At 38.8% G+C, this 72,089-nt stretch overlaps 3 protein-coding genes across 3 annotated transcripts; 2 read left to right on the top strand and 1 right to left on the bottom strand.

The window, feature by feature from the left end:
- Positions 1 to 17,502: 17,502 nt before the first annotated feature.
- Positions 17,503 to 30,546, bottom strand: slco4a1 (solute carrier organic anion transporter family, member 4A1). Its single transcript, XM_062427681.1, has 11 exons — positions 29,700 to 30,546; positions 27,730 to 27,820; positions 27,298 to 27,419; positions 26,331 to 26,442; positions 25,580 to 25,734; positions 23,719 to 23,983; positions 21,246 to 21,408; positions 19,734 to 19,909; positions 18,970 to 19,034; positions 18,682 to 18,830; positions 17,503 to 17,673 (listed from the first exon to the last, which is right to left on the bottom strand). The coding sequence occupies exons 1-11, from the start codon at positions 30,544 to 30,546 to the stop codon at positions 17,503 to 17,505; spliced, it is 2,316 nt and encodes a 771-aa protein (XP_062283665.1).
- Positions 30,547 to 52,865: 22,319 nt separating this feature from the next.
- On the top strand, positions 52,866 to 54,615 carry LOC133987273 (nuclear factor 7, brain-like). Its single transcript, XM_062426580.1, has 3 exons — positions 52,866 to 53,129; positions 53,367 to 54,049; positions 54,236 to 54,615. The coding sequence occupies exons 1-3, from the start codon at positions 52,866 to 52,868 to the stop codon at positions 54,552 to 54,554; spliced, it is 1,266 nt and encodes a 421-aa protein (XP_062282564.1). The 3' UTR covers positions 54,555 to 54,615.
- Positions 54,616 to 56,271: 1,656 nt separating this feature from the next.
- LOC133987796 (zinc-binding protein A33-like) lies at positions 56,272 to 60,880 on the top strand. Its single transcript, XM_062427239.1, has 2 exons — positions 56,272 to 56,540; positions 58,291 to 60,880. Exons 1-2 carry the CDS (start codon positions 56,280 to 56,282, stop codon positions 59,395 to 59,397), a joined length of 1,368 nt encoding a protein of 455 aa, XP_062283223.1. The 5' UTR covers positions 56,272 to 56,279; the 3' UTR covers positions 59,398 to 60,880.
- Positions 60,881 to 72,089: the final 11,209 nt, after the last annotated feature.

The raw sequence follows: 72,089 nt of genomic DNA, 5'->3' as shown, positions 1-72,089 counted from the left end.
ATTTGCAGCCCAAATTTAACCTCTATGGGGCCCACATGGACATGCTGGCTGGGATTCCACAGAAAATTGTGTTAACCACCCTGTCAAATTTGAATTATTAAAAAAAAAAATCAAGTATATGAAATTAGGCTTCATAATTGTGGAAAAACAAGCTGTTTTCTCTGCTCTCAAACATTGGGGGCGTGTCCGACGAATGTGCAAAAACCACACCCATTTAAAATGTCAACTGTGGATGCTACGTGTTACAGCTTTCTTCTGCCAACTGTGTTTAGAAACAAATCAGTTCATTCACTTTACACTTTTCACTTTCATTCATATTGGATTATTGGTTTTGGATGAGAAATTCTGGCATCAGATATGTTGGGTTTTTCCAAAAGCATGTCGACCATCCTACAAACAATTCTGATAGAGAATACTGGCACCTTTTTATCACACAGTCCACTTGTAGTTGTACGGTGGTGTTACAGAAAGTACCTGCCCTCACAAATGCTCTTTGACCAAGCACAGACACCACAGCTACCAGAGAGCACATAAACACAACTACTGACGAACGCCCCCCCATGTGCCCCGGTGATAACAACTGCTCTGAAAAAATGTTTTCAAATTAAAACAGCACATCACATCACGGTGTAGTGTAGTGTAGGGAGAATGATTCTGGAAGTTTAGTGGCTAATCAGTGATGCATGGGTAAAGACGAGGTTAATGAGACTGAATGGGACGCACAACGATTAATCACACTGATGATGCATCATGTCTCAACAGCAGTGCACAATACATTAACAAGCCCGCTGGATCTTGGCGTTAGAGGATTTTACAGAATCAAGAGTGAGTCTGATTTAGGAAATTGTACCATTTTACATTTCTGGTCACATTCCTTGCCCTCTGGTATCTCTCAATTATATGGGAACTGCACATGAATACTCTGTGATTTCTGTTATGAGCTTTTCCTTAATTAAACTTTTTTCCCCCCTCTTCTTCTGCCCAGCAAGTGTTACTGGTTAACTGGATTTTGATGATCATATTCAAACATCTGGACAGACAGACATCCACATACATATCTATGAAATATCTTCTTTCTCATCTGAGTGTATGATAGTCAAGAATTACATTATATTCATTTTGTCAACTGATACAATTTTATATGTTGTGTGTGAATGCCAATAAACATGTCAATTGACACAGCTCTAAAAAAAACAAACATCAGAGGATCAGAGGAACATAGTGCCTGACTGAGCAAACATTTGATCAGAGCAGAGCTCAATGCTCTGATTATTTCCCCCCTCTCTCTGTGTGTGTGTGTGTGTGTGGCTAGAGCAGTTATAGGATATAATGAAAGAACGACTGGGAAAGATTGAGATAGATAGACATGTTGAAGCTTTAACTGGTTATATTTGGGATTTAACACGCATTCCTTTCCACTAGGGGATTTGACTGTGTTTGTGGCAGTGACTGAAGCTCGGTCAAAGGCAGAAATCCACATGCTTAAGTCTGATAGTCAGAGCAAATGGTCCAAAGAGAGGTAAGAAAAGGCAGGGAAAGTAAAGGATGCTTTTGCGGGATTTACTTCAATAACATGTGGGAGGTGATGAGCAAGAAAACAGTATAGAAGTAATAACAGTGGCTGTCAGTGTGCTATGTCTTTATAGTTGTAGTTCCAGTTAATTAGGAAAACAAAGCTATACACTACATGTTGTTTGAGAGTTTAAATAAAATAAAATAATGAATATAAAGTAGGTGACAGAGAGCTTTCTTCAAGAAAAGGAACATGAGGTAATAGATCTGTTTTCCTCACATCCAGTTTCAACGGAATCTGAGAGCACTTTCCTAAACATTTAGGAATATAAACCATTTTTCTATATTTTGGGTGAAGACCAAGACACTTGAGGATCAACTTCAGTTAAGTGTGTGTGGTTTGAATGCAGTCAAAACACTCCATACCACTATTAATTTCCCCAACAAAGATTTACCAAAGCATCATTACCAAACATCATCTGCATTGCATACATTGTATGTGCCACAGCCCAAAAAAAATGTCTTTATTGTGAAGTGTTTACAGCACACAGTCATGTCATGGGAGACCTCTTGCAGTGTGGGGACATAAAAACAAACCTTTTTTAATGAATGGAGGAGCTGTTCTGTGGTTTTTAGCTTTGGCCCATAACACACGTTTACCAGCCAGTGTGTGTGTGGCATGCTCACTTGCGCCCCCCCCTATAGTTTCTGGCCTTATTTAAACGTTAGTTAATAACTTGACGTTGATGGATGACAAAGGCGGAACCAAATAGTGCATCAGCTGCATTGAAACAATGTTGATTTTCCACCTGAATCATCAGAATGGTTGAAATTGAAATCTCAATGCTAAATCAATGTTGAATCACTGTTACAATAGCGATGAAACCCAATGTTGATAACATGGATTCCTGGTTGACAGGGTGATGATACTGATGTTGAAAAGTCATTGATTTAGAGTTGACTGGGAATTCATACTGCTGACTTATTTCCTCACAACAGATAAGTCCTGTGATTTTCAGGCTGATATCAATAAATTTGACCATTTAAAACAGGGGGAACGCATCCTGACAGCTTGGAATATTACTATCAGATACTGTTCCCCCTCTGTTCCATAGGAAAGGAGGCTCACACATCTTTCAAATTCATACTGCTGACTTCTTTCCCCACAATACATAAGTCCTGTGATTTTCAGGCTGATATCAATAAATTTGACCATTTAAAACAGGGGGAACGCATCCTGACAGCTTGGAATATTACTATCAGATACTGTTCCCCCTCTGTTCCATATTACAGGAGGCTCAGACAAGCATTAAAGACTTTAATAACATTAAACAAAAAATAAATAGTGTATACTAACTTTTTAGAACAAAAAATTATTATTCAAATGCAATAAACACAAAATTAAATGGCAACATTTGCAATATTACTGTCAGATACTGTTTAAATCATTTTAAATGATGAAAATGTTTAATGCTACTGTAATATTAATACTTACTACTACTTAAAATAATCAAATAGAGAGACAATATTCACTGTTCACTTCACAGAGCATATTTATTGGAATTAGCTGTAAACCAAACAGAATTGCATCCATCAACAACTTACTGCTTCAGAAAACTGGCACTTCAAACTCAAAAATTAAATGACAGTGCATTAAATTAACCCTCACATACGGTTCATATTCTGACTCAGAATTAGTCTCTACACAAATTCACATTCATACATTCCCGATCAGTTATTAATAAATGTTTAATTAATCTTGCAGGGATTAATCACAAAGTTCTGTAGCCCAGGGGCCTCCATTGATGTTAATGCGCCCCTGAACATAGTGATTCATAAAATTTAACCATAAATTAAACTTTTAAATTTGCAATTTTTCTTATCTTTTTTATCTTAAATCTGTGGATACTGAAAATATGAAAATAGCATTTCATGATAGCATTTCTTTTTTACGACTGAATACAAATTCAGTATAGTCAAACGCAAGGTAGGCAGTGAGGCTGCGCAGGTGGTAGCGCGAAGCATTGCAGGACAGGTCTAGGTTGTCTTAATTTACCTCCATGTGGTCAGCAGACACTGGAACAGTTATTGTTCTTCTCCCCATTCCAGCCAGGAGAAGAGTCAAGTCTTGACTGGATGTGGGAGTCCTGTCTGTATTTTAATTTATAAGGTAAAACTGCAGGGTTACAGTCCTCCCACTAGTGGCCACCACCCTACATGGAGAACGAAATCTCTTTCTCCCTCTTGCAGGGGCTTTAGAAAAAAAAGCCAGGGAATGACCTGTGGATTCACATAAAGCCATATTAATTGAGACAAAACCTATTGCTAACATAACTTATTCTATGAGTCTTCATTTTACACTGGTTCTCTTAACTTTATAATGTGCGGAGATGGGTAAACAAGAAACGATGAAATTATTAACACAATTTTTTAACCTGGTCATTTCCTGCTGAATTCTTGCTGCTTGTGGTTGAGTCTGTTGTTGTTGTTGTCGTGAAGAGTTGGGTTGTGAATCCTGAAGGTGGCTGCCCAGCAAAGACATTAAATGCCTTGCGGCCTCTTGGAAGGACTCTCTCTGTAGATGGAAGATGTGAGCTTTATATGAAACCACAATAATAACACTTACAAGCGATATGTCCATGATAATAATTTTGAATGCTATATCGGTAATAAATGGATCTTGGTGTGAATGTCCAGCTGTGGCCCTCTCCAGATGGTAACCTCCTGAACTATTCAGTCCAGATATAATTACTGGAAATGCTGTGAAGCATAAGCTTATATTCATGTGTATCTCAATCTCCATTAATCATGCCGTAGACCGGAAACATTTATTTTACAAGGTTTATTAGTTTGTCAGTAATGGCTTGGCTGCAGGAAAAGGTGTCCGATTATCAGTAATTAATATCTAGTGATTTCTGATATTCGATACCTTGAAGGGCATTAGCCAACGCATTAAGTAAGTTAGGGTAAAGGTTAATCAAGCTAAATTAGCTAATTTACTGTCATACAAGTATAGTACTGCTACATAAATACATTTTTGTATGGATTTCGTGAGTTTTACGTATGTATAACACCAGGTATAATATCAAATATTGAATAGCCTTAATATATTGTTAATTAAAATGAATTTAAAAACAACTTGCCTGATTTTCTTGGCGTTGCTGCCGGTCCATATTCGCCACTCGGTGGAGGTTGCTAGAGATGGCCAGAAAGCTAGCTAGCTCAAGGGTGACATCGGTTTCTGCACCAGCACACCGACAAAGAGCACTGTGCCATGCGGCTATTATAATACAATATAGCTATTTTAATGAAAATCACGGAAGCTTGTGTATTTATTAAATGATATTTTATTCCAACAGTGGTCAAAAAAATTAAAGGGAACCACATTTATTACAGCAACGGAGGTCAGGAGTGGATAAACCCGGTTGAAAGAGTGCCCGCCCGTATTCGACGCTCCTCGAAGAGCAGCGAACGCACCCGTAAACAAACATGGAAAGTCTGATTGGTCAATACTAGCCGGCCTTCTATTGGTTTACAGCTTTGATCCACAAAAAATCCGAGATCAGAGCAGAGATCCACGAACAGAAGTTCCCTGAGCGTGAGAGGAAGAACTTGAGTTTGAACGCAGGAAATCTGCGCGAGCAGCGTTGTAACCGAGTGCGAGGACACAATGCGAGAATGCGCAGAGCAAATTTGAGCGCGAGAGCAGAGTTTTGAGAGAAAATATCACAAAATCTGAGCATGAAATCAATAAATACTGCTCTCAAATCCATTTAATATGCTCTTGAATTAAGATAGGGAATAAACTCCATAGAATAACTAAATAATTACCTTTCTGAGATGATTATGACGTTTACTGTGAACTTTCAACTCTGTCACTCAGCTAACGCTAACATTAGCGGAGCGGCGCACCTAACGTGAGCAGCTGACCAACACACAGTGCAGCATGAAATGACGTAAACTCAGAGGTGAAGAAAATAACTCGGTGTTCAGTCTGTCTCACCTCAATTACATGTTTTGCAGTGTTAACAGCATTCACTCTTCCAATTCTCTCTCTTCCAACTCTTCAAATTTGTTTCTCTGACTACTTCGAGGTAAAGCTACCCAGAAGAAACAAACCCCCTGGTAGCAGACAGAGGTGCAGGTTGGTGGAGAGGCACCTAAATATATTCATCACATGTATTGTACCTGCAAAGAGTGAATGTGAGAAGTGTTTAAGGGCTGAACCAGAAGCTCTTAAGAAGTAGATCTGGCAGAACCTGACAATCTATGCTATATAACTGTATTATGGACTAAAAATGGAAATTGCAACGGAAATAATGTGAAGATTACCAACTCTCTGGTATGGCAGTTTTTATTTAACATGTTGAACTTATTTCCTACCTTTAAAAAATCATATGAACATTTTGCATTACACTGTTTGGCTCTGAAGTGCCAATAATTAAATGGCCACAAATGGTAAGTTACTCATTAAAACTTGGATTCTGCAATATGAGTTGAATGTCTTGAAGTTCAATTAGTTGTAGCTGTATTAAAGTGGTACTAAGGCTCACTTAATTGAGTAGCAGTTACCTGATTGCCTATAAGTTAAAGTAGTTTAAAGGTTTGATTGTGGGTATGATACGGGTCGGCAAATATCCAGCCAAAAAAGTTCACGACTCTTTCAATCCTTTGTACGTGAATAGAGATATCTTTTCCCTGTTTCATCTATTAATAGTGACTTCAATCACACCAATATTCCTATCAAACATCAAATTCTGCTATGTTTTATTAAGACTAATTACTTGCATAACACTTACTATAATATTAGAATTGAACTATTTCTATAAAGCCATCTGATCTCAAACATTTGAGGGTGCACGACACCCCTGCTACTCACCACCTGACCTCATCACCTGCCTGCCTGCCCAGCTGCTTCACATTAGTAATTAGCCCCAGCATAATATACAAGACTCTTCATACTCTGCCAGCTATGAGTGTTGCCTCAGGTTTTAAGTCCCTGTGATCTGTTGAACCACAGTCCTTTTGACATCTGCTTGCTTTAGCCCAATGTGGGTTTTTTTGTCATGTTTTTGGTTGATCTGACTTCCATTCATGTTGATTCTAAACCTGCCTTTTGACCAAGTAAAAACTGCTTTTATCTTACATCTGTCTTGACTTTGCATTTAAGCCCTTCTTCTGGAGTCCAGTTTTCCTAATTTTTACGTGGTGAATTCATGACAACCTGTCGCTCTTGGCTTCTTCACAACTTTTTCTCCACTCCTCTGCCAAAATGAAAATCTCCAGGGTCCCGACACACCAAACTGACAGTTGGCTGTTTGGTGCCGTTGGGCCATTGTAAGTGTCTGTGGATAACCATTGCCTATAGCTTTATGGGTTAAGTCCAGTAGCGTTGGCAGTAAGGATCAGTGGACATTTGACTGGTGGAGTGGTGAAAGCAGTCAGCTGGCCTTCTGGTCAAGTAAAAATCTGTTGGCAGTCATTGCAGGGTGTTCAAGTGAAACTTTAACAGAAGACACTTACTGTGTCTTGAATAAACTTGTCATTTGTCCACAGCATAAGCACTACTTTATGTTGACAACCCCACAATGCAATGTTCCACACTTTATCAATGAAAAATTACTGTTGTGCAACTCTACAGCTGTCAAGCACGACATAAAATAATTAAGATTAATGCCTGAAGTCTTACCTCTCACTATTGAGTTAAGAGCCTGTCCTCCCAAATGAAAAACGACCTAATAGATCATGAGGTCATTCGCCAAAAATGAGGTATAGATGTTTGAGTGATGGACACCATCTATCAGCCTTAATAATTATGACCTAGAGACATGGCACAGTTTAGATGACGTCTGTATAACATTAATCCTACTGACTGGGGTACCCGCAGACCCCAGAGGTTTACTTTGTCATATGTCACTCATTCATGATTTTCTCAATTTATTCCTAATGACCAGGGGTGTAGTGGGCGGGGGGCACGGGGAGACGCCATCCGCCCACTTCTTTCAGTATGATTAAAAAATAATCATAAATAAGCCAAATTAACCCACTTCAGATTTAACATTGTGCATAGGCTATACAATGCGTGTGTGTGAATCTAGGCCTACGATTTGTGGTTATGAGAAAGAGTCAACGCAGCAATACACTGGTGTTTTATTTATGGCAATGCCGTCTGCTGTGATTATTTTGGATTTGTCCCACAAACTTAAATTAAAATGTAGCATTGTGTAATCGAAATGAACTAATATGTTGTAAGTGATTTTAATTAAATGATATATGACGTTCAATTAACTTTGTTTATGTAGACTGCGTTTGGTGTGACGTGTGTGTCGTGTGTGAGTCTAGGCCTGTATTATTGTAAATTGGTATGATGTGTGTGTGTGTGTGGTTATGAGAAAGAAGCAATACAGCACACATTATAACTGTTGTTGGTGATATTGATTTTTGTAACTGATTATCTATAGTTTCCGTATATCTGTCAAACTAATCTAAGTGTGTGTGTGTGTTAGATGAAGCATCTCCAAGCTTCTAGAACCACAGTAATTGCATGCTGATTAATTTCAGTGTGCCGCTTTAAAAAATATGTAACTGTGACTTTATTTAAGTCTGCCTAATTATACTAATGAAGCAAAAGACTGGAGGCTGTTCTAGGCTTCAATTGGACTGCTTTTTGACATCCCATCTGGCAACGTCGTTTCTAGTGTGATCAGGGCTTTCGATTTAATTTAACTGACCCCCCTCTAAGAGAGGGTCTGCCCATTGTGGTTTTAAATGGGCCAGAACCATCACTTCTTCAAACATTATCTCATCCTAATGCAGCAAATATAAGTCAACAGACCAGATCATTTTTGTGCCATGGCTCAGAGCTTCATGATTTGCGTCTTTCAATCGGTTCCATGTCCTTGTGATTTGGCCTTGGGATGGTAGTGCAGCAATGAATAACAAAAATTGCTTTAATTCATCTCTCAGAGCTGACAAACATATTTGAGTCAACTGCGTAGATGTGAATTGTTTCAATTCAGTACATGCATACATTCACACCGTTATTTGCAATGTATAGGAAAGGGTATAAAAATATTTACCGGTATATTTTATGATACGGAACATTTTAGAAAAGAAAGTAGAGCTGATGATATAAAATATAAAACCATCATGATATATTTATCCTGTAACCTGTAAGGCTTTAATAATTATGCAGCCGGTGAATAATTAACAAACGTAAGGCTTCAGTCTCTCGCCCCCTCGCTCTTTTTGTCCCAGTCTCCCCTTCAACAACGCAATTGGATTTCCACATGAATGGAGAGCAGCTGATTAACATTTCCTATGCCATGAGATACTGACACACACACACACACACAAACACACATGCACACACGATCTGCTGTCTAAACCTGCACGATTGTCTCTGATTTACATTGACCCCCCACCTTAACCTACACTGGTAAGGAAACCAATGACAATATCTATCTTCATTACAGTATAGATTAATAGTCATGTTGCATTCTATTGTTGTGACCGTGTGTGGTGGTCGGGGCGCCAGACTACCCTGTCATGTTGATCAGAATGTAAACAACTTAATGTTGAGTTCAAAGTGTCTCATGAAAGGTCAAACACTATATGCTAGAGGGATGATGGAGTACACTGTGCTGAGAGAGAGAGACAAATAAGGGGGGAAGGGGGGGGAGTATATACACTCATAGACCTTTTGAGTGGACATGACACTTATCGTGGTTACTCAACTGTAGTTTAGTGTAATTTCCAGCAGTGGTGTGTGACAGAGGGAGCGATGAGGTCTTTTCGCATAGCAGTCTAAAACCCAAAGATGCTCAATTTACAATGATAGAAAACAGTGGGTGGCAAAAATAATACATTTTAGAGGCTGGAACCAGTTGTCTGGCATGCCTGCTTGTCTTAAAATCGGTAAATGATTATCAAAATTGGTGTTGATTAGTTTAGTTTTGATCATCTGGTCATTTAAGTGTGCCTGCAGCACATTCGGCTAACATGACCCGTCTCTTCTTCATGTCCTAGCTCATACCAGAAAAGAGAGATTGCGACGAAGAGACACAAGGACATCCTCACTCTGCATCCAGACTGTCTCACCTGTCAAGTGTGTAAAAAGAATTTAGTAAAAAAACGGCAAAGGACAGTTTTTTAACAATTCTCAAAGACGCTTTACAGAAGCGGGGTCAATTAAAAACAATAAAACCATACAGAATGAGTAAAAACACAAATCAATAAATCAATCAAAGCGATCGAGCATTAAGGTGGGTCTTGAGTAGTGATTTAAATTTGATGAGGTCAGCGTAGTCACGGAGGAGTTAAGGGAGTGAGTTCAAAGGGTGGGGGAAGCAACATAGAAGGCTCTGTCCCACTAGGTGCAGCGCTTGGTCCTGAAAAAGGTAGAGAGGATCTACTTGATTTGACATAATAAATAATTAATTGCTACATATATTTTTGTTAGCACTGTGTTTGCTGTATTGATGATGTAGACTAAATCAGCGGTGTGAATACAAATTATTGTGTAATGGCACTGTCAACAATGACCACATATTTATTATTGGTCTATAATCACAGTCATTACAAGCACATTAACTTTAACAAGTTTATTCAAAGCAGTGATTGCAATGAACTAGTTGCCTCTTGCAGACACAGCGATGCTACACTTTGTAGATGCTTTAGTCTTCTGCAAGCAGATATCCTTGCCTGAAAGGTGAAATAGCATAATGCCATAGTGACGGCAACTTCCTTACATCTGGTAGAGAAGGAAGGATGTCCCATTAATTTGGCTATCCATTTATACCCTTCCCCTTGATTAGAAGTGCCCTCCACAGCTGTGAGTGTAACTTGATTTGGAGTGACACTTGGTAGTGAGGTGGTAGTGGGTACGGAGTGGTTTGGGATTTGGCTGTGGTTTCACTGCCTGATCTTCTTCCATCTGTTGTAAAAGAGGTTTGGGTGAAGAATAAAAGAGCTGATTCATCTCTGACTGATTTGTGGGATGAAGCTTTGTCGGTAGGAATAATAAGAGGATGTGGCACATAGATACTCTGTCCAGGTGAGTTTTCAGGTTGCTGTTTGACCATTAAAATGAGCACTGCCGGTTTAGCCCTGTTGATGAAGGTTCTAGCTGTAACCTCTAATGCTGTAAACCCCCTCGGGAACATCTGGCACTGGTGTTCCCAGATGATAAAGCCTGGTCGCAGTTAGCTGCTGCCCTCTGGCACTCGGATGTGGATCCAGCTCTCCCCTCTTCCCCACAGGCAACTTTTTGATTTGATTATGTTCATTTCATTCTTTGTTTTTGCACCACATAACACCCCCACACACACATTTTCCACTGATGCACATTATACTGGTGATTATACTGACACAAAAAAGGATTTATGGATTACATTTTCTGAATAAAATCTATAGACTCCTTAAGTCAAGGTAGAATTTATCGTCATTCTAGAACTAATAATCAACATTTGACTGTTTTCTATCAATTGGACTAAAATAAGAACAGAGGCAGAAGAAGAATAGAAACACAGAAACATGAAGGAAAAGCTGGAAAAGTTGTGAGAGTATTTATTTTTATGAATAACTATAGCAGCTGTTGGTGCTACTTCGGATCCACAGGTACTTTGACCAACCTTGTGCTATCATGTTACTACAGTAATGCTTTTACTGTCCCTGCAGATCAGCTGATCAATCACATATTATATTCAAAAGTGTTGCAGCCCAATAAAAACCCTCCACATACTATCTCACATATCTGTGGTTCCTCCGTCCAAGCTCCTCATCACCTCAGATACAACTCAATGTCAATTTAAAATACTTAATTTATCCCTCAAGGACCAGTGTGACGCAAGCAAGTTTGCAAACAGAAGTACACAGACAATTTACACATATAAAAACAATCTAAAAACACTATAAAGGCACATGTTAAGTCACAAATGTCCAAAGTGCAAGTTCATTTATCAGTGTAGCACAAGGAGAACTGATCATTTCTTCTCATGTTGGCTTTTCACAAGTCTTGTGGCTTCTCCTGAAACCATAAGACACATTTAAGGGATTGGAACATCCTTGATGATGAAAGACCTCGATCCATTTCTAGGTCACGGGCTAGAGGACGGGAGAAAGCATCATTAGCAGAAGGGAAAGCAACTATAGAACAGCTAAATGTGTGTTGGTGTTTGCTTGCACAATAAATAATAGAGAGAGAAAGCGAGAGCGGCAATCAAATCTACCAATTTTCCAGAGAAAAGGTCAATGTCTTAATTTAAAGGACAGGTCGCGTGTAGCCCCTTCAATGTTCTAGATGTTCACATGCTGTTTTAAGTCTTCATATTCACTCAACATTATCCTTGTCCGTATAGTGGAAGTAAAGAGGATATTCAGATTATTACCATGGTAACCGGGTCTGTTCCAGCCATACGCATCGCTGTTCTTCCAGGTTTCTGATGATGTATACTTTCTATGTATCTGTTTCATCTTTTTGTTAATCAAGATTAGAGGTTGCATGGGTTGCTGTAATTGCTGCCACGCTCGTTTGAAGTTTGCATGCATGAGTACCCTTTGTGACAACTCAATTATAATGCTATAGTGCATGTCAGACGATTTGATGTCACAGTCCATTTGAAAAAGCCATTGTCCTGCTGTAGAAAGTCTTCCATGTTTTTATTTAATACTGGGGGGAAAACAGTTCTATTAACACAAATGTGTTCTATTTGCCCATATATAAAGTACACTGTTGCACACTGACTGCTGAAACACTAGGACTTGGCACCACCTAGTGGTTAGGACTGGGAAATGAAGGCAACTTTTTTTTAATGTACAGTATGAGGGAAATAATTTTTATAAAAGAAAACCCTCAAAACATTAATTATTCTCTTTAAATTAACACACCTTAAATTCATATTAAAACATTTGAGAATCCAAGAATTTAACATTTTCAGTGGAGTATTCACATCAGTAAATGTAATAATACTGCAATATAAAATACTCGTTGCAAGTAAAAGTATTCTGTTAAAATGTTACAAAATAATTGAAGTATCAAAAGTACTAATAAAAAAGGCCTATACCTTTATACTGGGCTATTTTTTTTTTTTTTTTTTACTGATGTATGTAATGTGAGTACTTTAGCATTTTACTGTTAGATGGTTGAGGCTGTGTTAATTTGGACTATATCATTCACTGCTGGGTAGTTAAATTAGTCACATTTTATAAGCTCATCATAGGTTGTGAGTGTGAAATCTTAACACTATAAAGTAACTACTAACTGCAGCTGCTAAATGAATGGAGTGTAGATATAAAGTATGATATTGACTTAAATGTAGTGGATTAGAAGTATAAAGTGGCATAAAATTGAAATACTGAAGTGCTTCAAATTTGTACTTTTGTAGAGCAGTGATGGAATATAACTAAGTACATTTATTTCAGTATTGTACTTAACTTGATTATTTGCATTTGATCCCAATTTTTATTTCTACTACTGTACTATTACATTCATAGTTTGACCTTGTTTGCAATGCCCGCCACTACATGGACTCTTGTTTATTACATTTTTGAATAATTATACTTATGTTGAATTGCATGCTTTAGCAAAGCTGTTCATCACTGGCTAATTAAAGCACATTTGAATTGAAAGATTTGAGAGATTCTTCTTCTGTCGTGTAGAAGAAGAATCTCATCTGTTTGCACTGTGTTCAAGCCAAATATTTACTTTGTGCATTTGATTTTCGGATGAGCTGTATGTGTATGTGTGTGTGTGTGTGTGTGTGTTTGAGAGAGAGAGAGAGACAGTGTGTGTGCATGTGTCAATGATGCCTGTGTGTTTGTGGTGATCACTGTTCTGTGTGTGTGTGTGTGTGAGTCGAAGACAGGCTTCATAAAACATGTCAGCCCGAGACTCAAGGAGAGACGGTGGAACTTAACAAGTCTTGATCCGACGGTAGTCATGGAAACGCATCCTCTGCATCCAGTCTTCCCTCGTCTCTGAGTATTATTAGGCTGCTGGTAGACGAGGCAATATTGTGGGCAATTTAGATGGGCAATGATCCAGGCTACAGGGCAGGGAGTGAGATTACTATTGACCATTAAAGTATAGAACATGTCATCCAGTTTAAATAGACTTTTTAGCAAATGTAACATTTTTTTAAACCCTGATTTCTCCTTTACATAACACTTTAATATCAGTAATACAAACTATTTTTCCATTGTATGATTACAATGTTCTTTATCTATTCTGTATCAACTTGACCCAACATTTGATTGAAGCTATGACATGTTCTATTTACACTTATGCTATCATGTTAATAATTGGAACAAAGGAAGGAAAGAATTTTTATGGGCTTGAACCCATTGAACCCATCATTTTTGTTCTCAAGATCACACAGACACACAGCACGATAAAAAGAGACACACAAGAAATGATCCGCTGTTCAAGCTTCTGTAATTAGAAAACACTTGACATCTTTAAATCATCCCATACAAAGATAATTAATTTCAGGTCCACTGCTTCTTCTTTTTCTTTTTTTTTCTTTTTTTTTTTTAAACATACAGTACCAAAAACAAAATTAAAAAAAGAATAAAAATCAATTTACAGAGTGGTTCATCAAAGCTCGGGAGGATGGGGATTGACTTGAAAGCACTCCTCAGAGGACTGCATTCACACATTCACATGGAGATCAAACCCCTCAGCATTAGCTGGAGCATGTCAAGGTCAATTCTTACATGAGCAAAGTACATGACAACAACACAGGCAACAGAAAGTAGGTTGTCAACTTGTGTTTCCACATAAAAAGTACAAGACAAGGAGTTTTTTTATGGACAAAGGATGGCAGGAGGAGAGCCGGGGCAGCATTCCTTTTTTTTATCATCAACGCACACTGAATACAAAAAAAACAAATATAAGTGCTGGAATACTATAAATAAATAATTTGCATAAATAAAGTAAGTGATTAAAAAAAAAATCAAATACAAGAGTTGTTAGGCAAAGCTGCTTTGGCACATCTGTGGACTCACAGAACTATGATAATTAGGTCCAAGTAACAGTGCTGATTTGTTGTACTGCATGTCAGGCCAAATGTGCGTCATCCTTCAACCCAGTAATCATTATCTTCATGCAAACCATGTGTAGCAGCCAATAACCTAATAATGGCTGATAACTTGATCGTTTTTTAAAATGTAATAAAGCCAATAACTTAATAACTTGCCAATAATGTATAAATAAAATTTTTGAACCAATAACGTAATAACTTTTGCCGACAATGTAATAAGCTATTTGTATGTTTTGTATGTGTGTGGTCAGGTTTTTTTTAAAGCACATATTAGAAAGAAACAATAGTAAGACTAAATGCCATGGAAGGTTTCTTGTTTTTTTGAGTTATTACGTTATTGGTTCAAAAATGTTTATTACGTTAATGGCAAAGTTATTACTTGATCTGCTCTATTAATTTAAAACGAGCAAAATGATCATGTTATCTGCCGATATTACGTTATCGGTTGTTATTACGTTATTGGCTGTAACACCATAGATATATTGAATCTCTGCATTTCAATCCTGATCACATTTTAAGTTTTTCGTTCTGATTTAACTGCTTTTAATGGTCGTTTTCACTTGAATAATTACGTTTTATGGTGAGAATATGCTGGGGTTAAAGTCTGGTCAGGTTTAAGCACAAACACCACTTGGTTAGGGTTAGGTAAAGATAATAGTTTGGGTTAAAATACTTGGTTTTCTTGCCAGAAAAAACGGCTGCAAATGTTCTGACGTCTTGCTAAAAATACCTGGTTTTGTCGGTTGAAACAGGAACTGAGCAGTGGTCTTAAACAGCTACTTTGACGCTTTTGTAAATTTCTAGCTAACCACCCAACCAGCTTCCTGCTAACATGGAAGTGAGCTTGTATAGATGTCATTTGAACTATAACACCACACGTTTGATACACAATATAGACATCTTTATGTGATATGTATTAAACATATTGAAACTCAGAGATTCAACGTATCCGTGGTTTGCAAAAAAGGTACAGTGCCAACATTTTATTCAGTTCAAATTTACAAGCTAGGCCTGCTTCCTCAAATAACCCGTTTGAAGGCTTGGTCACGCCAGAATACACTACGGTGAAGCTTCATTCTTATGTACTCTCTAATCAAATAAGCGCAAATGTCAACCTTGTGAACTTTGACACACGAATGTGCGTCGCTAATAGCAAGTTGTCTTCACAGTGCTGATCTTTGATGGAGCAGAGAGTCCAACAAGAGGAAGAAACCATAGCTTATTGGCTGTGTTGCAACATCCAATTTTTATTTAACACCATGTTGTTGAAGTATGGTTCACAGACAGTTATGAGACAGAAATTGGTGACTAGTCTTGATTGCCAAATAACAGCAAGCTGTCACCTAGGAGAGTTATTTCTTCCCTCTTCAATAACTTTACTGAATTAAATGATGTACAATCCTGAGAACAGAACACCAGGAGTAAACAGCTAGCTATTGTGACTGGCTAGCGTTAGCGTGTTTCTGGTTAGCTAGCGTGTTCGCGGTTTATTGTCAATTATAACTTTAGCTGGCTAGCTGCACTTGGTTACTTAGCCTCGGGAGTAGTCACTACATCACTGTGCCTGATTTGTGGAGAAGTTTATACTCCAACAAAGGAGGATTAAATAAAAGTGGATGGTGCAACACAAGCTACAATATAGATTCCTCTATTTTGGACTCTCCGGTTCCTGTTCCCTCCAACGTATTCCCAATTTTAAGCGTGAAACTGAATGTGAGGCAACAATTTCGCATGTTTACTTCACCCCCTGTGAGCGAATGCACTGTTATAGGAATGCAATTATTTCTCTGCAAAAATGCGCCTTGTTAAAAAAAATGCTGATCATTTTGTCAACACATACTTCCCAAGCTTTTCAGTGCTTTTCTTTTTAAAGTGCAGCTATGCGATTTCTATGGAGAAGAAGCTACAAAGCTCTTAATACTAAACTCTCAATCCAAACAATGTTTGTGTGTTTATATAAATCTGTTTCATATAGATATATCACACAAAATCATTGTGGTTTTCTTCCTTCTTCCTCTGTATTACTACCTTTAGATACAAGCCAATGACTGCTGATACATGTGTTCCAGTAGCTATGAAAAATGCAAGTGCTTTAATTAATTCAAATCTAATCAAACATATTTGTGCTGCTTTACTGTGAGCAATAACGTGCACATTATATTAATATAAGTGCCTTAAGATACTCTGCTTAAAATATGACATACGATATGAAAATGATTTGGCTTTGTTATTACTGGCCTGGAGATCTTGTACAGTATATAAGATCATGGCTTTATCTGTGGGTAGAAAATAAAACTATCTCCTAGTGATGGGAAAAGAAGACTGTAAATGTCGTTTTCCCACATGGTAAATGCTTCATTCACATGGTATATAATATACACCATATAAGTCACAGCTGTTTTGTTGTCTGTCAAAGGAAAATGGCATAAAACATGAAACAAAAATGTCATCAGGCATACATTCTAAAAAGTCAATTGAACTTATCTGACATTTGACAATATTTGTAGAAATGTTGCACCGTCCTGTGAATCATACACTCAGATGCAAACACATGCACACACATGCGGTCACGGCAGGATTTTTTTTTTCCAGAGAGCAGCATGTTAAAAATTGAAAGTTTGTGTGTGTGACTGTGTTTGTGTGTGTGTGTGTGTGTGTGTGTGTGTGTGTGTGTGTGTGTGTGTAAATGTGCATGAAGGCATCCCGGGTCTTTTTTGAGTTTGTAATTTGTGTGTCTGGATTTACTTTGTCCATCATTGTGATTGCATGTGTTTGCACGCACGCATGTATATGTTGGAGGGGGAGGGAGGTGGCATTATGGCTGAGGAAAGGCTGTTGGCATAAAGGAAGCACCCATTCCATCACCACCAACACACACATTCACACATTCTGCATTAAGCAGCGCTTACACACACGCGCTCAGAGACTCAGCAGCCGAGGATCTCCGACGTCATAACCTAGCGTGTGGGTTGACGATGACACCGTCTTCCGGCAGGTCTTTCACAGGTAGGTCGCTCATGTCTCCTACTCCGTGGTCTGTGCTTTCACAGCTGCTTTGAGGCGATTCTGGGGGCGGCTGGTACAGGATGCTGGCTAACAGGAAAAAGAATGTCCCCAAAACCTGGAGAGGAAGAGGACAGATTAAAATGTATCGTCTAATGTATAACGTAATTATTAACATCATCATGTCTATATATGGACTTATCGTATGATACATGGACATGACCGTGATCATTTCTTGACCTCAATATTGCCACACTTCATATTATTTCTGAGACAATATATCCTCCAACAAAAGTAGTTAATGTGACAGACCTTCGGTACAGGTATAGTTTAATTATTCATCTTAAAAGGACAACTTTTATAATTTTAGAAATACACCTATTTGCTTTCTTACAAAGAGTAAGATGAATAGACTGATACCACTACGCACACACATGTAGCTAGCATTAAGACTGGAAACACAAAAATAGCTTGTCATGCTATTGCATAGCTTCTCATTTTTATGTTTCTGTTTGTGTTTTCAGCCTAAGAAACAAAATACAGCAAATTATTTTTGATATATTTGCCGGTATATGTTTTATAGAGAACCAGGCTAGTAATTTCCCCCTTGCTTCCAGTCTTTATGCTAAGCTAAGCTAATCATCTCCTGTCTCAAGCTTACTATATGATGGACAAACATGAGACTGGTATCATTTTCTTTTCTGCAGCTTGTCAACACAGGCCCTGTTTCAGGTTAATTTGTCCATTTCACATATGCCTGATGGATCAGATATACTTCTATTTTAATCAGTACAGCTGTTCATGTGGTCGTTTACATTTGAAACCTGTATGATTGTATGTTGAGTCCTGAGTGCTGCCAAAACATGGGTCAACTACACTCACTATGGTAAAAAATTAAAGTTAAAAATCAAAACTATTTTTAGCATCCATAAATTGTCACTTAATCTAGTGTTTAGTCTTAAAAATCTTACAGTTGCATTTACATCACAAAGTTTCATTCACCAACTCTTCCATGAATAAATGTATATGTTGAGCATACAGTGACTTCTGTAACCCACCAGCATCATTTTACATGACAAACTAGGCTCTGGAGTCTGAATGTGAGACTATAGTGTATTACTATTACCTTATATATGATGCCAGCTACTAGTGTGTACTGGCTCATGGCTGAATTCTGATAGAGGTAGCAGGAGCCCTGCTCACCACACTGATCCTGCCACAGTAAGCAGGAAATGTCAATCACAGAGCCAAAAGCTATAGGTCCTGGAATACCACCTGTGAGGAAGCAATTACACACATATTAGATCATGGCATCTGTGTTGGAAAGAATTATGTTTAAATGAGAGAATTAACATTGGGTGATTGAGATGTTAAAAGTGAACTTTGTGGAAGAAAAAAAATCCTTTTTGCCTACCAAGTGTGCGCACCACAATCCACTGAATGCCAAGTCCAAAGGATCTCTGGCTGTCTGGCACACACCTACACAAACACAGCACAGACAGCAGTGGTCAGATATGAAGGCATACTGATATCTCAGACTTCTCATTACATAACTGTTTGACACTTTCCTGAGCTGCATTTACTGCATTGTTTTTGCTGTCACAAACCATCCACTGGGATCATTCCTGAGCTGTTGTTACCAGACAACATGAGTGGTGATGATCCCACAGGACTCTTTCCTTCTACAGCAAAGAGAGTGACTGATGTGTAGCCCTTTCACAGCATGCTATAAATGGTTTCATACACCTACAGCTACAGTGGAAGGATCCCATATTCTAGTTTTCGGAATTTCTTCTTCATAGATAAAAGGATAGTAGACAGTGTAGATAACATTACAGATAACATTCATGAGTGCTGAGATTTGACATAAAATAGACAGCAACGAATCATTATTCACAGGGTGAAATTGCAAATATTTGATCATTGTAAATTCCCACTCAAAACGTGTCTGTTCACAATGGGCTGATTGCTCTCTTTCTCTCTTTTTAGCTGACACAGCGTTCACACATGACCCCTTATGTGTGGTGAAAAACAACTAAAAACAACCAAAAAGCAACACAATTAATGTAATATTAGCTCTATTAAATGGTAACGATAGTGAGTGAGTAGTATTTTTACTGTTTGGTCAACGACAATCTATAGTGCAGGAATTTTTTCGATTTTACTCTGGCCACTCACCTGAGAGTGGCAGTGAGCGCTGGGATGCTACAGAGGAAGGTGAAGGAGATGATGATGAAAAGGAACGAGAGGAAGGCTGGCATGTGGTGGCAGGTGCTGCCGCACTTCCCTGTCAGAGCGAAGCCCTCCTCGCCCCAGGACACATTACCCACCACACAACTACATCCAGAGTACACCTACAGTAAAAAACAAAAACACAGGAAAGAAAGTAGGTTTGAGAAAATATTCTTCATCATTAATTTGCATATTTACTGTATGCAGGTTCAGGTTCATTAACTTGCAAACCTTGCAAACCTTTGATTTTTTGGGCGAAGAAAAAGGTATTTTAAAATATGGAATTTGGACAGACCCAACAACACAGAGTTTGGGTGTAATATTTATAAGTATGTTTTAAATAGTTTATAATTACCTGAAAATAAGAATAGTTGTATTTTCTGTTAGCTTATAATGAACCTGTTATATCTATAGATGAAGAGCCTGATATCTTGCTATAGCCCAGAACAGATAACTCAAACACTGGTTCTAAAGAGTTCCTTCTGCAATCACCACAGGTTCACCTACATGTTTGAGATGTATTCAGTTGTTTGCAATCTGCAACGTCACCACTAGATGCCACTAAATCTTACACACTAGTCCTTTAAATCCAGTGGGGTCATTAAGGAAGATACTATTTTGAGTGGAGCAGTTGGCCCTGCCGACTCGTGTTGCAGGCAATTATCAACACACACATATATTGATTGTTTGTGTAATTTGCATTGCAATTAAACTATTCTGATATGAGCTCCCTCACATGGTCAGATCACGAAATTATTTCCACACATACATTTGACATTTGAATCATAATCTGGTTTGTTAAATGATACAAGGGAAGTTTTGACAAATGCAAAAGTAAATAATCATGACCATAAAGTGTCTGTGCAGAGATGGAAGCTTACGAACTGAGCTTTGATTGATGTGAATGCTGGTTTGTTGTGCATCTGTGGTGGTCAGACTGTTCACTTTAAGGGAAATAATGCAGAAACAACCGCATTTAAGATTAGCCATGTGGGAGTACAGACTAATATTATTATGAAAAACTGATATGCCTCAAGTACATTTGATTTTGCACTTAAAAGCATCTGCATATCAGTGCCTCTGCTGCAGTATTTAGCATTTTCAGTTTTTATTAACACTGTAGATGGCCATAACTGGATATGAGTTCATTTTAAATGCACTGCTTTGTCTGATGCTTGGCATGTCTTGCAACATCCGCTCATCCTACAGCCTACACACTGTAGAAAAGTGTACGTTTTCAGCTACTGAGCTTGAAATACGGGTTGAGGAAACCAGTAATCAGGAATGCTACAGCATATGGTACCATATCTAACATAATGCTGTCAGCCGTGTTAACAGGCTTTGACTTTTACTTAGAATTACTCTTCAGCACCTTGAAACACTTCCCCCGACCCTTAAATCAAATCTAAATTTGCCTCGAGTCAGAGTACAATGACAGGAACAGTGGGTGTACTGTACCTGTTTGCCAGTGGAGCGCTCAGTGTGGTTGATAGAGGTGCAGCCAGCGTGGCAGGGGGAATAATACATCACGCCATCCGCCCCACACACCGGGTTGTACAGCTCTCTGACACAGCCACAGCCAGCGTTACAGCCAACTGTCAGGTCCTCCTCTAAAGAAGAGCTGCAGACATGGGGGCAAAGACAGAAGTGAGAGGGATGGAAGCGACGAAGAAAAGATGAGGATAAAGAAGGAAGAGAAAAAGGAGTGTTATAACCTAGTCTTGCTCTGGATTTCTCACTCAAGAGCAATGGCTGCATAGAGGTTTAATTTACTGAACTGTGACTGGACTTCATGTTTACATGTATAAATGATCCGTACTGTGTATGATATGATGATGTGATGAAAAAGCCGGTTGTACCAGTTTATGACCTTCTGTTTGTTTAATGAGATAGAGATACAGGTATGTGTTCTAGACTACCTGAAAGGGCAGCACACACAGAATAAACAACATCTTCCACTTCCCCTCATTGATTTAGTGTGTTCTTCAGTGTGGTAACCAGAGAACTAGCCAGTTGTGGAGGAAGTATTCAGATCCTCTACCAAAACAGTACCAAAACAGCAATGTAAAAATACAACATTATAAGTCCTGCATGAGAAATCCTACTTGAGAGAAAGTACATCAACACAATTAGCAGCAAAATGTATGAAAAAAGTGCTTGTTTGAAGTTTGAAGCATCAGTGTTAGAGAAGCATGTTACTGCTGGAGGTGGAGCTAGTTTACACTACTTTATATACAGTTAGCTAGTTTAGTCCAGTGGTTCCCAACCAAGGGGTCGGGCCCCTCCAACAGGTCACAAGATACATTGTTAGTTATGCATCATTACTCCAGATTCGATGAGTATAGGTGTACCTCTCTAATATAAGAGCTGTCACTATTGGGTTTATCCCTGCATGCATGCACAGTTATGAAGATTTTCTTTCCTGCCACAGAACAATCTACAGTATATAAAAATGTCAGGACCTGATTTCTTCTCCCAAAAAACTTTTATTGTTACTTTATTTTACTTGTATTTTTTCTTCAGGTAATGCCGGTGGAGCAGAGGGTTATGCCTATACTTACAAATCTGCAGTTACAATACGAATCTAACGCCCCTTTCACGAATGCACTCTGAATGGTAACAGATAACATACATCAGTTCACAACCCCATAAATGTGAAGCATAATAAGGCAGGGAGGTACCGGCTGTGCCATGGCTAACACCGTGTCAGCCCAGTGTGGAAAAGGGCCTGAGTGATATTACACTCGCTCCACACAGTACTGCTGCTGCAGAAGGGTGGGACATTGATTAGTTCCCCTAATGGTTCCCCATGCAGCCTACTAATCCGTAATGACAGGATTAGAGGCACACTGTTTGACATGTGTGTAAAAGCGCCAGATTTGACAATGTGTCATCTGCCATCTAGCATGTTAAAGCTGAATGAGTCAGGGAGGACTCAAACTCATCACGCACATAGGACTCAAACTCATCACGCACATAGAAACTAATGAAAGGGTCTACCTCCACCATCCCTCTGAGGAGAGCCGTGAATGACGATAAAGCTTTCATGTTGTGCACCCGGACGACCTGCGGAGGATCCACTTCCACTGCTGTGTAGACTTGTATGATAGCATCACACAGCCAATGAAACAGACACTGTTTTGACAAAGTCACATCTTGTGAATGCCCTCTGTAATGAATGAACAGCTGCTGTGTCTGCCGCAAAATAAATGGATAAATAAATCCATTGGTAGTTATAGTGCGAGGAAAAGGAAAAAAGTTACGTAGAAGTGGGTAGTGCAACGGTAATGGTATGTACTGTACACAATAATACCAAAAATAGCATGACATGTCAATATATATTTCACAGCTGTAGTAGTATATATAATAGAGGTTAGGGTGGCTAGGTGAAGAATTTGCCCTGGTAGAGGGGCTAGAGGTAAAGGAATACAACCGCAGAATAAATAAGTCTAAAGTCATTAGTATTTATCTTCTGGGAATGAACATGAATGTACCACAGATAATTCCCTAAAACTGACAACATCAACCTCATGGTGGCACTAGAGGTAAAGCAGAGTTGAGGTTTCTGGCAGTACTTCTCCTACTTCCAAGGTGCGTAGAAAAGGGGAAAAAATCAAAAAAGGTTAAAGCTCCAGCAACAACTTAATTATTAGACCTATGCATTTCAGCTTGCGGTCTTCATCAGAGTCACTTTGTGGTTGGATGGTCTAACAATAAAGTTGTTCTGTATGCTACAAGTGTTGCTGGTGCTAGAGGTAAAGTCAGGAAATAATCAAAGTCAAATTAGGTCTCATCCTTTGGGGACCATGAATGTCTGTTTCACCACTTCTCTTGTAATGGGAATCCTGAAAAAGGAATTTCTTTAGCAAAACAAAATGGTCAAATATTATTGATTACAACGGGTGTAAAAGATAAAGAAGACATTCCCCACCTGTTTCTAAGGCGTAGCTTGCTGGGCTTGTCATACAGATGTTTGTACTGGTCCAGTTGGTGCGCTGGACTGGACTGGTATGGTGCTGTGACACCAGCCATGGGCACATTGGGGCAGTGGATGAGAAAGATGAAGATGGTGACTAGGCTGACAATCGCACACATCATGCAGAAGCGGATGATGCCTCGACAGCGCAGGTTTAATCTCTTGACGATATAACCGCCCAGGAAGGTGCCACCGCCTCCTGCTGGTACCACCATGTATCCTGAGAGGGGTGAAGAGTAGCATAAAGAAACATGGAGTTAGGCTGATAGATACAACACATGTGTTATGTTACATAAGGGATTTATTGTTCACATTATTGACATCATTTTATCAATAATATCATTTGGATTAGGGTTGGGGGTTATAATGACCTTGTTAGGCAAATATATTTCCAAGTCTAAGAAGACTGGACTTATGTTGTTTCTGTTTGATTTACTGAAACTTATTCAGGCTTCTGGTGGTATGAGAACGAATCTTCCCCCAAATAGTCTGGAAAAGGTTTCATGGATTATAAAAATGTCCCAATCCTTGACAAAGTTAAAGAAGTTCATAGAAAGATAGAAATGGACAAAAAAACACAAATACCAACACATTCATTTATGATAATAACATGACTATCTGATTGTGGGACAATGAGGAACAACTGTTCTAATTGACGCTTCTATGGCCACAAACAGTGGCCGGTGTCATATGTAGCAAAACTATATTTAACTAGATATGAGAGTTCCATAATTGTATATGTTATATTGCAGAAGATGTGGATCTACACAAAACAACACATTCCCACCTCCTGTGTAGACAGAAAGTTAAAAGACAACTATTCAATTTTCTTGCCACAATCAACCGCCATGTCCTGCATTGATGACATATTTTCCTGTTCCATCCTTGCCAGGGACGCATCAGGACACATTAGTGTTTACAGTACAAAAGATATGTGGTCAAATGCAATCCAGACCACCTTGGCAAGTGGTTGTTTAGAGCTGTTTAGAGCTGTCCACATGTTGTCAGATCACCCAAGATGCTTGTTAATGCCAGGTTTAAAGAGGGCAATACTGTAGTGGGTCATCTGGCCCACAGAAGCCTTGCTCAGCTCCCATCATGAGCCTGAAGATGCTTACTAATTAGCCAGCCAAGTGGTGAGAGTGTCCAGGAGTGAACGGACAGGGAAAAGAAAAGGTTGGGGCATTGTGTTCTGAGATACTGTGTTCACATTACATTTTTAAGGGTCCACGCATAAATGTGAACCATCAACAAAAAAAGGTAGGATCTGACAAAAAAAATCGAAATTGAGCATTAAGGCCTGTAAAATGAACCTTACTTTAGAGTATACTGTGGTGCTGCAAAAACAGGACGGAGTGTATTTGTGACCACCCCTAAGAGTATATCCCAGTCCAAGAGGAATTTAATTTCTTTCCATCCCCTTCCACTTAATAAAGTTATGTTGTGTTTGAGCCTCATACTTGGGTATGAGCCTCATACTTGGAGTGTACTTGTACACTCCAAGTAGTGATTCATTTGGTTTGAAATACTTAAATGCACAAAATAGAAATACAGTCAAATACAACTATTAGCATGGTTTGATTACATAAAATAGTGAGAAGGTGTTGAATTCTAGACTAGGTAATTAATTTCTCCAGTATCCCCATTGGACAGCTCAGAGTCCAGTAATGACTGTAACCATGAATGAGAAATAAGAATAATACAGAGCTAAAGCAGCTTTGTAAGTGTGAACAATTTGACAATTTGACAATTTGACTGACCTTTAAGGTTGACACAAAATCCATCGTATGATTAGATTTTTTTTCTTGTCACTCACCAAACCATGTAGCAGCCTCTGATGCACTGAGACTGAACTGTGACTCCAAGAACTTTGGACCAAACGTGGACATGCCGGCGATGAGGGTGGCCTCAGTAGCCCCAGCCAAGCACAGGAACAGAAAGGTGGGATTCTTTAAAAGGAGCAGCACAGATCTGGAAAGACAAAGTGAAAAAGAGAAAGGGAGAGTGGTTATTATTATTCATGTTGAGATGTTTCCTCAATATCAAACAAAACATTTCTGAAATTCAGAATAGGATATGCTTTTGTAAAGTTTCCTAAAATTGCCCCCAGAAATGGGTTGGTATGATGTTGAACTATTTGTTGTCATATTCCATCTTTGCAGTTCTGTAATGAAATTGAACCTGAAAGGGTCAGAGAGAGAGAGAGTAGAGGAAAGTAGAAGGCGTTAATAACTGTCCTTCTTAATTAAACCAGTCTGCTCTAATCTCAACAGCCCGAAGACATTTCTAACACAACACAGATAAACACTGTACTACATCCAAAGATACATAGTCATGTTACATAACGTGCTGTGATTATCGTTACACCCTATTTCTGTAATCCCCTGCGCTGGACAGATGAAATCACACTGTGGTTGTTGAGTTCGTAGTTCGTATTTTTATATTTGTAATTGTTGATGGAAGGATTTTTGTTCCCAAGTTATCAGGCAAAAGTACATGTGTGTGTTGCCTGCCTTAATTCATTAGTAATACTGTCTCCTATAGAATATAGTTATATATTGCTCTACCTTGGCATGTCTTTGACTGATTTCCCAAACTGAGGATCTGAGGCTGTGGTGTGGCTGCCATCTTTAAGCTGGTGGGCCTCAGACACCCGCATGGCCACGTACTCCTGAGAGCCTGCAAAGGAGATGCGAGGAGCAAGTGAGCAGTGAAGAAATGTTAAATTAAATCATTGATTTTTCCAACTGATGTCTGATCATCACTCCATGGGTACTTTTCAAAGCACTACAATTATAGACACTGGGTGTTAAGATGTTTTGGTTATGAAAAGAGTAAATCAGAAGGTCTGCAGGACACAAGACCAGTACCACTATATTAAGTATAATATAAATAAAAATAATAACAAGCTTAATTTCATTACAGGTAATGTAGTTTATCAATTGGCATAAATCATGTTAACATACAAATGAAAAGACTATAAGAAATATGTATATATAGACAGCAAACATGTAGCTAAAACATATGCAGATTTTTTTTTTTTAAATCCCGCAAACAAGACTGTCTTCTTCTCGAAAGAGTAAGGATTGAATAATCAGTCGATAACATGGTATGCAAAAGAGGATCGAGGTAACCTTTGTCTACAACAAGTACATGATTGGGTCATTTAACATTATATGAATGTAAGTACCAATTGATTTTTGAGTACATGGTGCATAAAGGGTGTTGGGTCTTCATTGACATTTTTTCTTGGTATTAAGTAAAATCTTTGCAGTAGATGGTTCACTGCCAATTTACATTTAAATCATCAATCTTTTTGAGCAACATTCCACACAACGACATAACCTTCAGGTCTATTCAATTTGTCAATTGTGTTACCTAATAATGCCAATAACTATGGATGTAATTACCATTCTGTTTTCCCTAACCTCTTACTGTAACTACTGTCATTTCCGAAGAAATCTCATTGTCAGAGTACAAATATAATATAATAGTGTGTGTAGGAGGGTGTTTTGCACACATGCAGAGTGGTACCTGGTAGCTGTCGTGGGTAGCCCAGGATCGGGAATGCTACCAGCAGAGCTGCTGCTCCCCCTGCTAGGAAGCCGATCCACCAAGCCCCGACCCACAGAGGGTTCTCTGGAGTAACGTCTGTCCTGTGACGACACAAACGCACACACACACTGTATGAATCACTTGACATTTACTTATATTGACCACTAAACACTAGTCAACAACATATCTGCTGTATGAATTTTTCTCTTCTATTCTGTCCTACATGTTTTCGATTCTATTATTCTATAATCTATTTTATACAGTTCTATTCTACATTTTGCTACTTAATTACATTCAACATTCTTCTGGCCTGTTGTAGTTCATGTGTTTATTATATTCTATTAAATTAATAAATTATTCTAAACTTCTCTAGTCTATTCAAGTCCATTATGTCCTCAAAAACAGACTCACGTCAGGTGGATCTCAGTGTAAATGTTGAGGAAATAGCCTCCCAGCAGGTAGCCCGCTGCCGGACCCACAATGGCCGCTGTGTAAAAGATCCCTGGAGACGGAGACAGACCACAGACACAGAGAGAGGACATGGGTGTGTCAGTACAACGACTACTTCCCGTTTCCCTCTCGCCACTTCCTGTCGTACAGGTTAAAAGGGTCCCATTGTTATTTGCAGGCCTGTTTGTCCAAAAAATAAAAGTTAATGTTTTTTATAAATAAATAAAGGAGCTTGATATGTTTGGTTGCTTGGCTCACACTGTGGTCTGCTGCTGTTTGGGCAAAGGGGACAAGGTATGATTTATTGACAATCGTACTATTATTGATGTACAGAGTGAATGCTGAGTGGTGGTGATGGGAGCCACAGAGGGTCATAGTTGCAGGGGAGGAGACATTGATCAATACTGATGGAAACACAAGAGATTCAGCATCATTACTGCCTGTGTTTGCATGAGCGTACACGGGCCCATTCGATTATTTCTACCCAATAACCTCTTTCATATGTACACAATTCTTAGTAATAGAGGAAGAAACAGTGCTATGATTGTCCTCTGCTGCTAATTGGAGTCATTACACAGTGAGTGTCATTAGGGAGACACATATGGTTCCTTGTTTAATCCCGGAGGGAACATACAACACACACATTCAACCAAATTACAACATAAACACTTTGATTAAACTTGCAAACAATGAAAACAAGGAAAAAGGAAAGGGCATGGTTCAATATGGCAGACAGATTAAAACAGTTACATATTTTTTTGTGTTAGCATACAAATGCCAACACATCTGTCATTGTGAGTCGACACATCGACCTCGTATTCTATGTTTTCGTTCATGTAAACAACCCGAATGATCACTTGCACATCATTTAATGGCATGCCTATTGCAGATGCACGATACAATATCACAAAAAGATGCAGGTGGCATTTTTTTTCCAAGGCCTGCTATTTGCAAATGTGTTCTCATTATTCTACGCTATAAAAACAATTAACATACAGAGGCTGAAAAATCTGCATCACCAAGTCCTGTCAATATGAGCTGAGAATGAACAGAAGCTTGCTAGACACCCAGCTCACGCCTATAGCCCTCATACTGTATTCTAAACCACTTGTTAGTGTTGAGAATATTAAGCAGGTGTAATATTGATGAAATATTGAGTTAAAGCCTCAGGACACAGGTTAATGTGGCAATTTGGCAAAGCTAATGTGAGATCAATGTAGGGCTGAATGATTAGAGTAAATATCTGATTGTGATTATTATGACCGATATTGCAATTAAAAATCGTTTTATTTGTATGAATTAAATGCCACAGTCTACACAGTTTTAATGAATATTTGTGCTAAATACAGTCGTGCAACATCATGCATGTCAAACCCATTTCTCTCTCCCCTTGTTTCCTGTCAGAGTCTGTGTCACAAACTGTCCAACAAAGGCAAAAAAGCCTGAAAAGAAGAGATTTACACAATCCATTTACCTGCTGTCTCAAGGTTGATCACTCTGTTGATGTTTTTGTACAGTAATAAAAATTCGATCACTGTCTATGTTTTCTAAAACTGAAGTTACACAGAATGGTACGTCTGCTTTGCTTAAATGATCTTAGGTTAACCCGACAACTAACCAGACACCAGCCAGGAGTTCCTTCTTTGTTGTTTTGCTAAACCACACATTTTATATCTGCAGCGTGCAGACTGAAACTGTCATTAGCATGTTAAGATACTGTACTGTTAAATGTAAATTCTAACTCAAATGGCTCCATTTGCAATTTGCGAGTTTGACTTTAAAAAGATTGTTCCGCTTTAAGACAATAAATCGCATCATATTATGATTGAGATTTCAGTAAATGGAACTTATTTTTGACTTCAGAAAATTTGGAACAAAGCAAAACCCAACAGTAACATGCTGTACTGGATGAATTACTGAGTGTGACTCACCAATATAAACAGGCGCATAGTTGGATTTGACGTTCTCATCTAGGTATGTGACTCCTAATGTGTAGAGAGGCGTAGCACCCACGCCGTGTAGAAACTGTCCCAGCATGAAAACAAAACGGTAGCTGGACAATCCTCCTCCCTCCTTGTCCCGGCACGGGCTGGTACGGTTGGTAGAGCACATTCCTGTTCGCTCAGGCACGCTGACCTGGTAGGGGGGTGTGGTGAAGTGTGGCAAGGCAAACACCAGAGAACCCACCGCCATGATCAGAACCCCCCATCCCAGCCATCGAGGCTTGTGTCCCGTCCCTCCGAAGTAGCTGACGAAGGCCAGGCATACGCAGGCGGCGATGTCGTAGGAGCTGGCGATGAGGCCGGCCTGGTAGCTGCGCAGGTCGAAGCGCCTCTCAATGGAGGTGACTACTGTGTTAATGAAGCCATTGATTATCATTCCCTGGAGGAAAGACGCAACACACAGGAAGAACAGCACCCAACGATGGGTGTTGAAAACCTGGATAGCTTTCGGCGTCAGAGCCCCCCAGCCACATAGCTGATCCGAGTCCGTGGAGATCAGCTTTAACCCCATCGGTGACTCTGCAAGGGGTGTTGTTTGAACCCCATATAGCTGACCGGGGAGTGTTGAAGCCCCGGTGAAAATTTGGGGTCGAACAGGGCCATCAGCTCCAGAGCTGCCAGGGCTTCTAGGCCCTGAGCCTATGGGGCTGCCTGTCTGAGAGTCCACGGGGCTGGGGGTGTCCAGAGAGGGACCTCCACTGAGAGGGCAGTCCTGCAGGTCCAGGAGCTCCTGCTTGGAGCTGAAGGAGGCATCGGCATTGAGCAAGATTGGCATCGCCCCTCTGAGGGGCACTGTAAGGCTCCTGTGGCACAGATAGAGGCTAGATGTTGGAGGTGTTTGAACGAGGGAGATATGAAGTGTTCACGACCATAAGGTAGAAAAACAGGGAATGTGAATCAGCTGAGGCTCAGGGTGAATAAATACATTGTGGTATGGGCTGTTGTGTTTTAGTTGGGCTTGTCTCTAAAATGATCTGTTCTTGGCTTGTGTCGTGCGCTCCATCTGTCGACAGCGCTGAATGTTTTTAAGGCTCTTCAGGTGTTCCTGTTTAACTATGTGTGCAAGGTTGTGCTGCTTGGACGGACTGTTTCATATTGGCTTGGAGTAATGGCGTCCTGTGGAGAGAAAACACAGGGGGAGACAAAATTAAATCATATTAACTTATTACTTTTAATAACTCACTAAAGCTTTTTAATCATTGCCGGAATGAATGATGCATGAAAATCTGAATGGATGACTCAGCTGTTAAAATACATCAAGATTGAGTGAAAATCTCCCATGCCTTTTTTTCTCTATAGAACAATGCAATCCACCAGAGAATCACTCCAAATATATCAACACAGCAGATTTTCTGGAAAACTGACAGTGTGGAATCTGTCATTGGTGCTCACCAATTCATTTGTAGCCTGCTGTTACCTTTGCTGCTGCCTACATATGTGGATACAAGGGTATGCAACCTCATACACCTACTGGGTATTAAATCTGTCTTTTTTTGGCTCCTGTGCACAAAACCACAGATGATCTAAAGTGGATTCATCCTCCTACAGGCATGCTGGGAGCATCAAACTATTCTAATTATCAAAACAATCTACAAAGAGAAAAAAAAAGATCATAAGTTGCACAAAAACACACAAACCTACACATCTTCAAATCACACACACCGCTAATGAGCCGTAAGAAGCTCTGCCTGCTCCTTGCAAGATCACAGCTTTCATTAACACAACCGTAAAAAATCATGTGCGGATCTGGCTGTTGTGGAACTAAATTTCATTTGACTAATTGGTGCAGCTTGAGACATAATATCCACATTATGACTCCAAAACAGTCACATAATATTACACTGTACAACCATACATTTTGATTCATCATTGCAAATTTAGGCATGAACATGAGAGTACAAAATGATGCTGCTTAATGTTGCTAACACTATTTTTTACAGTGTGTAACTAATTCCTTTCACGCCGGATATAACTTTGGTGACAGTTGGAGAACTGACACGTTGTGCACTGTACATCAACGGCTCTTATTCTGCTACCATCTGCTGTCAGTAAGAAGCTGGGACAGAAGCAGGATAATCTTCATAGATAACCCCTTCAACAATTCAACAGAAACTAATCATCTAAGTATGTGAAGTGAGAGATAAGGAATAAGTGTGATGTTATGATGCGTGGAGACCTCTGTACTATATTTTAGTACAAGTTAGGGCTGTTAATGGTTACCTCATTAACAGACTGTGCATGATGAGCTGTGACAATGTCAACTCAAAGAGGAAGAATAAAATAAGAGTCCTTCATTCGTCGAAATTCCTCATGAAGTTTACAAGTTAACATGTATCATCTACCTAAAAACATCTTAAATAAAAAATATTTCATTTTCAAACAGATTAAACTTAACTGTATCTGACAAAGCGAGCATGCTGTTTTTGCTATGAAATCCAGCAAACCCAATACATGACCTGACCTCAATGATGCCCTTACAAAATAATCAAATTTTATGGAAGTAAAATTGCTTTCAAGTTGCACCAGCCTACATTTGATGTTTAAAACCACTGCCTCCAAAGCAGTTCTCTATTCCCATTTTACTGATGAGAACTACTCGTCTCTCTACAAAAGAAAGCAACATCTGTACATAACAATAGATTTTACACTAACAGTAGCATTTAGACTTTGGACATCACCTATTAAAATTCAACTTATACATGAACACACAAATATATAAAAAAGAAATCAAATGTTAAACATACTGTATTTAGCCTCCTCCATTTTTCCGCTTATGATAATCAGCAGGTCTGGTGACATTTGTTGACAGATGAATAAGATGACACAGAGTGAGAGAGACGGACTCACATAAAGATGGAGAGTCAGTGAGAGATACCCATGCTAGGTCCTAAGCCTGTCTCTCAAAGCCTCTTATAGTCTGGCGCTGAGGCAGCACATCACCACATCAGCACACTCACACGCCCCATCAGCAGAGGGCGGGGAGCGCTCACAGGCCAGATAATCCACCTGAGAGATAACATACTGATACTTAGGCTTTGCTGCCTCTCACTGGAGGTTAACTGTATTGTTTGGTCCCCTCTTTCTTTACGCACTTGTGCACACAACAAGGTTTGGAAGGAAGTAAATAAATCTGCATTTGTATCAGTCTGCTCTGTATCTGATTTCCACTCTACAGCTTCTGCAGCCATCCATTACAAGTCACTGCAAGTGCACAGGAAATGGTATCAGTAATGTGTTTATTGAGACCATGTACAGTGTTAAACATGAATGTTACCAGTTGATGACCTGTACCAGAGTTGGCTTATAGCTGCACTGCACTCAGTAGGTCAATATGACAACACAATAACAAAACAGTACAAAGCAAAAAACACAGAGGACACATACAAAACACAAAGTTACACACAATTGTACATCACATACCATGTAGAGTCAGTGGTTACAGAGCTTAGAAGCTTTTAGCAGACTTTTTAATTTGGTTTTAAATGTGCTTCTCGCATCATCATCATCAGGTAGGGCACTCCACTGAGTTATGGCTTTCACAGAGAATGCTGATTTTTGAAATGTAGTGCGACACAATGGTGTGGTACAATCTCTTATAGAGGATATTCTAGAAAGTCTAATAGAACGTACTGAGTATACACAAAGTCACATAATGGAGGAGGGGCCCAAACGTTGAAAATGTTACAAACCAGGTAAATATTTGGAAATGATCTAAGCTCAGTAAATTGTATTTCTCCAGCATCCTATACGGTGATAGAAATGCATTGTTTTTTTTGTCTAGAGTTTTTAGAGTAGGTTTGTGTAAGGACTCAAGAGGCTGTTTCAACCATTTTCTTAACATGTTTCTTAAAATTCAAATTTGGATCCAGAGTCACAGCAAATTATTTAAAAACAGTGACATTGTGTGAACCACTCCAGTGCAATCATTAGCTTAGCAACTGCTAACTCAGCTGTTTTTGCATGTTTGTTCACTACAGCGTCAACTGCATACATAATGATACTGTTGAAGGAGATCATTAATATATAGGCTAAATAATAGGGGACCCAACACTGACCCTTGTGGAACACTCATTGTGCACTTCATGTTTCTAGACAAACTTTAACACACTGTATCCTGTTAGATAAATAAAAAAGATATTAGAGTGCTCTAGATGAGAAATGAATGCTGGTTTATCAGTGTAGACTTAACTAGTGTTTTTGGTATCAAAACTGAATCAAATGACTTTACAGGCAGCTTTACAGACATTTATAAACTCCTTTAGCTTACTGTTTTGGTTTTGCACTTCAGTATTGGGCAAGTTGAAAATGAAAACTACATGTATAACAAGTAGCCTACTCAACAGCAAAAGTTATTTGGTTACATTGCTTATTATGTTACTATCATTACAAAGCACAGCTCCATCAAACAACTCTGATGTCTCCACATACAAGGTGAATCTTATGTAACACATATAGGACTGACAAAAACATATTCCAAAAAACTAGCTTAGATAAATTGACTGTACTCGACCTCCACGGCACCAAATGACAGACTGCAACTAGCAAATTACAAGAGCTTTCAGGAGTTGGTGACAAAAACAGAGATACCGAGGAGTAAACATAGACATTTGTCAAGTGCTGATGATGATCCCAAATGAATGCTAATACTAATGCGTACGTAGCTAAATTGTAAGTAGACACCTGTTTGCTAACAGTTAACTTAGCTAGCTTTTCTCGATCATTTGGCAAAAATTAGATAAATGCAGCTTTACCTAAATGACTACCATATATCTGTTATCAGCTAAAATGTATTACTGAAAATACATACATAATTGAATTTTTGGCACTGAAATTAAATAGTCTGTAAAAAGGTTGGTGCCAAGCTACTCCAGCTCATTATTCTGCATGAACTTCACTGAGTACAGAATACCAGAAAGTCGTGACAAGCAAAACTGTTTGCTGAACAACACTAAATGAATAGGACCATCCAACCATGCTGCTGTGAGCTGTTGTCTATTCTGCTGATCGCTCGTGATAAGATGGAATAATACGGTTTGGGAGGAAAGCCAGAGCATGAAAACCAATTAAAATTGTATTATCTTTAACTGACACGTTGATGAATAGCCAAATGAAGTTAGAGCTTGTTGTTTCCGGTCCTCTGTGGTCTGGGGGTGGGGGGTGTATTTTTCAGTATACAGTTTGTGAAGTGAGAGATTAGGGGGAGGTCTTGTAAGGCATCAGGAGAGGCAGGCTTGAGGGGGGAGTGAGTGGATCATTATCAGGTGATGATGAGATGACTGGAGGTGGGAGTGTCCTGAAAGTTGAATCAGGGCACTCTGTTAACAATGCACAAGAGGATGTAATACCCTCCTGCCCCACTGTTTGTTATTCTTTCCCTGACTACTTATGAATCAAAAGAGGCAACAACTGGAAAAGTTCTCACCGTTTTTTCTTTTTTTTTTTTTGGATTTATATCCAATTCTCTCTCTTGCCTTTTCATTTCTATTTTCAAAGTGAGATCAGAGCGAAGAGTTGTAATATTAATAAGCAACAGTTTCTGCCCTACCTACTGGGTCCTTTATCTCACAGCAGAAACGTATTTGCTTTGGACTGAGAAGTCTTTCCTCCTCTGTGGTAAACAAAGGCTTTAGAAGTATCAAGAGGAAGGCTCTCCTGTGGTTATTACACATCTAAGAAACAAAAGACTTGGATGCAGTCTCAAACTGTCACTCTTACTTAAAGACACCAGTGGTAGCATACACTGCTATGAGATGCCACTACAATCAAGCGCAATCCTTCTCTTTGCTGGAAAGAAAACAATATTTTGCAGAATTTACCAAATGTATAACTGTATTACAGGACAAATGGCAGTGACTTAGTGAGTTGACTGTGAGAACAAATAACCCTGTTTGAACCTAGCACTGATGCAATTCCAGGAACAAGCTCTTTGAACCTCAAATTAGCAAAGCATACATCCCGAAATTGCATTGTGCATTTGGCCTTGTTGACCCTGTTCATGTTGTGAGGCTAATATAACTACATTACATTTGACCATTGTTTGTCAGAGACATGAAAAGACTTGATACCAACCTGAGAGCTCTTAGTCTCCTTCTGTACACTACTGATTAATACAGTTCAGCTTCATTCATCGCTTTCTGGGCTTGTAAAAGACTATTTCTATTCCATTTTCTGTACTTATAAGTCAGACGAGAAACAGAGATGTTTGATTACTAGGACAAGATACGGTACATTTTAAATAGGCTGTATTTATGATACAGGATTTATAATCCTTTCTGTCCTGTTGTCTGAATTAGCAGCCCCTTTACTTAGTTATGGACATGTCTTGGATTGGATTTTCAAGCATATATCAGTGTCATGCTTTTGTATCTTAGTCATTCATTCTTTTGGCTGTTTCTTTATCAATGATCTAACTCTACTGTCATTCCAGAGACTGCAACTCCAACCTGCAAGCCTTCCCATTCCACATACTCACATGCCCTCTATCTCCACTCACCTGTTCCCCATTGCCTCATAAGCCCACTAGTCTACTGGTCTGGTTCTACTTAGTCTCTACCAGATTGCATTTGTGCCATGTGCTGTAGCTTTCCAGGGTATTGTTCGCCTGTAAGATTAGTTCTGATCTTGTCTAGCTATGTTTAAACCAGTTTTCCTGCCCGGAATTGTCAAAATAAAGACTGTTAAACTTTCTGTATGAGTTGTTTTAGTGGGTTCACTTTGTGTTTTTTTTGGGAACTGTGACAATTCTCTAAAGCCTCTAAAAACAACAAATACTGAATAAAATTTGACACTTTTAAATTACTGTCCTTATCTAGACATATGGGGTGAAGGTTATGTTCAAAGCCTCGGTTTTTAGTTATTTGCAACATTATAAATGTTAGTGAAAGTGGTTTTCTTAAAGTTACTGTTTCACTTTGGCTTTCTATATTGCATCATCAATGACAGAAGAAGTCTGGCCTTACTGCAGATCTACAGTACCATTTTACCTACCAGGTTACACATTGCATTGTTAGACTGTTTTTTAGTGTATATTTGGGTTTATTTGTTCCATTGTGGGATTATTTAGGGCACAGTATAGAACATAAACTTCACACTTATTCACATTTGCCTTCAGACATTAATATAAAATGGTTGAGGCTAAATATAGAGCACTATAAAGTACAGAGGAAGTGATTTTATACATAGCTCTTCTCATAAATTAGTACTTATACTTATAATTCACTGCCACAGAGAAATAAAAAAGTGTGTATAGGTATCACATTTGTTGCCATGCATTGAGCTGAAATTACAACATATTAAAATACAATATTTCAAATCTAATACAGGCTCCATTTCGTATTTTAGGCCTACATGCATGCAAAGTGAGAACAGAGCTACAGGGACCCTGTAAAACAAGAAGCAAAGTAGATTCACTGATAAGAAACTGAGTGAAGCAGGGAAAAATAGTGACAGAAGGGAAATGGTGTAGTCAACCAGACGCCCAGACTGATCCTCAGTAGGTGGGCGTCGGACTCTTACTGCAGGCTGAATGTCTCAGTCAGTGAAGCACTTGACCTCGCTAAAACCAGAAAAAAAAAGAGACATCCAAACTGAGTCTGCATCATGTCTGCCTGATGCTCCATATGCCCATCGGTCTGTCTTTTTCTCTGTTTCTCTGTCTGTCTGTTTGTGCCCACTGCCTCACAGTGTGTGGTACCCATTTCTTAACAGCATGTGTTACTGACTGCTGTGGGTTTGTCCACAGTATGTTGACTGTAATAACGGGGGCGAGGTGAGGAAATATATTAATTGTCCTTGAACTGCAGTGTGAATTGATGACATGCATTTCCGAGCTAGTTTTAAAGGGCTTACTTTACACAGTCAAAATAAATTCTACATTGAGTGTGTTGCCATGTGCACTAGTATCCTTGTTTTGAGGCTAATCCTGGTTTTCGTTGTATTTGGGATATGATGTTACATGGAATATGAAAAACACTGGTTTATATGTTCCGGTTTACACAATTCTAACAATATACAGGTTCCTGATCATCTGTGTCCTGTTGTATATTGATTTCCCACCATCTCAGCTACTATATTCTGTATCAACAAAGAATGTTCCAAAAACCTGGATCAGGTGTTTACATGCAACTGTATCCTGTTTTTTACTGGAGCACACCAGGTAGTATATCCAGGATCTCAAAACAGGAATAAAGCCTTACCCGTGTTTCTAAAACCAGGATAAGATGTTTACATGCAAAACCAATAACCAGGACACTTTAAAAACCTGATGATCACCAGGGCACTAGTGCGCATGTAAAGACACTCATTGTCTCCATCTTCCATAATATACACTGCCTGTTTCCATGACTACATAGCGTCTCTAGCCACTAGCTCTGTCACACTAATGCATAACTTCCTCTCATTTACTCCAATACACAACGCATCTGCTGTTTTCATGGTAGTTACCCCATGTAGGATTCTTCATTTCCCTGGGTTTTAAAGGCCAAATTTAAATTTAAATGTTCCTCTTGGGTGTGATTCATCTGCTTTAGCGCCTTTTTTTCCTGAAGTCTCAGTAATTGCTTGCTGGGATATGCCCAGAATGATGGTAGAGGGCTACACAGGACCTTGACAAATATCATCAGCAACCTCCCAGTCAGCCGACACATCCTAATGAAATGACCAAATAAATAGGTTGTGCCTGCACTCCAGAACAACCCATAGAAGTGTTTTCTGATATACCACCTCTATCAGCGATAATCATAAAAAAACAATGTTTTATGATGTGACAATGCTGCGGTTAAGGTCTGGTTAGGTTTAGGCAGGAATACCACTTGGTTAGGTTTAGGGAAATATAATGGTTTGTGTTGAAATAATCACTTGAAACATAGCGTGGATTGAAGTTACTTTAAAGTTACACAATTGTCGTCATCGTGGCAACGGTAACTACCAAGACAACTGAAGTCGGATTGGAAATGTGACACTCATGGATGGAAATGGGAAGCGAACAATGGTCTCGTTCAGTAAAGGACACTTTTTGCCATCTCTACCATATCTACCATCCACCCAACCCGCCATTTCCTAATATGAAAATGTGTCACCTTATATTGACATCATTTGAACGGCAGCTTAATTATTACAGCCACTAGATGGCATCTGTCACTCAATTGTAACTGCAGGTTATTTTTGCTGTCATTTTCCACCTACTGTACACTGTTGTTTTTCTTGTGAGTTAGCGAAAGGTAGCATGCCTACAGGGGTGGAGACGGTTCAACACACACACACACAAACACACACACACACACACACACACACACACACACACACACACACACACGCACGGAAGGAGAGCCATTAGAGGGAAATTTCATTCCCATTTGATTGAAAACAGCCAAATATTACACCAGTTTACTGTGGTCAAACTAAATGCCTGTATGAATTCCAAAAATATAACATTAAAGACTGCAGAAAGCTTTCATATTAATTTACTAAACATTCCAACATCACTTCCTGTGATAACTGAACGGTTTTCTGGTGACACTGAACAATTTGTCATTTTGTTCACCCTCTCAATACATCAATACACACATGGGAACTAGTGCAGTGCAAAGCCAGTACTTGCACCCAGGCAAGCTCCTATCTGTAGCTCTAGCCAATTCCAGTCCTCCCAGTACAGTGGTTGCCCATTTTACAGTAGGCGGGGTAATCCAACCCTCCGGGGCCTCACTGTCACTGTGGGGAATTAATGGGACGGGACAAAGTAGGCACTGACCCAATAATGGTCTTCTGCTTGGCTGCAGCTTCATAGAACAAACATCAACTAGCCCCACAGGCAACATAGTGCACTGCACTGCTCATTTACTCCTCACCTCTGTGGCAATGAAATATCTCGTCTGCTCTGCTCCTCTTCTCTTCTCCCCTTGCCTGATTCCACAAAAACAGAATAACAGAGCAGAAACAGAAAGAGACAGGAGTACAGACACTCTGGCTCAACAGCTATGTGCTCTACCACTACTTGAACTATGGCTTAAAATATATTTGCATAACACGCAAAAAATTCTTGAATAAATATCATGAGGAAGTAAAGTCCATGCAGCGTGACATCTTGTTAAAGACAACAGGATGCTCTAAATTGTGTGGGTAGGCTGATGTGACTGTGGAAAGATGAGGTAAACTCACATGATACAATGCAGAGCAAGTTAAGCTTCCTTTTAAAAGGTAGAGTCAGTCATTTTGGAGAAAGCTTATTGATATTTGAGCTAAACACCTAGACAAATACATCCTTCCCTTTGTGCTCCTTCAAAAGCTCTGCCCTCCAAATTCAAGGCAACAACTAAAAGATAAATATTGCGGTATTCAGAGCGATGCATCAGCTGTAGTCTTTTCAGTCCCTCTCACACAATATCCAAGCATAATTTTTTTTCCGGTCTCATGTGACAGTCCATCCACACTCGCCGCCTCTCTGCAGCCTCCCCACTTCTCACTCGACCCTGGGTCAGTGAAACTTTCGCGGATTCAGTGTAAACTGATACGTTTAATAAAATTGAAACATATCCCTATCCCGCCATTCAAGTTGGAGACAGGAGATTGTCATGTCCTCACACAGATAGCTGCTCTGAGCACTTCCTCCTGTCCTGTTTAAGAGAGAACTAAATTATTAACATCAAATCGTGTGTCAACTGAAATTGTGTGTGATAAAGGTAAATCAAATATTAAATAAGGAAAATCACTTGCAGGATGCACACAATATGGCGGAGGTAAAAAAAAAAAAAGAATAGAAAAAAGGTTATTGCACCTGAAGGGGACATTTTTTTCCAGGCAGGAATGTCTGTTTTATCCTCCCAGACTCATGTGACTCCCATCTGCATTAGATTTGGGCTGACATGCTCCCAGTTTGAAGAAGCAGATAGCAGATAAGAGTACCAGCATGGGAAGCTAAGCACTGTACTGTTCTACAGTCAGCAGCAAAATGCATTTTAGCACGTTAAAAAAGCCTACCTTAAAAAAATACTTTCACTTTAAGTGTACGTTATATTTAGAATATTTTATTTGACTGTATCATATATTGTAATACAGTGTGCGGCATGCAATGGAAAATGTAGCTTCCATGCCGGTACCCCTGTCTGCTTCTCTTAAATGGGAACGTGCCGACCCAGATCTACTGCAGTAACTACCCTTTTAACTATACTTTTAATCATCCACTAAAACTGTGCTTATTGTGCTTCAATGGTGCATATTCCTAAATGAATTTGTGATAAATGATGTTACCAGACAGCTAATGGAAGGGTAAACAGATTGAGATTATGTTATACTTTGAAACCATCGTGGCACCTGTATAACTATGCTGGGTGTAATGTATGCAAATGAGAAGACTGCATAAAACTAAATGATGCATAAATCTGACTTCAGACATACAGTATGAGTGCAGACAAAGACACACACACACACACACCCCTGCCCTACATCTTATAGACATGCCAGCACATGCAACCTTGCTGCCTCCTGTTGGCGGTGAAACCAAGTGGAAGATATGACCTAGAGAACCAGCCAATCAGAGGCTTACATTTCAGACATGTTAGTATAGTCTAACAAGTCTCTTAAGGGCAACTTGAAGATGAGATGCATGAATGTGAGATGAGGTGTTGGAAGCTGCTGGCGGAGCATTGGTCCTTTCTGCCTGTGGGCAGCACCTGAAGCTGCACAGCCTCAACAGCTTTGGCTTTCAAGGAATAATGGAGGCTAAGAGGGCACAGGAGGGAAATTACCATATGAATATTTGCATTGGAAATCACTTAAGAAAAGAAGAAAAAATAATAAAGAGTGACTGGAATACAGTACTGGTAACAGATATGGACAGGCATTCTCATTCATTTTCATGCCATACTGACCATTAGAAGATCCATTTATAATGCACTTAATGTGTAATGTGTGCTGTAAATGTGTCAGATATCCACTTGATATCACGCCATCATGGCACAAGTCGTAAGTGTCAGCAGTGGCACAGTTACGTTCATACTCAAACTTTGAACAGTCATCTCTGTCGAGTGAGTGACAAGTGACACTATGATGCAATCTGAAGCTTTATTGCTGTTCATCTCATCCACATTTCATAGTTGCCAGATTAATAGCTGCCTACTTTTTCACCAACTTAGAACATAGGTGTATTAATTTCAGCCTTCCCTAGTAAGTGTATTTAAACAAAAAATGAAATGAAATAGTTTCAAGAAAGAGATAACTTTTATCTACATGAGTCATAAAGGGGATTTTGGCCATTTATAAGGAAAGCAATCCTGTGTCTGAGTCAGGGCTTTATTTTCCTCTTTCAAAATCAACTGGGAATAATAGAATGAATGTTTTGAGCACATGAATGGATGTGAATCTTTATGATTATTAATGATTGAATGCTATATCTCCAGTAGATACTGTAACTAAAGGTTATTTCCACTAATTCATTTTCCAATTATTGTCCCTATTAATTGATTAAACATTTAGAAAAACTGAAAATTATTTCATTACAGGTCCTAGAGCCCAAGGTGATGTAATCAACTATTGCAGCACTCAGATCAGGAGACAGGGAAGTCTACAGGAGAGCAAGAGCAGACCTGGATCGAGGCCTCAAGGCTGCCAAACCCAAGTACAAGCAGCGCATTGAGGACAGCTTCAAAGGAAACAACCCCCGCACCATGTGGCAAGGAGTCAGGAACATTACAGACTACATACAAAGCCACAATACTCCCAGACCCACCAACACCTCTCTCCCTGATCACCTCAACACATTTTTTGCCTGCTTTGAGGACACCAACTCCAACAAGAGTCCAGCCACACTTATCAAACCATCAGAGAGTGACCACCCACTCACTCAGTCCTACCAGGTTCAGCGGGCATTTCGCAACATCAATGGCAGCAAGGCAACAGGGCCGGATGGCCTACTAGCTCATGTATTGAAGGCTTGTGCCCACCAGCTTACTGCAGTTTTCACTAAAATCTTCAAACCACTCCTTACAACAAGCTACACTTCCCTCTTGCCTGAAAACTGCCCCCATCACCCCCCCCTACCCAAAACATCTGCAGTCACAAGCCTGAATGATTACCGGCCAGTAATCGTGATGGTGCTGACCCACATCAAGGCCTGCATCCCTCCTGGTCTCAACCAATACCGGTTTGCATACAGGCCCAACGAATCCACAGATGATGCCATTTCAGAAAACATTACACACAGCTCTCACCCACCTGGAAAAACCCAAATACCTACGTTTGGATACTGTTTGTGATTTCAGCTTGGCCTTCGACTCCATCAACCCAGATAAGCTGGTCAACAAACTGCACGATATACAGTTGGGAACCCACCTCTGTCTGTTGATCAAAGATTTCCTCACCAGTCGACCCCAGCATGTCAGGCTGGGAAACCACATATCCTCCACCATCACCCTCAGAACCAGGGTTGCCAAAGGTTGTGTCCTCAGTCTGCTCCTCTATTCCCTGTATACCCACGACTACACTCCCACCCACAGCTCCGATACCATCATTAAATTTGCAGATGACACGACCATTGTGGGTCTGATCTCCAACAGCAACGATGCAGCTTACAGGGAGGAGATCCAGACATTCTCCACGTAGTGCAGGAACAACCATCTGCACCTCAACACAAAGAAGACAAAGGAGATGATCATCGAATTCAAGAAAACAAAAAATAAACATCACAATGAACTGAGCATCAATGGAGCGGAGGTAGAAAGGGTCACCAGCTATGGAAATTATGCTTTTAAGTGCTATCCCTTGAAATTGTTGGTGTCACAATAATCCTTTGAGTTGTTACGCTTTTAAATTCCTAATAAAAATCAAATCAAATTCTCACATTTGAGAGCCGGGAAACAGAATTTTTGGCATTTTTGCTTGGAAAATAAATTCCAATATATCCTCTTTAAAAAAGTTACTGAAATGTATTTAAATCAGTAATCACAGCTCTAGAATATATTAATAATGCTACAAAGACAATTTTTTTAACAACGTGAAATACAAGCTTCAGCCCCCTCCCCACACAAATACCTTTCATACAGTCCCTAACTAATTTGTCTAATCATTTCAGCATCACTGACTAAGGCTGATGAAACAGTCCTGAACTCAAATCCTGAACTCAACTGGCTGTTCTGATGAAACAGACATGAAAAGCTGACTTGGCAGATAAAACAATGCAAAGATGCCTCCAGACATTAAAGCCTGTGTGGTACGTTAAACACATGACAGGTGCCGTGAAGAGCTTATAAGGGGCTTAAAAAGTTGCATAACTCAATTGCCACTTCAATGTCTAACACTGTGTGTGTGGAGCACTGGTGAATCCTTTATCCTGCTTTGGCCCCATCTGCTTCTGTGAACTGGGTCAGACAATCTCTTCAAATTAAACTGCATTAGTTCTGCGCTGTGCTTATCACCACAGAGACAGAACTCACTGAAATCAGAATGTGCTGTCATTACAAAAAAAAAAAAAAAAAAAAATCTGATGATCCATATTAGGTACACCCTGTGATTTTTACACCATACATCGCACAAGACTGATTGAAATCAGTGTAATATAACATAATGCGATTCCTTTTGTTGGAAGGTTAAATCTCTGACAGTAAGCAGCTGTGGAAATGTGGCAGGAGTAGAAAAGTGAAAAGGACATTCAACCTTTTGACGAGGAGACAGATAGGCCGTCATGAGTTGACAGGAAATGCTTAGTCACTGCTCTGACTGCCTACAAAGACACACTCTGACTACTCATGATAAGACCTCAACTCACATCTGCACGGCATGCTCCGAAGTGTACAGTACCATGGTTTTATTTCAAGCTTAAAACGTGGCAGTGGACAGCTTACAGCATCTAATTATAAATAAGAAGTGAAAACAAGGTTCAGGTAAAGTTAGAACTAGGCGTTTCCTCATATTTTTTTAGTAATTTAGTCAAATTTGACACTTTAAACACTGATCTTAAAGCTACAGTTAGTCATACACACATACAATCAGACTCCGATTTTCCTCCCGCTCACACACAGCAGTCTTTATCACCACTCGTACCTGCCAGCTGGATCTCAACACTTTATCTTCTATTCAGAACAACGCTGCCTGCTGATATACACTCATCTCTTCCACAATATGTTTTTGGGAGTACCTTTTGTTGCAACATACTTGGAAGGAAAAGTTCAACATTTTGAGAGATATGCCTATTAGCTTTCTTGCCAGGAGTTAGATAAGAAGACCGATACCACAGTACAGAAGTATGCAATTTGAGACACAGAATGGTACAGACTGACTTGATAGTGTAATAAAGTGACTGTACACATATTTGACTAACACACACAAAAAATTCCAGAGTGTCTCAACCCCAAAATAAAAAATACAGTATTCCATGTTTTTCATACAGAATGCTACTCCATAAGGGAAACATGTAATTATACTCTCTAACTAACTTCTTGTAAGCACACCCCCAATTTGGAAAGCTAAAATCAATGTGTTGTGTTTACCAGTATGCCATACAAAAAGAACACACTAATTCGTGACATGTGAGTTAAATAATAACACTTCTTCGAGTAAACAGTGACATATTATATTTGTGGGCACAGACTGCTTTGACAGCTGTTTGACAGCAGGGTCATTGTATTTGGTGGTGGTGTCACTCAGCGTGTGTGTGTGTGTGTGTGTGTGTGTGTGTGTGTGTGTGTGTGTGTGTGTGTGTGCCAACAGTATAGTCATGGATTCAATTAGATTCAAAGCTCCTCTCAGTTGGAACTGATTACCACCAGTCTAAAATCATTTTTCTTTTCTTAAGATTTATTTTGGGCTTTTTGCCTTTATTTTGATAGTAACTGGCTACAGAGGCCAACAGGAAACATGGAGAGAGAGGGGAATGACGTGCAGCATAGGTCCCTGGCCAGATTCGAACTAGGGATGCAATGATTATGTGTCATGTGCTCCAACCACTCAACCACCAGGGCGCTCCAGTCTAAAATCATTTAAGAAATTAACCATACTCTTCTTGCTGGATCAGTTAAGTAATATAATATCATAACCGCTCTCACTATCATATCTCTTTTTTTTGTATTGTGTATTTTTTTTCTTTATGTGCAATAAATAAACATACACATAAGATGTAGATGAAAAATATGATACCTCTCTATCCTCTCTATATCTGTGCGTATACTGTAAATGAATCAAACCAGATTCTATGGAAGTATAATGACTGCAAGCTCTCTGCTGAGTATAATTATTATGGTTGTTATTATTAGTCAGTTTTGCTCTCTTACATCTAACTCTTAAAATAGAAATAGGAAGAGGCTCATAGACAGGGAATCCCCCTATGAACCGAAAGCGCTGCGCGTCTCCTGGAGCGCAGGTGTGGGTGTCTGACCATGCAGCGCACAATCATAGGCCTGTGTGTGTATTTTTATCACAGTATTTTTTTTTTTGTATTGTTCTCAAACAAAGCATAGGTGCAGACAGCAGGATATAACAACCTTTTGCCACATGCTTTCAGGAAACACATGCATGTCACATATAGACTAATTGCGAACCGAGATTTGGCCCTGAATTTAATAATCGATTGATAAAGAAATGGAAACGTATCATAACACAATTAAGGGATGATTCGTGTCCTGATCTGATTTCGACGTGGTTTAAGGTCCCTCCCTGCATGGGAACCCCTCCACTGACACACAAGGAGAAATGCTGTAGCCTACAGTCTGTAATAGCTGGGGCATCATAATCGATTTAAATGATCAATTCGCTCTTTTAATAAATCAAAGACACGAGGCAGCGGTACTGTAAGAGACAGCTATTGTATTATTATTGTCGTTCATTAGATTAAAAGCAATGATTCTATTTGTCAGTGAAAGACAATACAATACAATACAAGAAATACGGTTTAACAATGAGGCATTTCAATGTCGTGACTTACTGCTTTATTATAGATTAATGCGGACTTTGGGTGTATGAGGGGCTTCTGTTAAATCCACAGTATTTGCTACAGCGCAGTATTGTATGGTAGAACATGGATCAGACACATGTGAAGGATTAACCCAGCCAGATGCTGATATGAACAAGCCTTTTGTTCATTTTAGCCCATCAAAGGATTACAGACGTGTATAAATAACGGAGAGAAACTGTGTCTCTGTGATCAGATTTCTACCACTGATCGGTAAAGATGTTGCAGGTTGTATCTCAGGCAACCATTTCAGCTTCAGACATGTGGATACATGGTTATCCATGCTGCTGCTGCTGCTGCTGATGCTGATGAACAGGAGCCGCAACAAGGAGCGCATCCTTAATTCACCAGCAGTATAGCTATGACATGAATAGGCTTACCTTAAAATATACGTTTATCAGTCTGGATCTTCTCACATAATGATCTGTCATTCATGCCGTGTCCCGTGGGGAAAAGGCTACAGTGTGATACAAACGACTGTAACGCTATAGCGCCCTTCTTTTATGGGACGAACGCTTTACAGCGGTGTAAGCGCTAGTGTATGGAAGGTGATTGATGCCACACACAAAAAAAGCTTCAAATAAGGGTAAAATAAATAAACAAATACCAAAATAGCCTGAAATAATAAATATATATAATAATAATAGTTTCAATGATAAATATAATAATAATAATAATAATAATAATAATAATAATAATAATAATAATAATAATAAATAAATAAATAAATGATAATAATGGAAGTAAGAATCTCTAACTTCTTTTAAATCACTTTTAATTTTTGTTTGTCCTTCACTTCATTTTATTTTATTCTTTACTTATTTTTTCATTTTGTACAATTTTTCATCATCTCCTTACTGTATTCATTGTCTTCTACTTTGATCTGTTAAAGTTGGCCTTATTACTGCTCCTTGTATTGTACTGCCTGTGCAGTACAATACAATACAATTATGGCCTTGAGGTCACTGGACTCCTGTGCACTTTCTCCACTGATGTATGGACTGCAGATTTAAACTCTACAACAATTTTAAATACTTTGTTAATTTTAAGTGTTCAGTTATTGCGTTTATCTGTTAAACTTATAATTGAAAATACCTTTCTTTTTGTTTATTTTTATTTCATTGTTTTTATATTCTTGTGCCTCCATATATTATCAGAAAATAACAAAATTAACCAGCTAAGACACTGCTGAAAAAAAAACTTAATATGCAATACACAGCATATTGTAAAAGTGTCAATACAGACAAATATAAAAGTCATTTAGTTTATTGTCCTTTAAATCCATGCAAAAGAGAGGTTACATTGTTTACAATATATGTTTCCTTATTCAACCCTTTCTCCTGCTGCTTGTTTCTGGCATTAATCGCCTCCTATACATGGATTCACTGAATTCAGAGGAGATCCCCTCGTCCAATGATGTTCAACTCCTGTGGCGCTATCAGCTCTGGACCAATTGCTAAGCTGAAGAGCCGAGCTGAACCAGCAGTCGACAGACAAGTTACTGCTATGACTGATGAGTAGCTCTGGAGCTTTTAAATGACCTCAGCAAAGTTCAAGCTATAGCATTTAGATATGTGTCACTATTTAGTACTTAAAGCTAATACTCCAGTCATGGGGGGAATTTAAATTAAACCCACCACAGAAGAATATTGTTAAGATTTTGTATTCCATGTTTTTCTTCATCATCCCATTCAAACCCACACATTTCAGTTATCTGTGCATCCATCCAATTTCATAAATATTTTAGCATAAAATGTTCTTTAATATATGTAGAGTTTGTGCCTACACTCTTCTGAAGTGACAGACTGCAGTGTGTTGGGAAATGGGCAATGGGGAATAATAAGCAGATGTAAGTATAATACACACACATATACACACATAACACATGAATGAAAACAAACAATGTAATCTGAGCCATATACCACTTCAAGTAGGTGACAGGTGTACCTAATTAACAGGTAAGTGTAACTAACAGTACTTCAGGAGAACTGTGAAAGTTTTCTCTTCCAGACAGTTAATTTGAACCCCGAATTTAGGAGGATATCAAATGATTTGCCCAGAATTTTGTAGTTTCCGTTTTACAACCGCAATAGCAGCTTTTGTCAGAAGCTTGGAGAAAACTACAGCAGCATCCTAAGTGTTTGGATATGAATTTACAGCTACTATACAGCTTTACTCTGTTCTGTTCAGTTAGGATGCTGTTTTAAAAAGGATTTATGGTATCTGCCCGATCCAGCCATGTGTGAAGAATATGGCAAACGTAATTTCCTATTAACCAAAGCGTATATAGTATAATGTAACAGGTAAAAACACCTGTGATGGCAGCTTACAGTTATTATTATCATCATGTAATATTAGTGAAACATTGCTTTGCCTAAATGGATGATAAATCATTTGGTAGGTAACCAGAGAAATAACACTAGTGAAATTAACATTCCTGCCTCTCTGACTTTCTCTGTGTTTAGTCAGGCCATACTGTTGAAATAGGAGTGGAGGAGTCACAGGGAGATCAGGTACACTATTTTAGCCGCCCTCATTCCACAAAGAGTCAGGAATTCATTAAGTTTCACCCACAACAGTATGCCAAAAAACCCTGTCGTCCAGAGTCTCTTCACTAGAACGGATGACGTGGCATGGAAATGGCTGACTTATTGTGGTCAACATCATGCTTTATTTTGTTTTCTTTGCTTTGCTTTTAGCAGGCCCAATGATCCAACTGGATGTATGGTCTTACTGTAGGCCTAATTGTCTTAGCATATTTCATTAAACACTGAAAAGACATCTCTAGCAGTGTTTCTTTGACAAGATGGGAATTGTCTCACTGTAGCCATCTCTCCCAAGATGAAAGTCTCTGTAAGTAGTGAAAGAGCGTATACATTTTTTAACATGTTAAACTCTTAACAACTCTTCCATGTACGCTACTGCGCTTTATTTTCATTTTTGAAACAACACAATGTGCGCATATATCCTCTGGTATGTCGTGTGCCTCCGCATATCGTATAAATAATCATGGTGGGCAGCCATGGCTAAAAATGCCAGGGGCCATTTTTTGGTCCCAGTCCAGCCCTGGTGATGGGTATGAACAATGTTTTGAATGAGTAACTTTTTTACATTTTTTTATTCTTTTTTATATATATATTTTTTTTTTACCATTGTCAAAATACATCTTAATTAAATCATAAATATTTATATTAGTTTAACATGCTGTTAAATGTGTATTTTATCAGGCTGTATATACTGTACATAACCTCATACTGTATGTATATAAAGTATTTTATCACTTTTTTACCCCTTCAAGATTTATTTCTACCCTCGTTGCACACTTTCAAACCTTTGAATCGTTTGTATCCTGTTCACCATTTACATAAACAGTTGTTACCTGTATGTTGTATGTTGTAAATTTGTTGTTTGTATAGGTTTGAATCAAATTTTTCACCCACTTTACATAATAGTAAATATGTTTCTGTTTATTATCTTTGATTCTGGTTTCTAGTGGTTCTGAGTGTACTTACACACAACAATCTTCAGAAAGATACACAGATAACAACAAGCCAAACAAACATACGTGGTCAATAAAACTGATTCTGATTGTGATCCGGTGCTTTGCATGTATTTAGGTTTGCATAAACTGGAATTACGTTTTTGCAAAGATACTCATCAACCTTTACAGAAGGATGATATCTGTAACCTGTTCTGGCAAATTTGTATTAAAGAAGCACAAAGTCGTTCGTTGTCTTTCTGAGAGTTTATTCGGTCGCCTACAGATGGACTCTTTGCTGTCTCAGAGCCCAGAGTAGAGGAAGTTGTCAGATTATATACACAATACATTATCTTGTGAAAGGATGAACTTGTCCTACCATCAGAACACATGTAAGCACAATAGTCACGTCATAATATGTTGTACAATCAGGACAATGGTTAATCAGTAGATTTTAACATACTTGATGTTCACTCAATCAGCAGACTATGACACACACAAGTGGTGTCATGGTCAGCAGATTATGACACACACCTACTGTAATCATATGACATAGTTACTCATTTTATCAGAGAAGATGAATAATAAGAATTCCCATTACAAACCATATGTTTAAGAGGCTACAGATCAACCAATGAGTTCACTTGTAAAGACTATGAATACTTTTTTTTGGTATACGTTTTACATACAAGTTTTAAAGAAACAGCAACATCAGTCTCCAACTGAAATGCCTGTTATTAATGCCTTACAGGGACATATCATGCTTCTTTTGTGATTAGTTATTCTTACTATTATGATTTCGTCTGTCCTTGTTAAACATTGTAAAACATCCAAACCTTTGCATAAACGCATGTAAAAATGGGTACACCCTTACCCCGACTTCTTCCTTACTTTGATGTCAGACTGTTTGCGTATGCCCACAAAAAGCTGTCTGTTCTGTAGCCTTTGTTGCTAACACTATGTCTACCGAGAAAGCTTAGCAGCAGCAGTGAGCGACAGCCACTATTCAGGTACGGTGTTGAGTGTAGGTCACTCTCAGAACCCAGTACACAATGACTGTAATTATGTTTGTAAAACTGAGGAAAACAGACTTTAAATCTGAAAATACACTTTGGGACGTCGTTACATGGGTAAAGTACCATAGAAGCGTTCCGTTCCACCAAATGCCCTTAACACGGATGACTGAAAAACATGGCTGAAACACTTTCAGTGTAGACATGGTGCAAGGTTGTTTCACAGATTGTCCACAGGTTTGTGTCGGCCAATCACATTTTTCAGATTGGATTCGGTGTCGAACATGTACAGACATATTTGAAACGTTTCCATGTTGTGTAAAGAGCTATAAAAAGAAGTGAAATCCTACTACTTCTGTTTGTAGCCTTGTTAGAACACAGTATAATTATTAGTCACATACAGTATCCCTTTTCTCAGAGGGAATGACCTTCTAACCAGCAGTTTGAACTTTTCACCACTAGAGTGTGACATTACACTTTTGTATGAGGACTACAAGGCAAAACATTTCATTAAAAAAATGTTCCATATCAATCTGTGAACTGTACTCTACTACTACAATGAATAATACTTCTACATTCAAGTATTATTTTGTTATTTATGGAAGATTATCTTACAATGAAAATCTTAAATAAAACTCGAAGCTCAAAGTGACATATACAAAGGGAGACTGGGGTGTGTCTTTACCAGGAAAAGTAAAGTTAAACTGACTGAGTTTTCTTGCAACTTGCATGACTGCAGATTTAAGATACCAGAACTGTACTATCATTGATTGCTGTGAGTCGCTTAAAAGGCGTGATAATGTTCGTTGCCAGATGGATTTGATTGATCTGCCAACTCATTCTTGTTATATTTTCTCTGGTGAATTTGACTGTTCAAGTCAGGGCAGAGTGACTACAAGGCCTACCAATGATGTCCTCCAACATTGTTCTTTCACAACCAAACTAGAGTGTAACATAACATTTTTGTACGGGGATTGCAGGGCAAAACATGTTTGTAGTTCATCTGTGAACTTTACTAACCACTCTTTTGTCACGGTTTTGTAGCGGGTGGACCCAAAAAGCAGACAGTCTCTGAAAAAGGGACTTTATTGGCCAACTCAAGAGAAAAAAACAAAATAACTCAGGCCACACGGGCAGCAAAGAACACACAGTAGGAACTAACTCGCAGGCACTGACACAGGGAGAACAGGAACCAACTCAGAGACCAAACAGGGAAAACAGGAACTAACTCAGAGACCAAACAGGGAAAACAGCGATTCGGACAAAGACTAAACTGAAAACCAAACCTATATAGACAAGGGGTGATACACAACAGGACACATGTGAGTGGAACTACACAGGTGAAACACATCAAGTAAGGCAGGGGAAAAACAGGAAGTAAAACTAACAAAATACACAAAGAGAGAATAACTTTCATAATAAAACACGAACTACAACAGAATGTGACAACTTCTACTGGCGGTGTTTTTGTGTTATTTATGGGAGATGATTTTACTGTGAAAATCTGGAATGAAACCGGATGAAGTTTAGGCTTAGTTGTAAGTTTAAAAAAAAAAAGTAATTTGCCTGCGAGTGTGTGTGTTCCAATTTCCTTTTCCAGGAAAAGTAAAGTGAAACTGTGATCCTGTTGAATCAGTCAGTCTGACAGAGCAACGAGAACAAAAGGAGTCATGGCTTCTGCTTCTTACACTGAAGATTTGAGTTGTCCTATCTGTCTGACTATCTTCGCTGACCCAGTAATCCTTCCCTGTGGTCACTCATTCTGCAGAGAATGCATTACTGTCTCTCTGAAGTCACAGCACCAGTGTCCACAGTGTCGGGCAACTGTTCCAACCGAAGAGAACAATCTTCTAACCAACCACATTTTGAAAAGTCTTGCTGAAAAAGTGAAAGAAAATGAGAAGCTGAAGAATGAATACAGACATGATAAAGAGGTAAGTCTGTGATATTTTTAATGCCTTATAATCTATTTTGTACACACCTACAGTTTCATTGTAATATGTTGGATCTGCTTATGGATTTTTAAATATTTGCTAAATTTGACAAAAAATGAATTGGCTTTTAATTTAATAGCTGATAACTAATTAATTAATCGACTACCATGGCCATACTATATTATAGCTGTTCTTTTTGTTAATGTGTTATTTATTTATTTATTTATTTATTCAAAGGTGGCTGAATGGTTGTGCCCTGAACATGATGAAAAGCTGAAACTGTTCTGCATCACAGATCAGCAGTTAACTTGTGTCATATGCCGCGATGGGGAGAAGCATGAAGGGCACAGGTTTAAACCAATCAAAGAAGCGGCTGCAGCTGTTACGCAAGAGCTGACTACATTTCTGCAACAGGTTTTGTCAGATACACCTACCATAGAGAGTACAGCCAAAACACAGAGGGAAGAAATAACAAAAACCAAAGAGAAGTCACATCAGCTGATGACCCAAATCAGTTCCAAGTTTGAGGAGATGCACCAGTTCTTAAGAAAGAGAGAAGAAGAGATAAAGAATGAACTGAAACACAAAGAGGAAGATGATGTTGAGAAAATGAGCGAGAGCTTAAATGCTATAGAAACAGCTTTGTCTGAGAACAGAGAGTTGGAGGGAAAAGTGTCATCAGTTCTGGAAATTACAGACCCTGAGAAGTTCTTAAAGAGCTGGACTGAGGATAAAACCGTGGTGACTGCCAAGAGCTCATTTAGACCCAGAGGAAATACTCTCAAAGTGGTGAATACCTCTCTTTATCTGGGGCCTTATGAAAGTCACCTACAGTTCTTCATGTGGAAGGAGATGCTTCAGCTGATCAAACCAAGAGAAGAACGGCTGACAGTCCAAAGCAACAGTGCAAATGTAACTGTGTTTGATGATGGGAGAAGTTTTTTTTGTACATACATAGTAAACCAATCTGTGCCAGACTATAGATATGGCCATTTATCAGAAGATTATAGGCTAGACTATGGATATGGCCATTTATCAGCAGATTATAGGCTAGTTCAGCAAGTTTACAGGCAGGTAAACTATACACAACATTTGTCTGCATCCAGTGTCAGTCAGTTGTCCTCTGGACAGCACTACTGGGAAGTTGAGGTTGGACAAAGGGAGTACTGGGAAGTAGGGGGACAAAACTCTTTCCTCAAGTTTGATGGCCAGAACTATTATGACTCCCATCAAAACAAAGTCTTGGCATTTGCAGGCAGACCACAAAAAATCGGGATTTACCTCAACTGTGAGTCAAAGGAGCTGTCTTTCTACGATGCAGACGGCATGACACATATTCACACTATGCTCCCTGGTTCCATGCCAGTGTCAGCATATTTTAAGATGGCAATAAATCGTAACCCTCGGATAGTGTGTTGGTACTGATGTGTGAGATGATTGGCCTATAAGAAATCTATGGTCTCTGGAGAAAACAACAAAGCGCCTAAGATATAAGTTGTTTTACACAAGCCCTTTTATGTACTTATTATTGGAATTGTTCTTTTTCATATTTTCTTTCCTGTAGTTTTTTACTTTTTCTTACTTGTGCATGTACATATTATGCATTGATATTATTATACTCCACTGCATACATAAAGATATACCAGAGATAAGATTTACCATTATCGTGTCCACTTGCTTAAGTTGGTCCAAAGAGGGTTCTGCTAAGCTGAGGTTTCTGTTTTGTTTTTCTTTTTTTTAATTTTTCTTTTTAGTTATCTTTAACATACAGTATACTTGTATAATCTATAGAGGGTTTGACCTTTTTAATCATTTCAACTGCAGTAAAACAGGCTGTTATGTTCAACAAAAATCATTAAAGTAAGAGTCTGAGAACTATAATTGTTCTATTGCCCTGTGTATATTAATGCTGATTATGTACATTTGGAAATGATTGCTTATTACAATGCTTTGTTTTGATTTTTGAGTTACCCCATTGATTACGTTTTAAGCAAGATATTATTATAAAGCAACTTGTAAAACACAGTCAAAAATAAATAAATAACAGCAAAATATGGGTCTGTGTCTTTAGTTGTTGGCAGTTGCCTTAATTAGAAATGGCAATACTATCTAAACTATTAGAACTGTGTCAATGGATGTCCAACAGAGATAAACTGCTCCCACTTCCACTACATGTGGCACTTTGAAGAAGCTTTCCTTTAAGAGCAAAATATGCCAAAACTCACACAAGGTTTTATGTTACAACACTAAAGCCAATCTCTCAAAATGTTTACCTGACATGAAAAGTTAGAATGACAGTCTTTGCAGGAAGTTCTTTTTTTATAAAATAAATAAAAAATGCAGTGTACAGAAGGTTAACATTCTACACAAGGTTAAAATTGCAGCTAATGTTTGCTGGCTTATGAGCTTTGAGTACTAGAAATAATAAATGATGCACCTGGTAACGCTGGAAGTATTGAGTTTAAGTTATATTAATGTACAGTATGATGTAGAAATAAAATGTATCTCTATGCAACATGAACACTGTACACTTACAATATAGAAATGGTTGCAGAATCTTAACTCCGACTCACACATCACACACAACCCAAGCCACTTTCACTATTGTAGCAGTGTGTAGTATGTGTAGTGTCACCTTTTGCAAAACAGATGGATACAATAACAGTATGTGGGGAAATATCACTGATTTAATCATCAATGGATGATAAACAAAGACTTTTGATACACTTATTACAGTAAATAATACTTAACAATGACTTAATCTTCAGTCAACAACATGAGTCAACACTTAAATGTTATATTTCTGTCACTCAATGCTGTTATCTGTTGCAGAAAGGAGCTACTCTACTTTTCTGCAGTTCCAACATGTGGCCACTAGAGTGTGATATTTCACTGATCCGTGTGCCCCTGAATCTTATTGATCCTAAAAAGTGCAATTAGAAAGATGCATTTTTACCCTCACTTTGCAGAAGTAAACATTGTATCTGTACGAGCACTAATATGTTATTTTGGATAACTATCTGATTATCTGACGATGACAACTTGGAATAAAAACTAAAGTGAGTGACAGCTTTAAAAAGAGGTGTGGCTTTTTCGAGGAAAGTGAAACTTAAAAAATTGCAGTCAGAGTAAAGGAGAAAAACATGAGCCATGGCGTCTGACCTATACTCAGAGGATTTGACTTGCTCTATTTGTCTGAATATCTTCACTGATCCGGTGACTCTGCTCTGCGGCCATTCTTTCTGCAGATCATGTGTTACAGCTGTTCTGAACATACAGCAACATTGTCCACACTGTCGGACAGCTGTTCTCACAAAATCTCTTCCAACCAGCCATATTTTGAAAAGCCTCGCTGAAAAGGCTAAAGAAGCCGCGAAAATAAAGCCAGGGCGCACAAGTGAGACAGCAGAGGTATGTTGATGATATTCAAACAGCGTGGTTATTTATTATGACCTATCAAGCGATGGCAGGTGTTGATGTATTTTGGGCCATAGTGCGCATTTGATGTCGTGCATATTCTGTATAGCTCACACCGTTCTTGCATTCTCTTGTAATATATCATATTTTAACCTAATATTTTATTTACTTCTATGCCTGCAGTCAATTATACACTAAACCTGTAAACACTGCAAGATACGCCAGAGCCTTAGAGTGAGCCATCCAAAGTGCGTCATAATTTGAGGACAGTTCTTTGTATGTCTTTCATGCCCCCAGTGGAAATGATGCGCTTAGCCTATAGTCATCCAATACATATTTAAAGTAAATATATATATATCAAGCATAGTATAGTATAGTATAGTATAGTATAGTATAGTATAGTATAGTAGTTGTGAAAAATTCCCAACATAACGAAACGTTTTTTTTTAGGTTTTCGTGCATGTCATCGCTGTTATAGAGATTCTGTCTCACTTTAAATTATTAACATAAATGTACAAATACATACATCAAAATGAAAAACTATTAGTAAGGTGCAATTTTTTTAGTTTTAGTTTTGTTTGTTTGACAATATGAAATGAAGGACCTCATGCCTCATTTCAACTACAACCATGGATGTTGTGCTCCTTCATGTGAAGACAGTACTGATGCAGCATTCCAGGCGCCCAGGCAACATGTAAAACCCAGTCAATAATTACAGTGAATTAGGGCTGCATCTAACAATTATTTCCATTGTTTTCTCTGATTTAATTTGATTTATTATTAAAATTGTTAATCAAAATAATATATATATATATATAATAATAATATTATAATTATAATTGTAATACAAATGATGCATTTTTATTTATCTTGCCTTTCAAAGCATCCAAAGACACCTTACAAGACACATAAAAACAGACAACAGTGCATCAAACATCATAAAATCAGCAAAACAGAGAAGTACAATATTAAGTTAGTACAATAGTACAGTAGATAAACATCAGTCCAGAACTGGTCATGGATGTGATATCATATTCAGTATGAGACAAAATATGCCAGTCGCAATAGGTGTGTTTTCAGGTGGGATTTAAAGGTGGAGACAGAGTCAGAATTGTGAGTGTCTGGCAGGAGGGAGTTCCAAAAGTGGGGGGCAGATTGGCTGAAGGCTCTTGACCCCATGGTAATTATGATTTAAGTTTTTTTATTCTTCATAAAATGTCCAGAACGACATCCTTAAAACACAGTGGCTCAGTGGTTTGCACTGTTGCTTCACTGTGAGAAAGTTCTGGGTTCAAACCCCAACTTTCCCAGGTCCTCTTTGTGTGGAGTTTGCATGTTCTTAAGTTTCTGTCATGCACTCCAGATTTACCATCAAAAACGTGTTAGGGTTAATACTCCTCACAGTACCCCTGACCACTGGCACTGGTAAAAAGAGCTATAGTTGATTCCCTGGGGCTGCACTGGGCCTGCAGCTGCCCACTGCTAGGATGGGTCAAACACAGAGAGTTCAATGTAATTTCAGTGTAATTTCAAGTTTACAGTCACACTGTTTAAAAGGTAGCTACCCAAGGCGTTTTCTGTTTGCCGATGTGTGCTGTAACATCTGTCTCTTCACAGCCACTGTCACTGCTTGCATCAGCATGTATTAGTTGTGGTAATTTTATTCTTTGCTTTATGGTCATATTGTATTGTAGCTGTTCTGTTTCTTAATGTATTATTTATTTATTTATTTATTCACTCACAGGTGGCTGAATGGTTGTGCCCTGAACATGATGAAAAGCTGAAACTGTTCTGCATCACAGATCAGCAGTTAACTTGCATCATATGCCGCGATGGGGAGAAGCATGAAGGGCACAAGTTTAAACCAATCAAAGAAGCAGCTACATCAGTTAGGCACGAGATTGAAAAGGCTATACAAACCATTTCTGCTGATATCCACGCCATAGGGAGCCAAGCCAACTCACAGAGGGAAGAAATAACAAAAACCAGAGAGAAATCTAATCAGCTGATGACCCAATTATGTATCCAGTTTGAGGATATGCACCAGTTCTTAAGAAATAGAGAAGATGAGATAAAGAATGAGCTGAAACACAAAGAGGAAGATGATGTTGAGAAAATGAGCAAGAGCTTAAATGCTATTGAAACAGCTTTGTCTGAGAGCAGAGAGCTGGAGGGAAAAGTGTCATCAGTTCTGGAAATTACCGACCCTGAGAAGTTCTTACAGAGCTGGACTGAGGATTACAGAATGCATCCAGAACATTTGTTCAGGCCCAGAGCAGGTGATCTGCAAGTGGTGAATACCTCTCTTTATCTGGGGCCTTATGAAAGTCACCTACAGTTCTTCATATGGAAGGAGATGCTTCAGCTGATCAAACCCAGAGAAGAACGGCTGTCACTCCAAAGCAACAGTGCAAATATAACTGTGTCTGATGATGGGAGAAGTTTGTTTTGTAATACCAATCCACAAACTACCAAAACTCCAAAATCTTTCCCATTTGGAAATCCACATTTTTCTGGCTTCAACACAGAATTCGACCAATTTGCATCCCATGATTTGTATGGCTCCAACAGAGGATTCAGTCATTTCAAATCCCCCTATACTCTTGGTGTACCTCCAGCCTCTAACGGTTTTAACTTCGGCACAGCATCTGGCCCCCACACATCTCCTGGACAGCGTGATGATGTTCATTTCCCATCTTCCTCAAGCAAAGACCATGTAGTCAGTGTTAACAAGTTCACCTCAGGGCAGCATTACTGGGAAATAGAGGTTGGACAAAGAAACTATTGGGAACTAGGGGTAAAAGATCATTTCTTAAAATATGATGGCCAAAAATATACCACCTGTAGGTGATAGGGTTTGGAGGTAGACCTCGAAAGATTGGGGTTTACCTAAACTGCTCATCCAAGAAGCTCTCTTTCTGTAATGGAGACAACATGACATATATTCACACTATGAGCTTTGAGCCCATGTCCATGCCAGTATCAGCATATTTTAACATTACAGCAGATCGTAACCGCCTGACAGTGTGCTGGTACTGAGGTGCGGCATAAAAAAAAACGGGCTAACAGGAAGTCATTAGGCCTTTGTGAACATAGGTCTACAACCATGACAATAGCTCTGTTATTCTGTGTTAATAATGTTTTCCATGTTCACCCATCTTAGTTTAGCATGTTATCTTGCTTATTAGCATTAGTACAATGAATTGAAATGTGATTATTTTGGAAACAAAACAGAAACAGCATTCTTAATGACAGGTGCCTCTGTACATTGTTAACCATGCAGACACATTTTACATGTTACTAGAAAAAGGACTTAACAAAAATATTACATCAAACATGATCAAACACCAGTTGCTTCTTCCTACGGCTTCCTTTACAGGAGATTAATACATTCAATATAACAAATGGATCGCATCTAAAACACATGATCTTTTCCAGTGTATTTTTCAATGTCTGTTGAATATTTCAGATATAGTATTGCTTATGTATAGTACTTGTGGTTATGGTGTTTAGAGTACCAGTTAGATAAACTAAGTGACTTTTTTATGTTAATTACTTATTCTGAACTTTGCATTTTGTGTTATGACTTCATTATTTGTTTTATCAGAGTGGTTTTTATCAGTCATTGAAGTAAGATGATTCCATGTCTTGTGATCACCACTGGAGGGCGGAGTTGTCCAGAGTTTGTTATCAGGTGTCACCTGACCTCTGCTGTGTGAGGCTGGTGTACTGCTGTCAGTCTCAGGCTTGATTTAATCAGTTTACAGTGTGTTAAAAAAAAAAAAGACAACATTTCAGATTTATATTTTTTGGTACCTTTTTTCTATAATGTTTTTGTCATCTTTATTTGAATATTGGTTGGTTTATGTTACTATTTTGATGATTTCCCATCAATGATAACAAAGGCTTCTCAGGACTTAAATGACATATTAAGTAATGTATATTTTATATTTTGTATAGTTAAGTATATATTAGTTATTAGTATATCATATAAAGAAATACAATTTTCATTCTTTGACATTATCTACAAGATCCAGCCTATTCTGACCTTTTTAAGACTTATTTTGTTTTGTAATGCCCCTTTCCTGATTGATTGTCTTCATTGTTTTATTGTATTTTGTCCTTTGATTATTTTTTCATTGATTATGTATAAACACTGTATGTATTTTGACTTAATTACTTATTTTTGAGCATTTGTTGCTTTTAAGTTAGTTTGTCACAATTTCCTCTGTACACATATATGTAAAAAAAAAAGAAAAAAAAAGAAACGAAAAACAACAACTTTAAAATGGAGCATTCAACAGTGTTGGTAGAGGCAAACATCTTAATAAAGTGCTGTCATGATTAATGATTTCGTGTTTTTCTTTATCATAAAATATTCATATTATATATTATATAAAATATGAACATAAACAAATACCAAACAAGAAAAATAGACTCTTACAACTTAAACTCAACTTAATTTTATTAGCTGACTGAGGGTGTGCACAGGTGGCATTTTCTGTCTATTAGATGATCACATGTAAGATATAGATATAGACATATAGATCACAAATAAGCACTTTTGTCATCATCACTGTCCTACACATCTGAGCTTTCCAGCACAGTGAATTCAGTATAATCTGCCTCAAATGGTCTTCTGTGAGTCCTACAGGGTCTCCTTCAAGGTTCCACCATATGATGATGTAGAAAAATAATCAACAATAAAATAGATTAAAAACAAATAAATAGAGAAGTCATATTAAACATGTGGATAAATAAAATCAAGGGGTAAGATTAACAAAAGTTATTTTAATTTTTCTTTTTTTTTTTATTTGAAAGATGTTACTGATTCTGGACTTGTCACAATCTCAGGAAAGGATCTCAAAGCTGAGGAGCCCTGACTCAAAAAGTCTGGACACCTTTAGTCTTGAGCTGGTTCTGACAGGAACAGTCAGAGGAGTCTTGCTTGATGATAAGCAGCCAGGAGTCATAATCAGTAATATCAGCTCTAAAACTGGCTGGTAACAAGGGTGTCATTGTCTTGTGTCTTTGACATAGTCAGACACATGAACCGTTGACCGTACTCATTATGAGTTAGGTTTTACACAGTGAGTGAGAACAGTGGTGTCAAGTCTTTTGAGGCTCTGTTGGAGCTGTGTGAAGTTTGAGGAAATAACCCTGATATCAGACTTGGGCCTGGAAGTTAATTTAATTTAACTTATTTTAAAGATTAGCATTAGTCTGTTTCTATTTGTCAGAGTAACAATCTGGTTATATTGCTTCTGTATGTGTACTGTCCCATGTTATACGTGTTTTTTTTTTTTGCTTTAATCACTTACCTTGCATTTGATATATATATAAAAAATCTAAATGAAACTGGTGGCGTGAGGTTTGAAAGATGCCAGCATTTACCAGTAATGGAGGATCTGATGAAAGATGCCACACACATATGTTGGGAAATGAAGGCTCCAATGAGCACAAGCTTTAGTTATACTAGAGACTAAAAGTCAGGATATCTTGACTTCCCCACTTTGCTTCATCTACCCCTCAAATGTTTAACATTCCCTGCACTGTGTATCAATCTGTCTGCACTGTGAGCAGCTCAGCAGGTGGACAGAGTTGACCAACTGATCTGGTGCAACTCTGGCTGAGGGTTTAAGCAGAAGGTGTGACCTGCTGCCCCCTGGCTGCAGACTGGTGAACTCTTCAAGGCCCAGGTTGTTTCCCCCCTGCCACTCCCTACAGCAAGGGGACAGAACCCCTACCATGGGGTCTACAGAGGAGTCAGAGCACTCCACTTTCTTTTGATGGAGAGCAGATTCTCATCAGAAGGTTTTCACACAGGAGAACTACAGTATGTTAATGTTTACCTGTTTACCTCTGTCACCTACATTTTGTTATCTAAAGACCAACATCCAAGATTTAGAACTTTCAGAACCTGCTGACTCAGATGGTTTTGATCTGTTTTTGATTTGTATTGTTCACTTTAAGGGGTCTAATGTGTTCAGGCTCAGTAACATACAGACAAAAATTAAATAATTGCGATAATAATAAGGTTTATGACCCTTTAAGACCCATTCCTCTCCTACATAAAGCCCCAAAGTTGGAGAGACTAATTGAATATGACTTTGTAGATAAACTCCCTTGACTTTTTTTTTTTACCAGTGTTTTTAATGCAATTTTGTCATGTTCCTTGCCACATTAAATGTCGCTTAATTTAAAAGAAATCTCAAATCAAACACACTTTAAATATTGTTATTGTCACAAAAAGATCGGACCATGTAACTCTAGTCCTCTGTCTACCGGGTGTTTTCTGAATACAATTCAAAAAACCGCCCTTTTGGTTTACAAAGTTCTTGCTAGTCTGCCTCAACAGCACATCTTACACATGCTGGTCAGTTTATAACCAGATCCTCTATCTGCTCACAAGGTGGAAATATCCTCCATGTTCCTGGAGTACTTTCAAAGCCTCCTGGTGAGATGTCATTCAGTATTTATGCACCTAAACAATGGAGCAGTTAGACTCACTCCAACATTGTTCTTTCACAACCAAACTAAAGACCTTCCTCTTCACTCCATCAGTTTCGTTTTTTGTGCAATATGTTTGTTTATTTGTTTGTTCGTGTGTATTTATTTGTGTCTATGCATGGATGTTTCTGTTTATTTGCACAGTTTTGCTGTTTTTTTCTTCCTTTTTATAAAAAGCCCTTTGAACTCTTTTTGTATGAGATGGTGTTATACAGAACAGAGTAGGAATAAAACATATCTTCCTGCTGACTCGATACTGTCATAAAACAAGTGCAATTTAGTTATCTTTTAAAGTGAGGTGCCTCACTTTGGATGTGCTGTGATAACAAAAGTACAACAACTGCATCGGCAATAATGCAGCTGTAATGTTTAATGTTTAAGTTTAATAAGCCAAAAGCATCTCTGAAATTAAAATACATTTTTTGCATTTAGTAGCTGCTCACTAAAAAAGGTAGTTCGTTTATTAGACCGTTCACAGATCAAATCGATCAAACTTCAGATTCCACAAAATAACTACAATACAATCAATAAGAAAAAAGAAGAAAACTACAATACACATACAGTACCATACAGTGTAAGTCTTTGGTTTGATTTCAGGAGGGGGCCTTTTGTTGCAAGTCAAACCCCTCTTTCTCTTTCATAACTTCTTTTTTAATAGATATAAGTTAGATTTTCATTGGCAGCCAGAGGTTTTACAAATGTTTTACTTCATTCCAATTTTAACAGTTATACATCACAGCAGCAACGGTTGACTAAGGGATGGTAACACAGACACAGAGAAAGAAAATAAATATGTAAAAGGACAAAAATGAGCAATACATTTAAAAATAAATAGATGAAAACTTACATAAACAAAACATAGATTAAAAGTAGATAGCACCCAGGTTTATATCAATTTCAGTCAGATTCATCACCAGTCAGGCGTCTCCATTATCACAAAGGGTCTTCCTGTCCTTTACCGTCTCTGTGTCCAATTAGATTACAAATCAAAAGACGAAATAAATCAATAAATAAAGGGAATAAAAACAATGGATGATACCACTCATACCCCTAAAATATCCCCCTCATTGTATTGTATTGTGAGAGATGAACCAGAACAACTAAACATAAGAGAATATAATTAAACTCAGATTTCATTGCTGCCAATCGTAACTATGTACAAAACAGAACAAATTGGGAGGTTCCTTCATAATTCAATGTCTGCAAATAAAGACATATAGTAAGTGCACAGCTTATCAATACATTGTCCACTTTTGTGAATGTTTCAGATGAGTCAGAGTTCTTGCTTTTCCTTTTGTTTCATGGGGGGGAAATAACAGTTTTTAGGCAGGGAGAAAACAAACACGTCCACACATTTTCTTTCTCGCTTCCTCAGTTACATACAAGTATACCCAGAAGTATTATATTACTTTTGAGCTTTCCTGTCTGTAAGAGCGTGAGGGTTCCCAATAATGGAAAACGCGTGTTATTTTACAGCCAGTTACTGATGACAGACTTGTACAAGTCATCAGAATTTTTCTTTTCTCTGGAAAATAAGAAAAGCCACGCAGTCACACAAAAAAATGGAAGTAATAAAGCAATCAAAAAATGAATTATTTGTTTTGAATGGAGGTGCAAAGTCAGGAGGAAAAACACAACAAAAGAAATAACTGAGTTAGTAAACGACAAGGTGAGAATAAACTGTCCGGCCTTCTGTTTAGTGCCGAGACCGTCAAACCTGGGCGAACGCGTAATTAAACCGGCTTCAAAAGCTCACCTTGTGCATTATGTCTCATTGTCATGTGTGTGTATTTGTGGGTTCACAGCATGTGTGTGTGTGTGTGTGTGTGTGGAGGTGTGGTCTCATTGTACCTTTAAGTTCACAGTAAGCTACTTCATTTATCCTGTAAGAAACTGCTGCCTGGTTAACCATGATTAATACCTACTGAATAGTTATCTGCGGTTTCGGCTGTGAGGAGACAGGTCTACTGTTGTGAATCAGCGCGGTATCTTCATTAATCAAAGCGGGAGCCGATGTCTTGTTAGCATTCATCATGGGCTGTATTATGATATTCAGATGATTCTGTGTGGAGGAGTGTGTGTGTGTGTGTGTGTGTGTGTGTGTGTGTGTGTGTGTGCTGAGCTGGCCTGGACAGAGAGAGAAAGAGAGAGTACGAAAGCAAAGGGGTGAACAGGCCAGAGAAATCAATGGGTATGGGGAAAGGCTGCTCTCAGCAGTAAAGGGTCCGGAGCTCTGTGATCGAGTCTTTCTCTGCAGAATTAATGAGAGGGCTTTTCACGCAGGACAGGCCGGCGAGATCTGTCCATTTCCACCTCAACGCTGGCCTAACAAATGGAGGGGACGGTAACCTAGGGCTAGGGACTTAAAAAGGTATGATTAAAAAAAAAACGGCCAGACAAAAAAAGCCAGCATGCAGCTGCGACAAAATGTGGTCCAAAGAAAACACGTCCTGAAAAAGAACAGGCAGGAGCCAAACACTCATACATATATACAGGCAAGCAGTGATGGAAAGCCACCAAATACCCTTTCAGTAGGCTACTGCAGCTTAGCTATTAACACAACCAGTGAAGGAACACCAGATTTTTTTTTCATGTCAGACACAGAACAGACAGCTAGCAGACCGTGAGGAGATATTTGCTGAATTTGACAAAGAGCATATTTAACAATCTTACTCCAGAATCACTGACTCTACCTTTAATCTTGTTTCGCCTGTCTGAAGCTGAATTAAAAAAAAAAAACAACAAGAAAAGAAGAGAAATTAGCAAGAGTGTGAGTTTGTGGGATCTGTGTCAGTTTTGTGCGTCTCACGGTCAAAGCATGAGACTTGGCAGTTCTGCATTATTGTTTGTGTATACAGTAGGTTGTTTGTGCTTCATACTGTAGAATCCTAATTTAATTAAAAATCTGTACTTGAGAAACTCCAGAAAACACCTTGACCAGCTACAACAATAAGTTCCACAGTTCCCTGAGGTCCTCATAAAATGTATCTGACATGCTTTGGTCAAAATACCACAAGGATCAAGCCCTGTTCAGAAAGGCCTGTTTGAGTGTAAAAACACATTTTACTGTGATTTAATTGCAATAAACAGATGCTGAAATAACGACATCATGATGGCAATTTGTAAAAAGTCTGAATTCATACTTTAACAGGTCTGCCTGCAAGATGACAAGCAAACAACTTTTAAAATGCTTGTTTTCTGAATGAAGTTCATATTGATTAGAGCTATTCTAACATTGTAGCTGCTTCATCCACAATCAAAATAACATTATCTAAAAAGGTATAAATACAGCAACGACATTACTGTTACACCTACTGTGTACCTTTAAAATCATATAAGATCACTGGCATTAAATATATTTATTATTGATGACAGCAGCTGAGGTGGTGTTAGCTCTGGCTAGGATGAAAAGCGAGATTGAAGATAAATCCACTTAATCCCAAAATGTTTAAAATTCAAACAGCAGCAGAATGGGGGGTGTTTATTCCTCCAGAATATGAGACAGCATTGATGCAGAACTCTTTGGATCTGCTCCCTGGCTGTAGCAAAGCAAGCTGCAGCTCTGTCCAATGTCCCTATGTGATGTAAGAAGGTGCATCAAATCTGAATGACTTGTTGAATCTAAAGAGTAACGAATCAGACCAAACTGCATGGATGGTCTTATTTCACAGTTTGTGTGTTTGTAGGTTGATCAGAGACTCACATATATACACACAAACACTGAAAATGTGACTTTTTTCATAATATTGCATATTTAAAGCTGCACTAATCAGTATTTCTATATGAATATATTGATGGATGAAAGGATTAGGTGCGATGTGAAAAGGTGTTGACTCTGCAGTTCCTGACAAGAACAAACAAAAACTATACAACGACTGACAAAGGATCTAACGCTGCGATGTAAAAGAAAACTAAAACTTAAATACTAACACAACTAACGAGGGAATGTGGAGCAAGGCCGGGCTAATGAAGCAGATGCAGGGCAGGTGTAACAATGGGCTCTGGAATGCAGGAACATAGATGTGAACATAGATGTTTCCTTGAATGTAGAAGCACAAACCAATAAGCAAGTTCCAAATGCTGTAGATGATTTGAGTATGACCATTTATGGGCATAGAGTATTGGTGGCACTATCTGTGAGGGCTTAAAGACTATCCACAGAGGACAGTTTCCTCAGAATCAATGTCCTGAGTGTTATTGTTTGTAGCGTTTTTTAAATTTTTATTCTTTATAAAAAAATATATTTTATTCCAACTTCATGGGCGACCGTGTATAAGGCCTTAAAACATGTTGTATTCTATATGTTTTTATTTGTTCAAATATGATACAATCAAAACTCATGTATGCAAAGTGTTATTTAATTTTTTTTTTTTAATCATTTGTCAGAAGGTCCAATAAACTCCAATTAGAATTAGAATTTTCTGGCACTTATAAGATGGTTCAGACTTTACAGGGTTAAAAAGTGAGTAATTAAGTACATGTTGCTCATGATACTTGGATTCTATTCCTCTAACATTTTGAATGACTTGAAATGGTTTATATTTCTATCATATTTCTATCATATTTTCAGTTTTGCTGCTCTTAAAGAGTCTGAATATTTCATGGCAGCTCTGGATCAAACTCAGCTCACTTTATTACCGCAGCTTTATTGTAACAGTTGGAAGTCCACTCAGGTTATTGCTCTATCTGTATAAAGAGGAGATGAGGAGACTTTACAATATTTCTTTTATGAGAAGCAGGCACTCATGTGCATTACATGCATGGATAATGCAGCGTGTAAAAATGAAGGATTGCTTACAGTTGAGTGATGTAATGCTCCACAAATAATCCTGTTGAGGCTTGATGAATATCACAGTCTGAATCCCGGGCATCCGTCTGCTTTATTGGGCAGTGAGCGCTCGTCGTTGGTTCAGTACGGTGGAGCTGAGTGATCATATTACAGCATTAAAAGTGAGGAGCAATATTTTTAGAGGCAAAGTAGAAGAAGAAAAAGCCCTTTTTTTTTTTTTTTAAGGATGACTTTACCTCTCGGCATACAAATCCAGGCGTGTGATGGCTCAGAATCCTTCACGTTGACGTGTGGAGCTGTAAAGTTCAGGTACCTCACCATGTTGAGCACTAGAGGGCACACTCTGCTGTCTTCTCTTCAATCCATCACCCCCCCCCTCCCCCCCCAGAGATATTAGACGTCGCCCTGAAGATTGCTCTTTGTAATTAAAAGGCTATTACTCAGAGGAGAAAGAGGATGCAGTATGTATGCGTGCAGGCTGCTTGCATCACAGCTCAACACACTTCTTGACTGTTAACTGGGTGTGAGTATTATTGCTTTTTACGTTCATTTTGCTGATAGATAAACAGCTATACCACAGTAGGACTGTAAAAAGGAGAACAGGAGATAATTGGCTGAGCTTGTTGCGGCTGCAGGAAATGTAAAGAAGAAGAAGAAGAAGAGCAAAGTAGAAGCATGCAGTAGAAGAATGCAGGATGTGTGTACGATTATAATTATTATATAATCCACTAAGAATAATTAGTGTGTGTTTTTCTGATTTATATAACATGTTTTACAGTTAACACACATTGAAAAACTACCACACAAATGTGAATTTTGCTCTAAAGACAAACATGATATAAAATGAATAAGTGTTTATAGATAAAGAGTATGGTATTTTATGAGTTTGTACAAGTAAAATATGTTAAAAAGGGCAAAAGTCCACAAGGATATTAAAAACATTATGGCTGAGATATTCTAACTTTTTGTTTCTACTTGCTCTAAATGCTTGATCCTACATTTCCCATGATGCAACTTGATAACATCTTTCATTAAATCACCTACAAACCTACAAATAATATGTAACATAAACCATCTAGGACAGGAGTGTCAAACGTGCGGCCTGTGGGCCAGAACCGGCCCCCCCGTGGGTCCGATCTGGCCCAATGGATAACTTTGCAAAGTATGAAAATTGCAAAATTTGTAAAGTAATTCCAATTTTCCAGTAAAAAACACTGCTGTTCTCACTACTTTTCACTCTCCATTCACAATCAAGTTCTGATCTGCCTGTAAACTTTCAACTTAAGAACTTAATAACTGACTTACAATGTGATTCAGATTTGAAGAACCAGCTGTGACCTGAGTTTCCTTGTCTGTCTTGTCCCCTCTCCTTTGTGTTTTGTCTCTGTGTGTGTGTGTGTGTGTGTGTGTGTGTGTGTGTGTGTGTGTGTGTGTGTGTGTGTGTGTGTGTGTGTGTGTGTGTGTGTGTGTGTGTGTGTGTGTGTGTGTGTGTGTGTGTGTGTGGCCTCCTGGTTCCTCCCTTGCCTGTTCTTCTCCGCACCTGGCCTCAATCTCATCATCATCGATCTCCACACCTGGCCTCAATCACCTCAACAAGCCGCTGCAGTATTTAAGACCGGTTCTTCATCCCATTCATCGCCAGATAGTCCCGCTACGCATGTGGTAACGCTGGGCCGTACTTCTTGTGGTTTTGCTTAGTGAAGAGTATTATTGTTGTAACCCCTCTCTCCTGTCCCCTCCACAGTTTTCGCCTTCCCCACCTGCTGGTGCCCTGCCTCTGTCCCCTGGATCCCTCTCCTCGTGCACTGCTTTCCTCTCCTGGACATTCCCTCACCAACCTTCCCTGGAACCCTACCTCAGACCCAGCCACTGCTCCCTCACTACCCCCCACTCTGCCTATTATTAAAACCCCTTTTTTGAGTTACCTCCAGTTTGTTTTGCTCGTCTCTGGTCTGCTCTGGGGTCCTGTTGTTTCTGGTTGTGACAAACTTGAGATCAAATTGAGCTGTATGTGGCCCCTGAACAAAACTTAGTTTGACACCCCTGCTATAGGGTTACCCTGGTAAGAAATACTGATAAATTGTGTCCAAGCCAACCAGGAAAAATGTGTCTTTCAAATCTGAATCACATTCCAAGTCCATTATCTTAAGTTGGATGACTACGGGAAGATCAGAGGCATTAGTGAGTGAAAATAAGTGAGAACAGCAGTGTGTTTTAATTAAACATTGGAATTACTTTTCTGCAATTTACATACTTGCAAAGTAGTCCAGTGGGCCAGATTGGACCCCTTGAAAGGCCGGTTCTGGCCCACGGGCCATATGTTTGACACCCTTGCATTAGATCATAAATTCACTACTTTCTTTGATTGGCTGATGGTGGTTTAGGCTTCTGAAACAACCTCACATTTAGGTAATTATGTATTTATCTATACAACATTCCCTTTTACACAGATCAATGCACAAGTGAAGAAAAACAGTAAAAAAAAAAATACATCTAATAACTACAAATATTTCAACTTCATAAATATTGTGAAGTTATTGTCACATATTTGTTTTGTCTGCATGCTCTAAATCTCACACATCCTCCATCATCCACTCAACCGCCTTCTCTTCTTCCTGCCTTTCATTCCTCCTTCACCTCCTCTCCCCTCGTCCCGCCTCTGTTTGATCCAGTACAGAGGTGGAACTCTCCCTGACCTCCCCCCCCCAACTTCGGCAGACACCCGCCACCAGACAGGTCTGCACAAGAGACATAACGTGTTCCAGGTCACCTCAGCCTCCACTGCAGCCTGTGACTCCTAAAACAACTAGGTGAAAGAAAGACAGGCGGCAACAAAGGGTGATAGGGTTTGATCATGCATCAGCAACCATCTTGAACCGTCCTTCCTGAGATGAGACACTCCAGTCCAAGTCGGGGTGAGAGTGTCAGCCAAGCTGCTTAAATGTAAAATGTAAGCTATTTGACAGCCAGGTATCAGACTGATGGATCAGAGGTTTAACAGGAGTGTGTTGCCAGCTGGGAGATCTGGCAACAGACTTCTAAAGATGACGTCCAGGGATGAGACGGGACCCATAGAGATGACATTGATCAGAGCCGCCAGACTAAAGAGGCACATTACGGAGACTGGAGAAGGTAGAGGATAGAATGGAGGAATTCAATCGGTTGATTCAGTCTGATGACTTCATTCAGTTTGTACAACATCTGCACGTGTGACCGGTCCCTAAACGCTTTCTCTTTCTCTGTCTCGCCCTGTGTGTGTGTGTGTGTGTGTGTGTGTGTGTGTGCGCGCGGTATAGGAAGCAGGAGGTCCTTAAACGTATTAGAGGAGGTGCAGTGCATTGAAAATCCATTCAGTGTTGCTGTCACAGCGATTCTCTTCCATTGAATTAAGAGGGGTCAATCCCACAAATCAAGAGATTACGCTGCAGGGAGATAGAGGACTAACTGCTCAGTGGTGTACATACAACACACACACACACACACACACACACACACACTGACTCAGTAATGCAGGAATACACATGTGTGCAGTGGTGCAGGAAGTATTCAGATCCTTTAGTTAAGCGAAAGTACCAATACAGCAAAGTAAAAATACTCCATTATAAGTAAAAGGTCTGCATGAAAAATACTGCAGTATTATGAGCGATGTAGTATGCAGTATTACAGTAAAAGTACTGCAGTATTATGAGCGATGTAGTATGCAGTATTACAGTAAAAGTACTGCAGTATTATGAGCGATGTAGTATGCAGTATTACAGTAAAAGTACTGCAGTATTATGAGTGATGTAGTATGCAGTATTACAGTAAAAGTACTGCAGTATTATGAGTGATGTAGTATGCAGTATTACAGTAAAAGTACTGCAGTATTATGAGTGATGTAGTATGCAGTATTACAGTAAAAGTAGTGGTTTGGTCCGTCTGACTGATATATTATTATTATATATGACATCATAGGGGTCGGGTCCCTCCAAAGGTCCAGCAGATTAATGTGAGGGGTCTCTGACATGAGTTTAGAGGGAAAAATCAGTATTTGGTGGAGCTGATAATATCTCATAGACATCTGAAATGTGAGCTTAAATATGGCCTTTTTTTCTCTCTTTTTTTTCACTTTAAAAGTTTTTTAGATTTCTCTAAATGAATCTTTCTTTACTGTCCAGATTCCCTTCTGTCTTACAGCAGGCTGTTCTCAGGAGATATTAACACCTACAGCCTATATATCAGACCCTGGATGTATTTTGTATGTG

The sequence above is a fragment of the Scomber scombrus genome, chromosome 10 (assembly GCF_963691925.1).
Source record: "Scomber scombrus chromosome 10, fScoSco1.1, whole genome shotgun sequence".
NCBI lineage: Eukaryota > Metazoa > Chordata > Actinopteri > Scombriformes > Scombridae > Scomber > Scomber scombrus.
Note: the sequence above shows the minus strand (reverse complement) of the source record. Positions and strands in the feature narration are given on the sequence as shown.

Bases quoted from the DNA above. Each gene is read 5' to 3' on its own strand.
- slco4a1 (XM_062427681.1), bottom strand. From the start codon at position 30,546: ATGCCAATCTTGCTCAATGCCGATGCCTCCTTCAGCTCCAAGCAGGAG. The intron at 26,443-27,297 runs GTACCACTCTGC...TCTCCTTTGCAG, and splicing joins CTACCCACGACAGCTACCAG to GCTCTCAGGAGTACGTGGCC. The intron at 23,984-25,579 runs GTGAGTGACAAG...CACCCCTCTCAG, and splicing joins AGAGGCTGCTACATGGTTTG to GATACATGGTGGTACCAGCA.
- LOC133987273 (XM_062426580.1), top strand. From the start codon at position 52,866: ATGGCTTCTGCTTCTTACACTGAAGATTTGAGTTGTCCTATCTGTCTG. The intron at 53,130-53,366 runs GTAAGTCTGTGA...ATTTATTCAAAG, and splicing joins AATACAGACATGATAAAGAG to GTGGCTGAATGGTTGTGCCC. The intron at 54,050-54,235 runs GTTTGATGATGG...GTCTGCATCCAG, and splicing joins AACAGTGCAAATGTAACTGT to TGTCAGTCAGTTGTCCTCTG.
- LOC133987796 (XM_062427239.1), top strand. From the start codon at position 56,280: ATGGCGTCTGACCTATACTCAGAGGATTTGACTTGCTCTATTTGTCTG. The intron at 56,541-58,290 runs GTATGTTGATGA...ATTCACTCACAG, and splicing joins GCACAAGTGAGACAGCAGAG to GTGGCTGAATGGTTGTGCCC.